Consider the following 72089-nt stretch of genomic DNA (forward strand, 5'->3'; position numbering starts at 1 on the left):
ATGTTTCCTCCAGACTATTTAAAAGTGATCTTTGAAATGGAAAGAAATATTTCAGTATTACATCCCACGATTATGCCCTTTAGGCTAAGGGAAATGGTGGAATGAGGTTGTGGGAGGAAACGGGAGTACCCAGAGGAAACCCAAGGAAACGATGCTGTCCACCACAAACTTATCTGGCAGGGGATCGAACCAAGGACTCCACGCAGCAGAGGTAAGCACTCAACCATTAAGCCACCGCCCCCTTTCCAAAAGAGGCGAAAATACGATAATGGCTGATATGGTTGAGAACCTGTAACTAGAAAAGATAAAATTGAAAAATATGTTTTCCTAAAGCACTATAGGTCTATGTTGGCCAGCCAATAATTGACCGTCATTTATTCAACTGCTTACGTTGGCCAGCCAATTGAACAGAGTTCTCAGCACTGACAAATATTGTCAAAACAAACAAGTTCATAAAAAAAAGGACGTCTGAAAGGATAAATTTAACATAAAATTTAAAATATCAAAGATCATAGAAACTAGTGTACAATTTTTGAAACCATCTTTTCTGAGAACAAAGTTATTTCAAACGAATTTTCCTGTTAAATGATTGGGCAATCGTTATGTAATGACTTCAATTATAATGTCAATTTTGTAATGACTATGTACAGTAAATAGCAAATAAGGAACATGTGCTTCTTCCTTTTTTATTCTTTTGTAAAGAAAGATAACACAAAATATCACTTATTAGTAAATTCAGGATGTAATCAACATTAAACTGCGTCATATGCTCAGTTTTCGTAACGGTAAACAACAAATTACGATCAAAGGTTAGTAAATACGCGGCGTCGATATCTGTGAAAGGGGTTTCAAGACTGGAAGTCTCGCTAGATTCCCGTTGCGTATGTGACTAGCTGCTGGGAGAGACATGGCTATCTTTTATTATATATTTCTGGTGCTGGCTGTTGTTTTGACATTTTTATTAGTGATTTACAAATACATTACATGGCATTATGGCTATCTGGAATCCTTAAGGATACCTGTGGTGCCACCTACCTTCTGTTTAGGAAGTGTACCAAATATCCACAAAGTTGTTCTACAGTTAATGGACACTGATTTGTTCAAAAAGTAGGTAAACATATTTTAATTTCTTTGGGCATATACAATTTCTTGCTTATGTTCAGAGTGGTTTATTATCTGGGTGATTAAACTAGTGTTATAGGGCCTTATGCAGAGTCGTTCTGACGCGCGATTAGTGTCATACTAAAGAGTTCGACTAACATAAATTACCTGCAGTAGTTAGGACTAGTGGTGTGAGGTGGAAAATTTTCCGTTCTAAAAAATATCAGTAATCAAGTAACAATTCCTCAGCAATCATAAAATTGGTTGAATTCATGTATAGAAATGTTAAAAATTGAAAGATCGTTTGAAGAATCTGAAAATTTTCATGGCTCAGACAATTTTCAGTACTATAAAGGAACAAATGAAAAAATTTTTCATGAATCGAAATATTTTCTGTCATATATGGAAAAATTGAAGAACTTTTTATGAGTCGGAAAATTTTCATCGTTTTGAAGCAAAGAGTAAAACAACTTTTTGTGAATCGGAAAGTTTTATTGCTCTGTAGAAACAAGTAAAAGGAATTTTCATAGATCGGAAAATTTCCATCACGACGTAGAAACAAGTGGAAAAAACTTTTCGTAAGACGGACAATTTTGGATATTATGTATAGTGATGTTAGGTGGAAAATTTTCCATTATATTTAACTGCACATCAATTATGAAAATTTTCCGGAAAATTTTCCGATTCATAAAAACATACTCCACTTATTCCTACATCGTTGCTTAGCCGTGATGTGAGGTGGAAAATTTTCTTCTATATTTTTCCGGAAAATTTTCCGTTCTTAACAAATATCAGTGATCAAGTAACAATTCCTCAATATTCATAAAATTGATTTAATTCATGTATAGAAATGTTAAAAAGTGAAAGATCGTTTAAGGAATCTGAAAATTTTCATGGTTCAATTTTCAGTACTATGTAGGAACAAGTGAAACAATTTTTCATGAATCAAAATATTGTCTATCCTGTACAGTGATGAAAATTTTCCGGAAAATTTTGAAACGGAAACTTTTCCGATTCATAAAAACTTACTTCACTTATTCCTACATCGTTGTTTAGCCGTAAAATTTATTGCTAATAAATATTAAATTAAAAAGTTTCATGAAGTGAAAATCTAACGATTCTTCATTTCAAGAATGTTTCAAAAACTTCAATGCGTTCTTCCCTCAGAATCCACCTTTGATCTTACAATATTAGATTTCGTCAGTTTAATACCCATATGACGGTTTTCTCATAGCTTTACTACTTCTATAGATTTACATACTGCAACATTTATAAATATGTAGATATAATATAAAGTGTCTACTGTAAATTTTTGACTACCTAAAATTCGAGTTTAAGTAACTCATGAAAGCAAATACTGATCATTTTCTGGAAATAAACATTTATTTATTCATATATTCATTCAGAAGAGAAAGTGAAATATAAATAATAAAGAAGCTGATTTGTGTAGTTCTTCCAATAAAATAATAAAAGAAAAAGAAACATAGAAAGCTGCACTATTAGTGCTGCGTTCAAAGAGCAACAAGTAATTTCATTTTAATTAGCAAAATAAGAAACATATTTCTTATATATATAATATGCACTTGTTCTATCAAATCGTCATCATTTCTAATACTTTATTATACATAATAATGGTAGTTTTACAATACAAATATCTGCTCTAAGATGTTGATTATATAAAATTTCAATATTGAAATTATGATTTACGAGTGTTAAACGATATAAAATCATTTTTTCTTATTTTCTGTTGCAAAAACAATCTTCATAAGGAACTTTGATGTAGTTATTTCATTACATAGGCAGTCCTACACCTAACATCACTATACCTATTGTGAAGAAATAGTGGAATTTTCCACCAAACATCACTATACATAATATCCAAAATTGTCCGGGCTATGAAAAGTTTGTTTTCACTTGTTTCTACATCGTGATGAAAATTTTCCGATTCATGAAAATTCCTTTCACTTGTTTCTACAGAGCAATAAAACTTTCCGATTCACAAAAAATTGTTTTACTTTTTTTCCTTCAAAAGATTAAAATTGTCCGACTCTTAAAAAGTTCTTCAATTTTTCCATACAAGACAGAAAATACTGAGATTCATGAAAAATTGTTTCATTTGTTCCTACATAGTACTGAAAATTGTCTGAGCCATGAAAAGTTTTAGATTCTTTAAACGATCTTTCACTTTTTAACATTTCTATACATGGTTTCAATCAAGTTTTTGAATACTGAGGAACTGTTACTTGATAACTGATATTTGTTAAGAACGGAAGATTTTCCGGAAAAATATAGAAGAAAAATGTCCACCTCACATCATGGCTAAACAACGATGTAGTAATAAGTGGAGTATGTTTTCAAGAATCGGAAAATTTTCCATTTCAAAATTTTCCGGAAAATTTTCATCACTGTACAGGACAGACAATTTTCCGATTCATGAAAAATTGTTCCACTTGTTCCTACATAGTACTGAAAATTGTCTGTCATGAAAATTTTCAGATTCTTTAAACGATCTTTCACTTTTTAACATAATCAATTTTATGAATACTGAGAGATTGTAACTTGATCACTGATATTTGTTAAAAACGGAAACTTTTCCGGAAAAATATAGAAGAAAATTTTCCACCTCACATCACGGCTAAACAACGATGTAGGAATAAGTGGAGTATGTTTTTATGAATCGGAAAATTTTCATCACTGGTCAGACCTTTCCTATATCCTACGTCAAAACAACTCTGCATAAGACCCATGGAGTTTTCCAATATTCTTAGACAGGCTTCCATCTAGAAAATTTGGTACGTGGGAGGAGAAAATAATCAAAATATGAAAGTTTTGTTCTGGGACACTATATTGGTTGATTGATTGATTAGTTTAGCTTCCTGTTCAGCATCGAGGCTATATGAGACATGGGCCAATACCTTAACGTGACACACAAGAACTCCCTCGTGCCAATATGGTTATCGTACGCCTGTGTGAAGACCCAAGTTAGACTCCCGATGGAACACCTATGTTTTGGATCTCACGTTAAGGCCGGGCACTAATTGATAGCGGTGTGGGGAAGCCAATCTGAACCATAAGAGATACGAAAAAAGGCATATTTCATTTGGCGTACTTTAAAAGTAGTTGAGGAAGAGGATTGGTATCCTGTCCATAAGGGCGTATGATGAATGAAACAAAAAAAAAAAAAAAACAAGAAAAAAGCAGTAACTTGTTAGGAAATATACTAACTGGGTATCTGACATTGAGTTACACAAATAGTTTATAATTCAGTTGACGGAAGCCTTCCTAAGCAACATCAAAGATACTAATACGTAGTTTTAAGTCTGATGTTTTTTTTTTTTTAACGAGAAACAAAGGCTTTGGTATGCTAGTGTCCACATTTAATAAAGTTAACATTCTGCAATTATTCCTAAACTGACTCATATGGCTTAAGTTATACGTAGTCCAAATTGGTGTGTTACAAATATCGCCAGTCAATATCAAATAAAGTAAATTTACTTGGAACTAGCGATGGCCTTTTTCGAAAAGTCTGTTTTTCGATTTTCGGAAATTTCATTTTTCGCTTTTTCGAAAAATTTTTCGTTTTTCGTTTTTTCGAAAAATATTTCATTTTTCGAAATTTTTTCGTTTTTTGTTTTTCGAAAAACTTTTCGTTTTTCGTTTTTCGTTTTCCGAAAAATTGTTCGTTCTTCGTTTTTCGAAACTTTTTTCGTTTTTCGTTTTCGAAAAATTTTCGTTTTCGAAAAATTCATTTTTAGAAAAAGTATTTGTCGAAACAATGTGGCCATCCCTACTTGCAACACCAACTGAGTAATATATTATTTTTTATAAAGAATCAATATTGAAAGTGTCACTGCCGTACAGCCAAAACAAAAAGATAACACCACCGTCTTTATATTATTACAGTGAAACCTCCCTTAACGGACACCTCTCAATAACGGACACCTCTATAATACGGACAGAGTTTTTTGACCCGGCAAAATTATATGTTCTCTTACGGAACAAAACCCTCTCTTTAACGGACACTCTCAGATACGGACGCGGACAGTCCTTTTTTTCCCCAAACGTTTCAATAACCTCTTCATAACGGACAGGAATTTTTCTCGGTTCTGCGATATATTACAGGAGACAGAAAAGTCTTCTCCCCACAAGTGTATCTATCATGAGTCTAGACCTGGTGAACCATCAAACAGAACAGCTTCAAGCTGAACTTAAAATTCTTCTTTATTTATGCCCGCAATAAACTGTTTTCTGATGGAAATCCTAGAAAAACTACAATAAGTAATAACACTCATGCAGGGTCAGTCGTAAGGCCAAGAATTCCATGCAAAAGATCTTCCCTTCCCTAACAAATTTAGTTCGTTTTCATCTGGGCCTTGCATCTTTTCCGACAATTTCTTAAATAACAAAATATTGTTTGTTTTACAATAATATTTTCAACGACTCTTATGTTTTTGGAAAAGCAACAGTTTTCTTTTACGTATGATACTGGAACAAGTCTGGGTTTGGGGTTTCCCGGCTTCCTTTTCACTTTTACTAAGAGAATATTCTTTGTGATTGGGACTGGGTCAATAAACATATGTGCTTCCAATAACTTGCCTTTTCATCCATTCCGCCAAAGAACTAATATATTAACACATTCTCCAGTAATAACAATATTTAACAGAAATGAATTTCTCCTTCATCCCTCCCAGTAATTCAAATACGTACTAAATAGAGTATTTTCATATTGAATTTTCCGTATCTACGCTGATACATAATGCATTTACTATATATTACTGCATACAATTACCATTGTGAGAAAGTAAATTTCTGTAACCTCTCTGTAACGGACACCTCTCAATAGCGGACAAAAATTCATGTCCCGTTGGTGTCCGTTATTCAGAGGTTTCACTGTATTATAGTTTCTACTTACGTTTGTCATATAGTTAAAGCTGACATTTTGGGTAAAGCATCTTGTCTAATATACACTTCAATCCTTTAGTTTTGGGGGGAGGGGGTGATATAAGGATGACCGAAACATTCCCCATGGAAGAAATATTTATGGACATAAGCTTTTCAAAGATTTTTTTTTTTTTTTAAGATTTTGACCGACCGCCTTTTTGCACAGGCTTGTCATTAAGAGTCGAGACTTGTTTCATCTTTCACTTCACACGAGCCTTCATACGATACACAACTTGAACCCCTTTTCCATTTCAACATTTTGAGTTGGTCTCCGTCTGGGACCCTGTGAGGGAGCCTGGGACAATTTATTTTGCTTTGATACGTTGTACTTTTGAAACGTTGAAAGACATGTTTTTCTGTTTTCATATCTGTCTCACCCTTTCAGATTTTTCGGGGTTGCAACGGACTTTATATACACGCTTAAAGATTTTAATTAAAATGAGTAAAGCGCTGCCCTCAAGCGGAATGCATGAGACCTCCCCAATTTTGGTAACGGGTTTTGATCTTACCTTGACCCAAGCTTTCAGGAAATATATATACATCACCCCCACTTTGTGGGTTCAGATTCAAGTACATAACTGGCCTAGCTAGTTACATAACTGGCCGCCTGGACTTATTCACTGGTCTGGATATACCTAGGTAGTTGCAATGAAAATGGAAAATTTTCCTTATGATTGTTTGCAAACTATTTCTCACTTGGCAAAGTTGAATACAAGTAAGTTCTTGTTAGAACTGAAACAGTTTGCAAAACAGTACTGTAATTTCAATCCAGATTTTAGTAAAAAGCATAAAGATCTACAAGAGAAAGAAGTGTGCTAAGTTGTGAGTAGTACAAGTAATGATGATAAATGATGATTCAAATGAAGGTGTGACATCTGAAGAGGAACCTGAAGACAGAAAGGAAAAGGGTGAAACTCAGTGTGGTACTAAAAAGAAATGTTACAAATGTCTGTCTTCTGCATTTCCTATTGTCCATGAACTTTTGGATTATTAAAAAAAATGGATTATTAAAAAAAATTATGTTTCTAAATTCATAATGTCCATTTTGACCACTCATCCATCCGTAATTACCTGCGAGCCAGTTTCTTCGAAATTGAAAATGATTAAAGACGAACTTAGATCTTCTTTAGGTGAGAACATTAATGTTAATGAATATATAGAGACACTTTTTTATGAATTTGAATGAAATTAAAATCATTCATGAAATTGCGCTGACGAACGAAGTGTGTTGAAGAAAAAGTTAATGAGTTGATATATTCCTGAACCCTTTACTTTGTGTCTACGTCACCTTCAATTTCACAACTACGTGTTTTATAATATTGCAATCATTTATTAGTAGTAAGCAGCAATTTATTTCTGTGTCTTAATCAGAAATTGGCTTCACTTTGCTGGTTATTCCAATATTTTCTTCTTGTTACAGCTGTGTGGCAAGATAATATTTGGAATACACTGTAAATGTCTGTCATTAGTTCTCATAATGTAAAATAAATTGTATACAACTATACACGTTTCGCCTAATTTGGTCACTGTATCATATGACAACGTGATAAAGTTATGTAACACATTTCTCTTTATTTCACTCATACCTTTATCAGTTGATGCCGAGCAGTGCTGAACTGACTTGCGCCGAAACTTATATCATTGAGTTGAGTTGATTTAGTTTAGCGTCCCTTTCAGCAGCGAGGCTATATGAGACGTGGACCTACTGATTAACATGGAATCCGAACCACAGGAGCTCCCGCCGGGAATCGAACCCGGGTCTCCCACGTGTACGCAAACTTATATTATGATATTGCTTAAATATTTATTACCTTGCCATTTATCGTTATATAAACATATTTAAAATAATTTATATAAACTTAATCATCATTTGTACCGAAGATACGTTTTGGAAAGTTTCTCGATCGGGAGGTCCACAGCTAACTGTAGCCAAGGACCCGTGATGGCACCTGACCGTCACTGGTTAAGACAGAAGACGGTTCCTATTCTTAGAACGTTCATTCGATTCTTCAAGAACGCTTCCCGCTGTCTCTTTATCATTTTTGCTTTATATGGACCAATATAAAAACCGGAAGTTATAGTGGATTGCTATCACTTCCGGTTTTAGTAGAGAGTTAGGGATGAAGGCGAGGAGGATTGTTGAGACGCTTAATCGACTGCAGGAAACTGCTTCTCGGTATCCAGAGGCGGATCCAGGACAGACTTCTGGGGGGGGGTGCTGGGTTGTAATACTGCTACTTGGAACTATTTTTTGAGAGTTCCAAACTCCGGGATGGGTTTTATTTATATATAAAATAAGAAAGCTTCCTCTTCTGCCTCCCCCCCTTGGATCCGCCTCTGTCGGTATCTCTAGTGCTTTTGCTTTATGGTGATTAACCTTAAAAACAAATTTGGTTAATTTCTACCACTTCGGTGGACAGATCATCTCCATCAACGAACTCCATTTCCTAACTTTGACTCTCCACACCCTGGCAAAATTTGTTGGTGAACCATCAAGTAGTTATTGAGATTTTGTGTCTCCCTAACGGACGGACGGACAGACAGAACAAACATGCAAAGAAATTTTGATAAACCAAGCTTCTTACAAATTATGTAAAAGATGTATTTTTTCTTTTATTCTACAGCGATAAATAGCATGTGCTTGTCATATTATGTAATCAATATTATTGATTATTTCTACCACGACCATCTTCCAAAAAAGTAGACAACTTACTTATTTGTCTCAACGTTGACTGCCTGCTGCTCATTCTGTTTGATTCATATAGAATTTTCCAGTCTAAACTACTAGAATCCTTAAATCGGATGAAGAGGTCAAATAAACACAGGTCGACGTATAAATATTATGATAAAATATCGACGCCCATTGACCTTTCAGCGAAAAAACATTACTTCATCAGTCGAATGTTGTAATGTGTTATTAGCAATCTAATACTCATTAAAAAAAATAATAAATCTGTAATTCTGTTCAACGACGTTTAAGAGGATTGGTCTTGAAATTAATGCAGTTAAGTTTACAAGTAATAAAATGAACTTGGCTACCCAGCTCCATTTAAAACAAGCATTTTCATTTTTACGCCTGAAAACAGACATAAGGAGCAGACAGCAAACGAAAAAAGACAATAATCATGATAGTCATACTATTCTGTCGTCATTTGCCGCCAACTGAGAAGTTTTCAGGTCCAGCGGTCTTCAGCTAACCTCTTTGTCTTCGCGTAAGCTTTTTTATTGTTTTAATAGTAGTACCTTTCGTCTTTTCTCTCTTTTTCCTTCCACCATACTTTATATTACAACCCTCGTGATACAGTTCCTTCCAGCGAGTCTTATTACATCTATAAGGGTATATTTGCCCCTCCCATTTCTAATATTTCCTCATTTTTTTCTTTCTTTCTTTCAACCAAGATAATTTTCTCCATTCTTCTAGACAGCTCAGAGCCCGAAAGAGGAATCTCTCGCAACAGCTAGAAAAAAAAAAAATCTGGCCATATTCCCGATCGTGCACAATGTGGTTACCAGTATTTTGGGACTACTTTTGACACTCTCATGCATTAAAAGTCCTCGCAAGGGAAAATCTGAAATCGTCACTGGTTACCAATAAAGATACTGTACTGTTTTTACTCCTCATGAATTGTAAGTTACCACTCACCGGGGCAAGAATCTTCTGAAATCTCCACTGAGTATCATGATGTACGAGATATATAGGCTAAGATAGATTACGATTATCCGAATCGATTTATCGCTAAGTTGTGATTATTTAGCTGTAGTAGCAAAACCAGAACCTTGTTCTAATTGGACAGACAAAATAATTAGGTATTTATAAATATCCAGATGAAAAATAGGTAATTTTTAAATGATTTGTAAAGTTTGGCATTGAGAATAACAGTCATTTCCAACTTAGCGATCCATCTCTTCACCTGATGCCTTTACTTTCGGAGCAGAGGCCCACAACAACAAAAAAGAGTCAAGAAGAGGAAGGAGAGACGTGGTAGAAATTATAAAAGTGTTGCCAGTGCTCAAGTATTCTTATATCCACGATTGCTGTATCTGCAAAACTATATTTGATCTTCTTTCCGTGGCAGTATTACCATTTCAAAGGTTATGTATTTCGGTCTGCTCCTTATGTTTATCATCTGGTTCATTGAGAGTAAAAGAAGAACTATTTGAATTCAGAAAGGATCAAGTTGGACATAAACTGCTGTCGAGCTCTTAATTAATCTATATATATTCAGATCTCAGTAAACTCCATTTATTTTCAAAAGTACGGAAAAAATATTAACATATGTGGGAAATCACGTAAATTGTAGTTTTGGCACATTTAATAAAGTGGTTCCTAATTCGCTGAATAAGCAAATTAATGACGAGGAAGACAAATGAATACACATTCTAAACCTTTACACTTAGTGGTAACGGAAGTATAATTTTTTTAAAATCTGTCAGAAAATAGGATTCGAAAACCTAAGAAAGCAGTCAATTGTCAGTAGTTAGCTTAAGTGAACGGATATCATTGAAGTTTTGTGCGGTTACCAGAATTCAATTTTCCTGATTCCTCCAATCCTATTTTCTATCGTTGGTGCAGCGTTCTCTGAAGTGTGCAGAGACTACTCAGCACTTCGGAAAAGATTAATTACCAAGAGATGTAATTCAAACTAGTGTCCGTATGAATATACCGGATTGTTGTATTTTATTTAATGTCTGTCGTACATTAAGGGGCAGTTTATCAATAATTTCAGATCAGAATGAACCGGGTGTCATCAAAGTATCTCAAGATTGGTGACAAGTCTCAACTTTGAATGCTTTTCCCTTATACCTATAATCACCTGAAAACAAAATGCGAAGTGAATATGTTCCTATGAGTAGTAGGCCCCGGCGTATATTGAGCCGAGTCAGCAAAAATTTTTGTGACGTCATAGGTCAAAGGTCAATGACCTTGGCCCGGGGTCAATGACCTAGGGGTACCTAGGACCACCCCCTCTAAATTTTGGCAGGGGTACCATGGCCCACCCCCTAAATTTTGGCAGGGGTACATAGGACCACCCCCCTTAAATTTCGGAAATTGCCAAATCTAAAAATTTGGTATGGTAGCCTAGGATCATAGTATGTACCTCTATCAGTATTGGGTGTCTATGTTGTTCCCTTTCATGGGTAAAAAATTGCCAAAAATTCAAATTTCGGGGGTTTTTGACCTAATTTATCTTCTTGGATGAGGTGTTTTTACCCTATATGGTTATATGGGCGTATACAGGGGTCCATTAGCTTTCATAAGACATGGGTACATTAATGCACCCCTTGAAAAATTTGGGAGGGGTACCTTGGCCCACCCCTTAAATTTTGGAAATTGCCCAATTTCAACATTGGGTATTATAGTATAGGACCCTAATATGTATCACGATAAATTTGGATGGTCCACCTCGTCCCCTTTTAGGGGTACAAAATTGCCAAAAATATAAACGTAAGCAATACGTTATACCACGTGTTTGGTTTTCGGCCTAATTTATCTCCTTGGATGAGGTCCTATTACCTTATATAGTTATATGGGCGTATACAGGGGTCCATTCCCTTTCATAAGACATAGGTATATTAATGCACCCCTTGAAAAATTTGGGAGGGGTATATAGGACCACCCCCCTTAAATTTTGGAAATTGCCAAATTTAAAAATTGGGTGTGGTAGCCTAGGACCATAGTATGTACCTCTATCAGTATTGGGTGTCTATGTCGTTCCCTTTCATGGGTAAAAAATTGCCAAAAATTCAAATTTCGGGGGTTTTGACCTAATTTATCCCCTTTGATGAGGTGTTATTACCCTATATAGTTATATGGGCGTATACAGGGGTCCATTACCTTTCATAAGACATGGGTATATTAATGCACCCCTTGAAAAATTTGGGAGGGGTACGTTGGCCCACCCCTTAAATTTTGGAAATTGACCAATTTCAACATTGGGTATTATAGTACCGGACCCTAATATGTATCATGATAAATTTGGGTGGTCCACCTCGTTCCCTTCTAGGGGTATAAAATTGCCAAATATATAAACGTAAGCAATACGTTATACCACGTGTTTGGTTTTTGACCTAATTTATCCCCTTTGATGAGGTGTTATTACCCTATATAGTTATATGGGCGTATACAGGGGTCCATTACCTTTCATAAGACATAGGTATATTAATGCACCCCTTGAAAATTTGGGAGGAGTACCTTGGCCCACCCCTTCAATTTTGGAAATTGCCCAATTTAAGCATTCGCTATCATAGTACATGACCTTAATATGTATCATGATAAATTTGGGTGGTCCACCTCGTTCCCTTTTAGAGGTACAAAATTGCCAAAATATAAACGTAAGCAATACGTTATACCACGTGTTTGGTTTTTTGACCTAATTTATCTCCTTGGATGAGGTCCTATTACCTTATATGGTTATATGGTTATGTATAGGGGTTTATTTCCTTTCATAAGACATAGGTACATTTGTGCACCCCGGGAGGGGTACCTTGGCCCACCCCTTAAATTTTGGAAATTGCTCATTTTATATATTTGGTATTATAGTACTGGACCCTAACATGTATTATGATAAATTTGGGTGGTCCACCTCGTTCCCTTTTAGGGGTACAAAATTGCCAAAAATATAAACGTAAGCAATACGTTGTACCACGTGTTTGGTATTTTGGCCCAATTTATCCCGTTTGATGTAGTCTTATTACCTTATATGATTATATGGTTATGTATAGGAGTTTATTGCCTATCATAAGACATAGGTACATTTGTGCACTCTGGGAGGGGTACCTTGGCCCACCCCTTAAATTTTAGAAATTGCTCATTTTATATATTTGGTATTATAGTACTGGACCCTAACATGTATTACTATAAATTTGGGTGGTTCATCTCGTTTCCTTTCACGGGTACGAAATTGCCAAATTTTAGTACAACCACGTGTTTCGTTTTTTGACCTAATTTATTCCCTTGGATGAGGTCCTATTACCTTATATGGTTATAATGTCATGTATAGGGGTCTATTTCTTATCATAAGACATAGGTACATTGATGCACCCCGGGAGGGGTATGGATGGTCCACCTTGTTCCCTTTCATGGGTAAAAAAATTGCCAAAATATAAACATAATCAATATGCTGCATCACGTGTTTGGTTTTTGGCCCAATTTATTCTGTTTGATGTGATCTTATTACCGTATATGGTTATATGGTCATGTATATAGGTTCATTTCCTATCATAAGACATGGGTACATTGATGCATCCTTTAAAAATTTGGGAGGGGTATCTTGGCTCATCCACTCGGTTTTAGAAATTGTTTAATATAAGCATTTGGTATCATAGTACAGGTCTCCAATATGTACCACTATAAATTTGGATGGTCCACATCGTTCCCTTTTCATAGGTAAAGAACTACCAAAAATCAAATTTCGGAGGTTATTGACCCCTATTTAGCATGTTATATGGATATGTACAGAGGTTTATTACCTTTATATGTTTATGTTCCCTTTTAAATTTGGGAATTATCAAATAACAAAATTCGGTAAACGTTTTCTAAGCCCATTGTAGATGTTGATGTTCCTCTTATGGTCAAATATTCAAAATTTAAATGTTATTGACCTTCTTTATTATTGAATAAGTACAGGATTTATTACTTTTTTCATAAGACACAGGTGTATTTGTGTACCAATCTTAAATTTTGGAAGGGGTACATTTCTTATTGTCGTATCAATAATTGGTAATTGTTCTTAAAATTGGATAGTATCTTATTCATTGGGTAAATCATTATGATCACGTGATCAGTTAATGACCTATGATGGGATTAGGAGTCCAGGACATTGGTACATTGAAACTTTGTAGGATAATTTGATAATGCGTCATTGGTTTTGATTATTCCCGCCAAATATAAACGTAAGCAAGACGTTGTACCACGTGATTGTCCTTGATGAGGTAGTGTACAGGGATTCATTTCCTTTGTTGTGGTACTTCTTAAGTTTGAGTACACACACACACTTCTAGAAAACAGTTGGTTCTACTCAGGTAAACAATTGACGGACATTATTAACCTTATTGAACATATAATGATATGATTAACTCTAAGACTTAGGTATATCAAGAGAAGTATTCTTTAAATTTGGGAATGGTGATAAACAGAATTTTAACATAAGGTGCGAAATTTGAAACAATACATTGAACTTTAGTCACAGCTCATAGTCTAAGATCATTGGTGGTGATTGATTTGAAATCTGATAGCTAACCTTATTGAATCTTATGACTCATAGACGAAAGGCAATACATGCTACAACACTGGCAAAGTTATTGTTAATGCAATTTGATTGGTTGATCACTATCTTTCCTGCAATCTGATTGGTTGATCACTATCTTTCGTGCAATCTGATTGGTTGATGATTTTCAAATCTTTGCTGTATTCAGTTTTAAGTTTTGTTTAACATTTAAAAATCTTGGTTTCGTTCAACATTTTGCACTCACTGATAAATATGATCAAAACCGTTTATTTGTTAATCGAATAGTTAAAAACCGGATAAAGTTTGACGGTTAACCGTGAAACGTAAAAATTTTTTAGTTTGAAATTTTTTTTGCTTGAAATTTTTTTTGTTTTGAAAATTTTTTCGTTTCCAAATTTTTTTGTTTCAAAATTTTTTTCGTTTGAAATTTTTGTTTGAAAATTTTTTCGTTTGAAATTTTTTTGTTTGAAAATTTTTGTTCGAAAATTTTGTTTAAAATTTTTGTTTGAAATTTTTCGTTTCCAAATTTTTTGTTTGAAATTTTTTTGTTTCAAAATTTTGTTTGAAATTTTTTTCGCTTCAAAATTTTGTTTGAATTTTTTCGTTTGAAATTTTTTGTTTAAAAATTTTTCGTTTGAAATTTTTTCGTTTCAAAATTTTGTTTAAAATTTTTGTTTGAAATTTTTTGTTTCAAAATTTTGTTTGGAAAATTTTGTTTGAATTTTTTTCGTTTGAACAGTTTTGTTTGGAAAATTTTGTTTCAAATTTTTTTTGTTTGAAATTTTTTTTTGAAATTTTTGTTTGACATTTTTAAAAGTTTGTGCACTCATTAGTAAAGAACTGGAACTGTTAGAACTAAAACCTCTGGCAACATTATGGTGCAATAGTACACGTCAGAACCTGGGGTTGTACTTGAAATGAAAAAAACACAATTCATTGAAATGGATCATTTTATTACACTCCACATACATCCATACCAGATAGTGGTTCTGGATATTGTCGATACAATGTATTTTGAACTTCTTGCACTAGTTTGTCTTTAGCATATAATTTTAATTCCAATTGAAGTCTTTTAAGGTCTAATGCAATATCAATTGGTGGAAACTCAATGTCCATTTGATCACAAATAAACTGTTTATCAATACAGGTATGCACCCACGAACGATGTTGACAACCATCACAGTATCTAGATACATGTTGTACAATATGCATAACACATTTTTCAAAATAGTACTTTTTCAGGAATATACTAGTTTTGTTGCACACTTCCACTGCATGTTTCACACACTGAAATACACTGATAAATTTGTTCCATTCCGTTTGTGTTAGATACACCATATTTCGAGGGACATGGAATGTACTCTTTTTACGTAACAGCACCATCTTCTCTTCGAGGACTGTACGTAGCACCACTTCATGATTTGAGCCTAATGATTTGACTATGGTCACATTTAGCTCATCATGAAAATAATCATTCATTTGGTCGATTCGTGCCATTCTTCACAGGTCAGTTGTACACCAAATTGTTCTGCTTTGCCCAATCGAATCACAGGTTCAAATGTTCTAGCACTGATACCAATCATCACATGTTTTGTTTGAAATATATTTATTGGATAATAGCTTGCGAAGATGAACTCTTTATCGTTAGAAGTACACATCTTTCCTTCTGAAAAGCACTTACTCAAATGATTTCGTGGGATGACACTGTATTTACTGGTTTATAGTTATTGCTGATGTCGAATGTGCTGATTCATGATTTCATCACAGTTGCTGACGTCATGCCGACCAACCAAATTCATACAACTATGTCTAATGTGCTGATTCATGATTTTGCTGACGAATCCGGCTATGTACTAAATTCAAATTGATGACTTCGACCCAAGAATCCTTTGTAACATAAAGATACAGATCCAGTATTTAAGAAACGCAGCAGTTCTTCTTGTTTTGATGCTTCCATGGGTAAATATCTTGCTGGTAAAATTATATTCTTATCATTTTCAAGCTTCACTACGATTCTTACTCCAAACTTTGTAGGGATCATTTGGCTAGCTAAGATTCTATAAGGTACATTCTGTTGTAAATCAGTAATCTTGGTAAATGATTTCATCACATCACGCGTATTTAGAAACTGCAGACAAGTAGCCATGATGACGTTATCATGAATACTAACTCGAACGATGATGCAAAACGGATGACGTTGCATTATCATGTTCTGACGTGTACTATTGCACCACAATGTTGCCAGAGGTTTTAGTTCTAACAGTTCCAGTTCTTTACTAATGAGTGCACAAACTTTTAAAAATGTCAAACAAAAATTTCAAAAAAAAATTTCAAACAAAAAAAAATTTGAAACAAAATTTTCCAAACAAAACTGTTCAAACGAAAAAAATTCAAACAAAATTTTCCAAACAAAATTTTGAAACAAAAAATTTCAAACAAAAATTTTAAACAAAATTTTGAAACGAAAAAATTTCAAACGAAAAATTTTTAAACAAAAAATTTCAAACGAAAAAATTCAAACAAAATTTTGAAGCGAAAAAAATTTCAAACAAAATTTAGAAACAAAAAATTTCAAACAAAAAATTTGGAAACGAAAAATTTCAAACAAAAATTTTAAACAAAATTTTCGAACAAAAATTTTCAAACAAAAAAATTTCAAACGAAAAAATTTTCAAACAAAAATTTCAAACGAAAAAAATTTTGAAACAAAAAAATTTGGAAACGAAAAAATTTTCAAAACAAAAAAATTTCAAGCAAAAAAAAATTCAAACTAAAAAATTTTTACGTTTCACGGTTAACCATCAAACTTTATCCGGTTTTTAACTATTCGATTAACAAATAAACGGTTTTGATCATATTTATCAGTGAGTGCAAAATGTTGAACGAAACCAAGATTTTTAAATGTTAAACAAAACTTAAAACTGAATACAGCAAAGATTTGAAAATCATCAACCAATCAGATTGCACGAAAGAGAGTGATCAACCAATCAGATTGCAGGAAAGATAGTGATCAACCAATCAAATTGCATTAACAATAACTTTGCCAGTGTTGTAGCATGTATTGCCTTTCGTCTATGAGTCATAAGATTCAATAAGGTTAGCTATCAGATTTCAAATCAATCACCACCAATGATCTTAGACTATGAGCTGTGACTAAAGTTCAATGTATTGTTTCAAATTTCGCACCTTATGTTAAAATTCTGTTTATCACCATTCCCAAATTTAAAGAATACTTCTCTTGATATACCTAAGTCTTAGAGTTAATCATATCATTATATGTTCAATAAGGTTAATAATGTCCGTCAATTGTTTACCTGAGTAGAACCAACTGTTTTCTAGAAGTGTGTGTGTGTACTCAAACTTAAGAAGTACCACAACAAAGGAAATGAATCCCTGTACACTACCTCATCAAGGACAATCACGTGGTACAACGTCTTGCTTACGTTTATATTTGGCGGGAATAATCAAAACCAATGACGCATTATCAAATTATCCTACAAAGTTTCAATGTACCAATGTCCTGGACTCCTAATCCCATCATAGGTCATTAACTGATCACGTGATCATAATGATTTACCCAATGAATAAGATACTATCCAATTTTAAGAACAATTACCAATTATTGATACGACAATAAGAAATGTACCCCTTCCAAAATTTAAGATTGGTACACAAATACACCTGTGTCTTATGTAAAAAGTAATAAATCCTGTACTTATTCAATAATAAAGCCGGTCAATAACATTTAAATTTTGAATATTTGACCATAAGAGGAACATCAACATCTACAATGGGCTTAGAAAACGTTTACCGAATTTTGTTATTTGATAATTCCCAAATTTAAAAGGGAACATAAACATATAAAGGTAATAAACCTCTGTACATATCCATATAACATGCTAAATAGGGGTCAATAACCTCCGAAATTTGATTTTTGGTAGTTCTTTACCTATGAAAAGGGAACGATGTGGACCATCCAAATTTATAGTGGTACATATTGGAGACCTGTACTATGATACCAAATGCTTATATTAAACAATTTCTAAAACCGAGTGGATGAGCCAAGATACCCCTCCCAAATTTTTAAAGGATGCATCAATGTACCCATGTCTTATGATAGGAAATGAACCTATATACATGACCATATAACCATATACGGTAATAAGATCACATCAAACAGAATAAATTGGGCCAAAAACCAAACACGTGATGCAGCATATTGATTATGTTTATATTTTGGCAATTTTTTTACCCATGAAAGGGAACAAGGTGGACCATCCATACCCCTCCCGGGGTGCATCAATGTACCTATGTCTTATGATAAGAAATAGACCCCTATACATGACATTATAACCATATAAGGTAATAGGACCTCATCCAAGGGAATAAATTAGGTCAAAAAACGAAACACGTGGTTGTACTAAAATTTGGCAATTTCGTACCCGTGAAAGGAAACGAGATGAACCACCCAAATTTATAGTAATACATGTTAGGGTCCAGTACTATAATACCAAATATATAAAATGAGCAATTTCTAAAATTTAAGGGGTGGGCCAAGGTACCCCTCCCAGAGTGCACAAATGTACCTATGTCTTATGATAGGCAATAAACTCCTATACATAACCATATAATCATATAAGGTAATAAGACTACATCAAACGGGATAAATTGGGCCAAAATACCAAACACGTGGTACAACGTATTGCTTACGTTTATATTTTTGGCAATTTTGTACCCCTAAAAGGGAACGAGGTGGACCACCCAAATTTATCATAATACATGTTAGGGTCCAGTACTATAATACCAAATATATAAAATGAGCAATTTCCAAAATTTAAGGGGTGGGCCAAGGTACCCCTCCCGGGGTGCACAAATGTACCTATGTCTTATGAAAGGAAATAAACCCCTATACATAACCATATAACCATATAAGGTAATAGGACCTCATCCAAGGAGATAAATTAGGTCAAAAAACCAAACACGTGGTATAACGTATTGCTTACGTTTATATTTTGGCAATTTTGTACCTCTAAAAGGGAACGAGGTGGACCACCCAAATTTATCATGATACATATTAAGGTCATGTACTATGATAGCGAATGCTTAAATTGGGCAATTTCCAAAATTGAAGGGGTGGGCCAAGGTACTCCTCCCAAATTTTCAAGGGGTGCATTAATATACCTATGTCTTATGAAAGGTAATGGACCCCTGTATACGCCCATATAACTATATAGGGTAATAACACCTCATCAAAGGGGATAAATTAGGTCAAAAACCAAACACGTGGTATAACGTATTGCTTACGTTTATATATTTGGCAATTTTATACCCCTAGAAGGGAACGAGGTGGACCACCCAAATTTATCATGATACATATTAGGGTCCGGTACTATAATACCCAATGTTGAAATTGGTCAATTTCCAAAATTTAAGGGGTGGGCCAACGTACCCCTCCCAAATTTTTCAAGGGGTGCATTAATATACCCATGTCTTATGAAAGGTAATGGACCCCTGTATACGCCCATATAACTATATAGGGTAATAACACCTCATCAAAGGGGATAAATTAGGTCAAAACCCCCGAAATTTGAATTTTTGGCAATTTTTTACCCATGAAAGGGAACGACATAGACACCCAATACTGATAGAGGTACATACTATGGTCCTAGGCTACCACACCCAATTTTTAAATTTGGCAATTTCCAAAATTTAAGGGGGTGGTCCTATATACCCCTCCCAAATTTTTCAAGGGGTGCATTAATATACCTATGTCTTATGAAAGGGAATGGACCCCTGTATACGCCCATATAACTATATAAGGTAATAGGACCTCATCCAAGGAGATAAATTAGGCCGAAAACCAAACACGTGGTATAACGTATTGCTTACGTTTATATTTTTGGCAATTTTGTACCCCTAAAAGGGGACGAGGTGGACCATCCAAATTTATCGTGATACATATTAGGGTCCTATACTATAATACCCAATGTTGAAATTGGGCAATTTCCAAAATTTAAGGGGTGGGCCAAGGTACCCCTCCCAAATTTTTCAAGGGGTGCATTAATGTACCCATGTCTTATGAAAGCTAATGGACCCCTGTATACGCCCATATAACCATATAGGGTAAAAACACCTCATCCAAGAAGATAAATTAGGTCAAAAACCCCCGAAATTTGAATTTTTGGCAATTTTTTACCCATGAAAGGGAACGACATAGACACCCAATACTGATAGAGGTACATACTATGATCCTAGGCTACCATACCAAATTTTTAGATTTGGCAATTTCCGAAATTTAAGGGGGGTGGTCCTATGTACCCCTGCCAAAATTTAGGGGGTGGGCCATGGTATCCCTGCCAAAATTTAGAGGGGGTGGTCCTAGGTACCCCTAGGTCATTGACCCCGGGCCAAGGTCATTGACCTTTGACCTATGACGTCACAAAAATTTTTGCTGACTCGGCTCAATATACGCCGGGGCCTACTACTCTATGATTATCCTTTATTAACCAATGAAGCTTTAGAATATCTTTATGTTGAAGAACTGAACATTCAGAATTAAGAATAAAATGTCAGTGCTATGCAAGTAATGATCATGCTGTGAATAAGTTAAATTTAGACGTTACATTATACGTATGACGTATCCTAAATGCAATATGAAATAATATAAGGATCTGCAGGCCCGTAGCCAGCCCAATAATGTAGGGGGGGCCGATAGAAGTTAGGGTCACCCGACAAAATCATATTATACGTCATCACCATATTATAGTTCATTTGCAAGCCTATCGTGAAACTTTTATTGGGGCCAGCCAAAGTTTAGAGGGCCCGGCCCCCTAGCCCCCCGTGGATACGGGCCTGAGGATCTGGAAATTTAGTCAAAATACAGACAGTAACAAACATATCACAGGGATAAAACAAAAGATGGACTGTAACGAAAATTGTTTACTTTCAAAGTTCATTATCTCTACCTACTATTTTTATATATCTCTTTCAGACATGGCAAAATCTGGGGAATGTACGAGGGTCGCTACCCTCAAATTTTCACTGTGGATCCTGAACTAGTTCGAGAGATAACTGTGAAGCAGTTCGATTCGTTCCATAGCCGTCGTGACATGCGCACTAGCCATCCAGCGGGAGAGATATTGGACATCATTATCGGGGAGAAATGGAAGGTTGTACGGTCAGCCCTTACGCCCACTTTCACATCAGGGAAACTGAAGAGGATGTTTGATATGATGAAGGATTGTACGGAGGCTATCACTCACGAAATACAAAAGGATATTGAACGGAACCCTATTCAGGATGTCAAACAGTAAGTGTCTGCATTGATTAGTAGGTGTTAAAATTAACTTAAACCCGATAACATAATGGAAGAAAAATATAATTTGTTGAATGCTTCAACGACAATATTAATGAATATTATCTTAAATGGCAGTTAAGAAATTTTGCAAGTAGCTTTCATTGTTTTCATTTAAGGGTGTTACTGACTTACGATTGTTTCCGTTTTTGAGGTAATGATATGTGATTAGTAATTGCACTAAATATAAAAACTTAAATCGGGATTGCCCTTTCAAACACATACATTAGAAACTAAGTACCAGTGGCAATACTTGTATACAAAATAGTCTCCTTGGTATCTATGTATTTGTTTGTATGGTGGTCGCACTTTTGGAAGTAGGACTGTTGAGCTCCCGAATAGTGTTGAACTCCTTTACCACGTGGTCAGAAAATCTTTTTATTTTAAACAAGTATTTAACCACAGATGCGTAAGAAAATAAACTAATTATGCTATCAACTTTCAATTTTTTGAGACGAGATCAAACTTTCTCTCACGATAACGCACAATAACTTGGCACCTAAGCACAAACTTCCCATAAATACTTTTGTATCACCTTAGCCTCATTTTTTTTTCTTTTGTAATTCATTAATAGTTGAAAGTTAATAGCACAACACAATTCGTGATTAATCTCACACTTTGCTCATATTTCAATTTTTGTCATTCTTGTGCATCATAGATTCTTCATTTACATTATCGTCGGATGTTTTCGGCAATTCAAAGACAATCGAGCTTTTCCCAGAAAAAAAAAGATCTCACAAACCTGATTATTCAACTCGGCCTAAGTATAAATAATTTACGTTTATACCAATTTCTTTATTAACATGTATATTGAACTTGCTTTTATTACTTGAATAGTAAGAAATGACTGTATCGGTTAAGGTTTATGCATCCATTAGCTAAAATACAACCAAACTCAACTGATCGTCTCAACTATCACGCTATCGACTTTCCAGGAATTAAAAATTCCTGTCTTCATATCCTGTTGAATGATGTAAAAGAACTTGAATAATTTTCTTCCTTCTATAAGCTTAACAGTATATACCCGGACGTAAAATCTTTGAATATGGAGTCTTTAAAGGGATGAATTTGTTTGAAGTAAATTTGTCTGTTGAGAAACGCATATAAGCAATAAAAGATGATTTCAACTGTTTACTTTTTCTTTTAATACGTAGTTGTATATTTTCACAATTATCCATCGATAGTCTTTATACTACTTTTGAATGGCTCTAAAAGTAGGAATCAAACTGAACCAGAAGTAATTCATAATCATTATGGTAAAATGAACAGAAAACAAGATGTTCTTCCTTCTCTTTGTATAGAACTGGCTCATTATTGGGGATTTATTTTTTGAAAGTTGTTGCGCTACAGTTCGAACTCCGAAGAACTAATCAGGAAATTTACTTTGATAGAATTAATTCAATGAAATAATGTTTACAGTAGCAAATTCTTCTTTCAGCATCTTGTCTGCATTGGGAACAGACATCATAGGCGTTACTGTATTTGGAACTAAAATTCAGTCTCTACGTGATCCAGATAATGAGTTTGGTGTAATGTTAAAGAGAATTGCTCTGCTGAATCCAATAGAGAATCCGGCTCCTTTATATTTAAGCAGTAAGTAGGAAAATTTACTATATTCTAATGCATCAACAATAAGGATGTAGACGTTATTTGGAAAACGTACATTTTCTGTGGTCAGTTTTTTTATTTTTCTCCAAGTTCAATACGGTGACCATAGCAGTTAAGATCTCAGTAAGTTCAGACAATGTAAATTATTATAAAACTTGACATAAAATACTAGTAAGGGTTATGGCCAGGTTGTGTGTATGGCCATAAAGAGACTAACTTAGAATTTAGAGCTAAATATTTCTAAAAGTATGGTTTTATGAAAAATTGTTTCTCTATAAAAAATATTGTGTTATCTATGTTCTATAAATCGGCACTAAGTTAATCTCTTTATGTTTAACCATAACAAATATATTGTTATTTTATCTGGGTATTGTTCATTTGACAGTTCCAGGGGCTATTTTCCAATATGGCAGCCGAAGGTCAGGTGGGATTTCAGGGGACTTTTAGTAGCTTGTAACTAATTTGTTCCTTACTTTTAGGTAATTTGACTCTACTAACTAAGAAAAGATACTTTTAACATTTTTAAGTAGCATTTTCGCAAACAGTTACTCCATGCTTTTTGTTAAGATTTATGCATATCTGAAGGTTCTACTGAATCATTGGTTACGGTTCTGGGCTGACCGAACTGTAATTGCGGAAGGGGTACTAAATACATAATAATATAGAATATATTTTTTTCTTTTATGATTTTCTAACTGTGTTGGCAGTTGTATCATATCAGTAAATTACGTTAACCTTCAATAAACTGATATATTTTAGTCAATAATATATTGTGAGCTACATTTAATATAAAAATGCATATTTCCATTGCAGTTCTTCTTCCGTTTCTTCAGGACTACTTTGATTTGTTTGATAGGAAAGCTCTGAACTATTTCACAGCAATGTGCAAGGACATCTTCAGGGAAAGACGGAAATCCAAACAAAAGTTCGGCGACTTCATAGACATATTGCTCGACCTTGAGCAACAGGTGAGGTTTTGTTTTGTTTTAAACAATTCTGTCGGTCAAATATCCAACAATAGTGCATTCATGCAAAACTAATTGGGCGAGTATTTAAAGAACAATTGCACAGTTCGTGTAATACTGAATGACATTGCTGTCAACGTTTTGGGTGTTCTTCATAAATAATAAGTCGCTGATAGTTTGAAAACGTCGCAAATAATGGAATGTTTTAAGTTGAACACGAGTAAGATAAACGCCATTATTAACAGTATATCGATATTGTTTAAAGATTATGTGTAACACTTAACACAGCGATGCAAATAAGCACTCACCCACTCGCCCGGGTTGAGTGGTTCATCGGTGCGGGCGAATATTTAATATCATACCGAAGGTAAGGAAACGATTTCTATTGTGGGATGTGGGCTACTAGCTATTCTTCTTGTGCTAGTAAAATTTTGTTGCTTATTTGCATCTCTGACTTAACACGATACCGTAAGTACTTAAAGTCGTCTGAATACAAGTAATAGAGGTATCTGAGAACAAATTAAATATGTGGAATGCTCACTTCTAAATTAGCATCATTCACCAACACTTTAGTGACTGCTTCATTTGTGTTTGAGCGCAAATTAGTTACTCGTAGAACCTGTTCCACTCCAGCTTTCCACACTAATTGTAAATAAACACAACGTTGGGTAGTCACAATTTGAATAGCTATTATTTCGTCTTCTTGCAAATGAAAAGTTTCAAAAATCCAATCGTGCAAATCAAAAGCACTAGGTTCCGGTGTGCCATTTTCAAAGAGAAACTGAATCGTGTTTAGACATTACATTTGCCTTGACTTTTACAGGTCAAAATAACAAATCATACACCTGCAACAAACTCGATAAATACTTAGGAATATTATGCCTTATTAACACTCGTACTTAACACAGTAGAGACAGTCTTCAGACAACTTTTCCACACGTCCTCTCTCGTCGATGGTTCGTCCTCGTACCTGCCTTAGACTAGTAGGAAAAGACCAACAAAGAAGAAACCAGTCTCTTAATGATCGAGGCAACACACTATCGCTAGAAAACGTGAAAATGTGGTAAAAAGAGGCTAAGTCAATGGAGTTAATGAAGTATAACTGATAGCATTAGAAGCCAAACTCCAAATTAGGGTTTTACCTTGGGTTGAGTTCTGTTCCATTTTTCTCATCTTTTTTATTTTCATATAATCATACAATGCGTATAACACTTCAAAATTAACAAGAACTGAAACAATATAATAGGAAAGGTAAAATTATTTAATTGTCTTTAAATGTGACATATTCGATAATATAAAACTGTACTCATGGATTGTTTATGAATGTTCAATACTATTTCGCCTTTAGTTTGTAGATAGATTTACGATGTAACTTACCATAGCCTCTCAAGTGGAAAATGACAAAGAACTGCAGCTTCAATAGTATGAATTTATTAACAGTTTATTACATTATCATTTTATTAAAATTTGACATTTACATCGCCTTACAGTTCACCAGTTGCCATTACAACGAACACTAGTAATTCTTTAACTCCAAGAATACACATGTTTTGCTCTGTGAAAAGAAGTGCAATAGCGTAGTCAGCAAGGTGTTTGCCTATCAACTGGTCGACCTGGGTTCGAATCCTGGTATGGGTGGAAAAGTTTTGTATTTCTTGTTCCAATGCTGTTCTGAGGCTCATTCAGATGCTTTAAAGTCAATACCTTCAACAATCTATTAAAGTACAGGTGACAGAAGTATGGTGTTGACTACACAAGTTTCGAAGAGGGAATAGCTACAGCTAGTCACAAAAGTCTCTGCACAACATGTAGCAGACAAAGCAAAGCTATAGGATGTGAAAAGTAAGGGAGGTAATAATGTGTAGTGGCACTATTTGTAGTCGAGGGTACCTAGTTGAAAAGTGTACAAAATATTGTGCTGATGTATTTGACCACTTAGGCGTAAAAGGTTAATAAATGTACAAACAGCGAAATTAAGATCAAAAAATTTTCTGTGTACAGCAGGAATAGTAGCGATCCTTGTGTTTTCGGCATTAGTATGTGAACCAACGACTTGAATCCTGTTTGGCAGTAGCAGTTTGTCAGTCAGAACGAGTAAAACAGGGAACCAGTCAAGCAGTTGTGCATAAGAAAATGGAAGTACCGAAGCCTATTCGCGAACTGATAGTGAAGTTACATAAAGGACAATCCCTTCGACAAATAGCGAAATACGTTAAGAAAGCACACTCTACGGTGCAGTATGTGATAAAGAGATATAAGGAGACAAAATATTATGAAGACCGAAAGCGTAGTAACCGCCCAATGAAACTGGAAGTGCATAATCAATGTGCCATTCTACGAACAGTCAGGAGTGAACCACGAACGAGTGTACCGAAACTTGCTAGAATGCTGGAAACTATGATGTGAAAGTTGTGCCTGAAAGTGTTCGCAGGGTTATCAGAAAAGCGGATATAATGGTCATGCTTCGTGCAGCTAGGAAAAAGACAAAAGTTTTAAACAAAACGCATAACATTGACATCTTATTAATAGCAAAGGACAAGAGCTAGCGAGAAATAGATGTGAACAGGATAGAAGAAAAACAACGAAATGGCGTGCAAGTACAGCATCAAACAACTAACATTGTAACGCCACCATTGTATTTCTGAATAACTTCTAGCCCGAAGTCATCTATTGCATTACTCTATTCCCATTTAATTTTGTGCTGGTTAAAGCAAAAATGGTTATACCGTTGGATTTATGGTAAAATTTGATATTAATAAGGTGTCACTGTTATGCGTTTTGTTTAAAACTTTTGTCTGATTCAAAATGGCGGATTTAAACATGGCCGCCATCAAGGCAACTCTTACCATAGACCTAATATTTATCCACCTGCTTTTTTATTTAATTATTATCATTAACACAAAATTTACAAGGTGGGGTAAAGGACTAATACATATGCTGCAACAATATTTAATTTCCCTGTAACTTTTTACCAATTGCGCGTAAATCTAAATTAACGTCACCATTGTTCTTCTGATTAAATTTGCGTCTTAAATCATGTATCACATGACCCTATTCCTATTTTAAAAACTTAACCTTAATTCAAAATGGCGGATTTCAAGATGGCCGCCGTCAGGTATACCCTTACTATATGACTTCCCCCTAGTCCTAATATGTACCCATATATTTGTTATTCACCTTTTGTCGTTACAAGAGGTCTTACAGGGCTTTTACCTCCAACTGTATGAAGACTATTCTGTACTTCCATGTGATGTTCTGGTAGCTGTATCTCCTAAACCCCTGGAGCTTCGCACCTACAACTTCACTGAAATACTGACCACATTTAGTACTACTTTCTCATATGTGTCTCAGTCAGCAACTCGATTCACCCAAACGTATGGTTTACTTGTCAGTCATAATCTCCTATATATATATATATATATATATATATATATATATATATATATATATATATATATATATATATATATATATATATATATAAATCAAAGTGATAAAAAGGGCTAAAGTGCATTAAAAAGGCAAAGTGTAATTTTTAGTAATGAAGATTATTATACATATTCTGTGTTAAGTGTCGTGTTCATTTCTCCTCGTTATTTTTTGTAATAGTATTCTAATAAATAAGTATAGTGTTATATAATCCATTGTTTTTTCGTTGTATGTGTGAATGATATTTGTGTGCGTTATGGTCTAGATAAACGGCTGATTGTCCGTGGGGTTTTCGAGACGAGATTTCCGAATCTCTCGGCGCCTAATGCTCATCTCATCATTGAGACCGACGAGCGATTTTGAAACAATTGGTAATCCGTTCTTGAAGAGGTCCTTCAACGTCCTACCCAGTTAAGTCCAGGTCTCCAGAAAATACCCATTGCCAGGACCACACAGAACAGTCAACAGAATACAGACAGAACAGAACAGAATACAGACAGAACAGAATAGTCAATTACAAATAAATGACAGTCCGAACAGTGACCCGATCCTCGGGTGGTTACAAATAAATGTCCGCCCGAACAGAGACCTCGAATTGGTTATAAATAAATGGCGCACGAACAGGGATCCGATACCTAGTGGGTTACAAATAAATGGCGCCCGAACAGGGACCTCGAATTTGATATAAATAAACGCAGCCTGAACAGCGACCTGATACCTAGTCGGTTATATTCTTATTTTGTGAACATTCAAATAAAGGTTTCTTGTTATTCTCAGAATGATTCGCTTTAGATTTTGATACGTTTCAAAACACTTTCAACACTGAAAGCTCAGCAAAAAGATATTTTACCCTGCCGGAAAATTATTGTTTCTTATACAGCAATGCTCTTATTCACTGGCATGAAATAACTAATATCAAAATACCCTAAAGTGTAACTCAGCTCATTTTTTACATTCAATTTAAATTTGTATTTCTTAAAGTATGAACAACTCTATCGGTCCGTTGTAGGAGACCAAATATTTTGTGCTAAAATGGGTTCGTCCATTTACGAGATATTAATTTTAAAACTTAAATATCTACAACCTGAGATGGTGTTTGTGAATTCAGCCTCAGAGAATGAGTCGCTTCTGGTCAGGCATGACACCACTTGACAGCTGAAAGTTGAGGCAAATTGGAAAGTTAAAGCTAATTGAAAAGTTAAGGCTAATTGGAAAGTTGAGAATAATTGGGAAGTTAAGGTTCATTGGAAAGTTTAGGCTAATTGGAAAGTTAAGGCTAATTGGAAAGTAAAGGCTAATTGGAAAGTTAAGCCTAATTGGAAAGTTGAAACGTGTTGGAATTCTTATCATTAGAAGTTAGGTGCTTCTAAAAGAACTTTCCTCAAAATTGCGGACATTTTACAATTTTATTTCGATAAAGATACAATAGCCAAAATATGGCTCATTCACTTTCATTCTGGAAAATTCGATGTCTAAAATGCTACTCGCAATGGAGGTAAATCACAGAAAAAATAAAAAATGTTCTTCCAAAAGTAGTTGAAGGCTGGTGTGTAAAAAGTCTAATGACCTAAACATCCTTCACAAAACAGTGACAAACCATTTGAAAAAAGATAGCTACTAAAAGCCGGTTCAATAAAAACAATAAACGTATCAATTCTTCATTCCCTGTGTCATAAATTTTTCCTTCTTGAATATGACGAGGGACGTAGAAATGTCTACAGCTGTGACATTGATAGAGCTTGGAAACTTGATTCAAATGACTTGTTCAAACTGTTTCCACACTGCTAAAAGAGATAGATACAGAGACCGCGCTGTTGTAAGTCTTCAAATAAAAAAAGGGAAATTGAAATACTTAATTGAAGGTTTGTAGTAAATTAATAAACAAGTGGTCCAATCCTTTATTATCGACTTGACTCCATGCAAATTTTTGTAACGATTTCTTTATTGCTAATTGAGAAAAAGTCAAAAAAAAGTTCCAATGTCATTAGATAGCGGAAAACTCGACTCAAATTAGTCCGAGGAAGGAGGATCTTATGTGTTCTTGACAATAAATAAGCTATATTATACATTAGTATATTTTCATATGTCTCTAATAGAAGTTGCTGTGTGAATTAGTTTTATATTTGTTTATATCCGTAAGATGGGAATAAGCAAATTAGTAAGCTTACACTAAAATGGATTTGCATATATGAAAATGTGTGACAAGCTATTTATGTATTTTCTTGTAAACTTCACTACATAAAGAATTAATACGTTAAAATATGCCTATAATTCCATGTACTTTGTTTTTACAGGCTAAGACTCCGGAATACAAATCTCTCAACATCGATGAGTACACATTGATTGGTCAAGCGGTGGACTTTCTACTGGCAGCTTTCGATACCACAGCTACCACATTGACGTTCATGCTCTACCACCTGGCGATGAACCAAGAACTTCAAGAAAAGGCGACCAAAGAAGTGATGGAAGCGTTGGAGAAGAACAAAGGAGAAATCACGCCAGAATTGATTCAAGACCTTCCATACGTGACTGCATGCATCTCGGAGGCCATGAGGCTGTATCCAACAGTACCGCGATTGGAACGCTTATGCTATAAACCATTCCAGTACAACGGACTAAGAGTGAAGGAAGGAACATTGATGATGATTCCATTATGGGCTTTGCATAGAAACCCTGAATACTTTCCAGAACCCGATCTCTATAACCCGGACCGATTCCTATCGCCTAATAAAGACAAAATTCATTCGTACACCTACTTACCTTTCGGCAGTGGACCACGCAATTGTATTGGGATGCGCTACGCCTGGCAGCAGATGAAGCTAGCTATGTGCTACATTCTTCCGGCTTTCCGCTTCGACGTCTGTTCACAGACTAATATTAACTTCCACCCTGCAACCAGAATCCTCGTGAGCTATGATCCTGTTTATCTTCGTATTCAGAAGCGTTGAAAAGATTCAAAGCAACTAGCAAGTTAGATACAAATATTCTAATTTATTTAGTTTAAAATATTTGTATCATTAAATAAATGAAAATCAAAGTTTTGCTACTAATTTATTTATTTTTTTATTAATAAAAATTATCAAGCATCTGGTTCCTTCACTTCGTAAGAAGTCAGAGAGGGATAGGAAGGATGCTTTGGAGAGCATTAAGTTATTTTTTATTGTCAGCATTGGAGTATCTCATGAATCCTTAAAGGTAGGTAGATGAAACTCAGATGTAAAATCCTCATTAATATTAAACGAAAACACCTCTACCATTACCGAAAATTTCACATTTAAAGGGGGAAAAGAGTAATTTCTGTAATATTTTGATCTCCTATTGTTTATACAGAAAATCTTATAGGGAGAATTGGATTAAATTGGAGGTATGAAATTTAGTATAAAAACTCGTAATGAAAAATATGAGGAAAATCTATTAAGCAATTTCTGGAATATTGAATTTCCGATTTTAGACTCTTGTATATCTTATTTTCTGTACAAACAACGTGCAGTTCTGCTACTTTAGACATAAAAATTATGCTATTTTTTCTCATATATTTACAATATTCTGATTAATCAATAGCCTATATTGGAAGTTTTGATGATTACGGTCAATAATATTTTCTACATTACTTGGCAATTCCTCTATACAGCTTCCGTTTAATAATCTGAGTCTATAATACTTATCACGATGAATTTTTCACCATTTCCAATATAGTTCATGAATTTTCTGATTCAAATTTTTATTCCAGGTAGTTCTGATACAAATAGCCATTGTTTGTTTTCTTGAGAGCGAAAGTTGATGAAGCTGATTAAACGTTTCATATATGCAATATAATAATAATAATAATAATAATAATAATAATAATAATAATAATAATAATAATAATAATAATAATAGGTATTCTGCCCTTATTGGCAGGTCACTTGCCGCATCTGACAACCTTCCATGCTCCACGGTCTTCCGCTAACCTCTTCGTCTTCAGGTATGATCTTTCTGCTTTTATATCGTCCATTAATTGTAGCCTCCTTCGCCCTCTCCCTCTTTTTCCTGACACCATACCCTCTAACACGTCCCACATGATACAATATCTTCTTACGCAATGCCCCAAACCAATTCCTCTTCCTCTTCTCAATAATATATAAAAGTGTTCTTTTCTTCCCCACCATCTCTAACACCCTTTCATTCGTTTTGCGGGAGACCCAACCAGGGCCGGATCCAGGACTCTCTGAGGGGGGTGCACCAATAACTACCAGTACATTTGAATTAAATTTTAGTTTTTTAAATGCTTTTAGATATCTGTGATGTGAATGAGAAATTTCTTTGAAAATGCTAAGTGTTTGCTCTCAATGAATTCTTTTCTTTCAACCTTCAGAAAATTGACTTAAACTATTGGTTTTGCAAAACTCACTGCTAACTTCTCACTTTAGATAGTGTATATTTACAACGAAGGGGGTGCACGTGCACATTGCACACCCTAAATCCGACCTTGAACCCAACTAATTTCCTCCATTCTTCTCCTCACCCACATTTCGAATGCTTCCAGTCATTTTTCATCACTTTTGCGTAATGTTCATGTTTTTGTTCCATACAGTACAACACTCCACACGAAGCATATATACAGGGTGTCTCAAAAGTCTGTTACCACCACTATTAAAATCCAAATGGATATACTTTCAGCGAATTTGATGTGGTAGGTGAACTTGAGGGTTAGGGGGACACTTTCTGGCGTAGGTTACGCAGACGACCGCCATCTTGGTGCCGCCATCTTGAATTTAACTTTTTTTATTACAAACGCTACGTGGGTAATGTAATACATGATCATAGGCTAGAATTTCACCAGAAAACCGAATCTGAAGTCAAAATGCAGTTATCGTTATGTGGTAAACAGTTATCCGCAATTGCAGGTGTGACTTTCGTATTACATAATGTGCTCAACATGTTGTCCGTGCTGCGCAATGCACGTGTTCAGAGGCTTCTTCCAATTGCTATGGACACGTATTAAGGTTTCTGTGGATATTTGTTCACAGGCAGCCATGATACGTTCTTCCAGATGGCGAACATCACGAATTTTCACAGCATACACCATAGCCTTCACATTTCCCCACAGGTAGAAGTCAAGGGGAGTTAAGTCTGGTGATCGGGCAGGCCATTTCACTGGTCCACGTCGACCAATCCACGTCCCAGGAAATTGTTCATCCAGGAACTGACGCACCTGGATGCCATAATGGGGAGGTGCACCATCTTGCTTGAAGAACCTGGGGAAGGTACCATCCTCGGACATCAGAGCCGGCATTATGTTTTCCCGCAACAACGCGAGGTATCGGTTTGCATTTAACGTTCCTGGAATGAAAAACGGACCGATGATCTTTGTTCCCCATATGCCTGCCCATATCATAGTTTTCCATGCACCGGTCATTTTCAAGGGATCTGTCCAAGCGGGGTTGTCACTGGACCATTAGCGCATGTTTTGCCTATTGACCTCACCATTTACGTAGAAATGGGCTTTATTCGAAAAAAGTATCTGCATAGCGAACTGCGGATTTACTCTCAATTGCTCAATAGCCCACCCGCAAAACTGGACGCGACGATCGGGATTGTCCTCCGATAAATGTTGCTGCAATTGCATCTTATATAGATGTCAGTTATACCTTTGGAGCACCCTGTGCACTGAACAGTGACTCACAGCACACTGCATTACTAAACAACGTGTGCTTCGCTGCAGCGACTTCGAGAAGGAGGCCAGCACGGCAGAAGCTGTTTCTTCGTCCGTGGCTGTCCTTGGCCGTCCACTACGGGGTCTATCCACAACTGTTCCCGTTTCCTCGAATTTGGTCAATAACCGTGCCACTGCAACATGCGATACAGGTGCTCGTTGTGGATGACGCCATTGAAATCGGCAGCCACTGCGCGGGCACTCCTCCCACCCCATATTTTGATGATCTGGATGCGTTCGTCCCTCATTAACGGCATGATTCACAACCTGCAACACAAAAGAAACGCAGTCAAATTCACAACTTCAATTGCAGATAACTGTTTACCAGATAAAGATAAATGCATTTTGACTTCAGATTCAGTTTTTTGGTGAAATTCTAGCCTATGATCATGTATCACATGACTCACATAGCGTTTGTAATAAAAAAAGGTAAATTCAAGATGGCGGCACCAAGATGGCGGTCGTCTGCATAACCTACGCCAGAAAGTGTCCCCCTAACCCTCAAGTTCACCTACCACATCAAATTTGCTGAAAGTATATCCATTTGGATTTTAATAGGGGTGGTAACTGACTTTTGAGACACCCTGTATTATGAGTACTTGAAAATATTATTACCTTCCCTCAGTTTATCAGGCATATTTCCATCTTTGACCAGTTATACGAAAGGGTAGTACATCAGAGTCTTCGTGTTTCTTCTTCTTTGCTTTTCGTAAATGAAGTAAAAAATCCTCTGAAGATCACCCATGCTCTCAACGGTCATATTTTCTACGAACATAATAAAGTTCCCATGTGATTCACGTGTATTGAACTCCCATTCAACATTCACATCCCATCCAACCAAGGAAAGCGTAACAAAATAAATGATTATTTCTTACTTTCATACACGATATAGCGACTCATAAGGGATCAAAGAATTTCTATAACAGAAACATTAAAACTATTCTCCACTTTACTTAGAGTTCGTGCAAATTTCTTAGTTGAATCAAGAGAATTACTATACGTGTTCTTTTTTCTGCCTTCACAAATCCTCTATCAATGTGACAATAATGTTGTAAAGAGAAATCGGCTCTTACTCCTGAATATATCTGTATGATTGGAGGGGACAATCGAGGGGGGGAGGAAATTAGCAGTTATCGGGTGTTTATTCCTGACATGCTAAGAGGAATAAGCACCCGATCACATTTACTTAACAAGGGAATTGTTCAACAAAAATGTATCAAACACATAAGGTTTGTATTTAAAGAGTGGACTTAATTTCGAATACTCCAAAATAGATGTCCGTATACTTGAAATAAAGTAAAAGCTGAAGAACGACTCAAAGCTTTCAAAATGTGGACGTGGAAAAGAATGGAGTGAATTAGCTGGGTCGAGCAGAAAACGAATTGAGAGGGTGTTAGAAATGGCAGGGACAAAAGAACAATTTTAGATGTTATTAAGAAGAGGAAGATAAATTAGTTGGGACATTGGCTAGGAAGGAACTGTATCATGAGGGACATGGTAGAGGGTATGGTGGCAGGAAAGAGAGGGAGGGGACAAAAGAGGCTACAGTTGATGGCCGGTATCAAAACAGAAAAAATCGTACATGAAGACGAAGTTAGCTCAAGACCGTTGGAGAATGAAAGTATCTCAGTTGCAGCAAGTGACCTGTCAATAAAGGTGATAATACCTATAATGACTATAATAATGATAAGATATTAAAAATTATTTAGACTGGCGTAGGCGAAGTAATTTATTACTTTATTATACATGGAATTATATATAAATAAGAATAAAACGCTTACAAGTGAGAAAGATACAAATTTCATAACAAGACATACGCGGTGGCTAAGCGGTTGGTATACGCGCCTGGGAGAGCGGTTGGCATGGGAGACCCGGGTTCGATTCCCGGCGGGAGCTCATGTGGTTCGGATTTCACGTTAATCACTAGGTCCACGTCTCATAGAGCCTCGCTGCTGAAAAGGACGTTAAACTCAAAATCAAGTCAAGACATCACCACAGCACAGGGGTAAAAGTGGATCTGAAAAGGAAGGGGGACGAACGGTAGGTAGCGGCATGACGTCACGCCGTCCCCCTGCGTATTTTTGCCATTATAACTTTTTACAAACTGGGGAACGCCGTACATATTTTTTGAAGATCAGGGGACGACGTCCTCCGACATTCCCCCTCACTTTTACCTCCTGCCACAGCAGAGAAATAAATAATGGAAAGAAAGCCTATGTTAGAAAGATTGCGCCAAACAATTCAAGAAGATTGTTACGAAGGACAGTAATGCTAAATTGGAACAACGGAGTGCAGAAAGTTGGTCAACATCTAAAAACGACCTGTTTCTATAATCAAAATCCGACAACTGTAAATTTCGTCTGCTTTCGACTACAATTCCGAATCCTGTTCGCCGCCTCCAAAGCGATAGAGCTAAAATAATGTTGTGGAGAACACCAAGATTGGACCGCCGATGGTAGGAGGAAAGTAATACATGTTCGATGGGTAGTTCTTCACCATTCTTCCAACAGGAGGCTTAGTTTATGCATGACGGAGACCCATAAGAGGCACCTTTCGAAATGATGATAATGAAAAAAATGATGGGATAAATTTGTGGGAGGAAACGAGAGAACCCGGAGGAAATCCACGGACACAAAATTGTCCACTGTAAATGACAAATTACTAGTAGAGTTTATATGGGTATTTTAAGTGACCAGCATGGTACAGATGTTCAATAACACCGGAATCTTTCAACGCCCGGCGGGAGATCCGGATTTCTCGTTAAGCTGTAAGCTCATGTCTCATATAGCCTCGTTGAGAACCCCAAACTCAAATGAGGTCCCAATCCATTCAGGCAGATCAATTCAGGTGCGGCTTAAGGAACATCAGTTTGAATATCAACATCCCCTTGTACCCTTAGTCCACCGATTTCATCACTAGTCAATACCTTGGTCAATTTTAAAGAAGTGGAAATCTTCTTCATCATTGTTAGTTAACTGAGCCGTGTTTTGCATTAAGAATAGTTCGCTATTTTCTGGAAATAGTCTAACAACCATACGACTGAATTGCTAACGAGAAGAAGCTAATACAAGTTTAATGTTGTCTAACGCCGAGAAATTACGAGGCCATCCAGAAAGTAAGTTTTCCACGCATACCATACCTATGAAACCGTATGTTGCGCGAAGCGACTGCGTGTACGTGAGAGAGTAAAGTCCTAGCATGGCACATGCGAAAGCAGAACTTCCCTAATTCTCTCGGAAGCGTCGTGCCAGTGCTTGAAGATTGGCGTTCCTATTCCAGCCCCCGCCGCGTGTGAAGTGCGAGCAGTGATCAAGTTTTTGAATGCACAGGGCGTAGCACCGATTGAAGTCCATCGTCAGCTGTATCGTTGCAAAAATGTCAATGCTGACCCTGTGCGCCTTGCTTTGTGCTCTTGGGTCAGTTGCTTCAACACAAAACTTCTTGATCAACAGGCACTCCGTGACAGTGGTGTGCAATGAGGAGCGGAAAATCTGCAGGAACTGCTTGCTCATGCCGTTAGGCCCATGGAACTGGCACAGCTAACGATGGATTTAGATTGGTGCTATGCCATTCAAAAACTTTATTACTGCTTGCACTTCACTTATCACTTGCGGGAGCTGGAATGGCAACGTCCATTATCAACCACTGCCACGACGCTACTGAGAAAACTAGGGAAGTTCCGCTGGAGCATGTGCCATGTTAGGACCTTACTCTCTCACGTACACGCAGTCGCTTCACGCAACGTACGGTTTCCTAGCTATGGGACGCGTGGGAAACTTACTTTCTGGGTGAGCTTCGTAGGTAAGTTGCATTTAATGTGTTTCCATCAGCGGTCGAAGTGAGACGGTATGCGGGGTATGTCATACCGCCTCTGGTTTTTCAGTGATGAAGGCATACCGTCTCTGGTTTTTCGATGACCAAAATTTACCATCACTGGAAAATAGATGCTAAAAGCTTTAATTTTTATGCACAATATTTGACGAATAGCTTTGCGCATAAAAGGTTTTATTTCTTATGTAGAAATAATTTATAAGTTGACAACACCGACATTTTCTTATCTTTTACTTACCTTTCGTTTTTAAAATAAGTTCACCTAGTCTGCGAAGAAGTTCACCTAGTTTATATTTTGATGTGCGATATTGAATTGTTTCTTTTTTACGTATGTGTGTATGTGCAAGAGCACTCATGTTGTGGTTTCCAAGGGGGGGCAAGTATAAGCTAAAATATAGTTTCAAATTTTGCTGTAACTAATGTAAAAATTCTATTGGGTTTTCGATATTCTGAAGTACAATTTCCTGTAGGGGGGCAAGCGCTCCACCTTGCCCCCCCTGATGGGTGCCCTTGTGTATCTGTACGTCTTATTGTCTTAATGTATATTAATGACATGTTTTGAGCATGGGTGAGTTTGGGAGCTGTCTGATGTGGGAACGGACCTTCCAGGTGATTGGAATACCCCACAGTCGAGTGGGGGACCGGGAGTTTTCCCGCGGGAAATTATTAATATTCTCATTCGGTTTTTGAGCATTTTCGTGTATAATTCCTATAATACAACATAAGGGGATTTTTTCTTCAGAAAATTGGAGGGGATCAAAGTCTCTCCATGCCCCTTCCTCTTTCCGCGTTACTACAAAGAAGTTCTACAATGGTTTTCAGTCATTATGTAAATAAAAATGCAATCTTTTAGGCAACATACCCTCACTGGCTTTCAACATTTTGGTAGCCGGTATGTCAAGTCAAAATCGTAGTGAAACGTACCGCCTCTGTATTTTCTTTTCCACATTGAACACTTGTTTCCATTATTTTTATAACTAACTGTATACATGTATTGATATATACACGTGTTTCAACATTGATGGTCGTCCTTGTTATATATAATGGGTAGTACACGTGTAACATCTAATTAAAGAATTTTAATGGATGAAGAGCGAAGGACTTCTTATGAAAAAAGAATCAAATTTATGTGTAAATAACATTTTTTGTGAAACAATAAATGATTACTATCGCTGTTTGATTACTATCGCTGCATTATGTAAGTAGGTCATAGAGACCTGCACGGGTCGAATTTTTCGGCCCGAGCCAATCCAGCCCGAATGTACCTAGGCCCGGCCCAGCCCGAGCCCGAAAAGTTTTGGAGATTTTCGGCCCGAGCCCGACCCGGGCCGATAATTTTTTTTAAATTCTTGGCCGAAGCCCGGCCCGGGACCGATAAATTTAGAAGTTTCATTTTGTAACATTTTTCACGGGTACATTTCTCCAACGTTTGCCTTTATTCTAATTATCGTTTAACGAAAATCAATAAATATTAAAGAATTGCAATTAATCGACCCCAGCCCGGTCCGACCCAAAGAAATAATAGAGTCGGCCCGCCCAAGCCCGGCCCGTGCAGGTCTCTAGTAGGTCACTTCTAAGTGGCAAGAAATCGCTCGATAAGAATGAAAAATCGTCTCAATAAATAAATCTCAACAACACTAGCGTTTTCTAACCCAAGCACAGAAATGTCATGCTCAAATACTCGTAGTTCCAATAAATAACCTATTTTCATAACAAATAAGAAAATATTGTCATTTTCTAAAAAAAGCTCTTGCAAAATGAAACTATTACAAACTACGTTAAGCATAGTAGGCAGATTTTACGTAAAGAATATTATTCTTACAATTTTGAAAACCTAAAAATCACGGCTGGCCCTAAGCAATTTGCCGCCCCGTGCCATGGCATCATTTGCAAACCCTCACCTTTCTCCAGAAAGGACAAATCAAAAGCCACAATTTTAAGTATGTTACCCCAACATGAACAATGAAGGGGAGGGAAAGGACACAATACAACAAATAGTACACTTTCGTTGTGTCTGTTTTCCTCTCCTTTAATAATAATCTATTACATTAGTGAAAGATGAAGCAAACTCACCTACAGAGGAAAAATTGTAATCCTTTTTATGGAATTCAACAGTGACATATTTAGGATTTTGTTTCAGGGGGGCTATGCACAACTCGTGAATAAGCACTTACATTTTTCTTTTTGTGTGCCGACAAATTTTAATGAAGTTGTAGGCTACATATAACAAATTGATTTCCGGGGGCTTCAGCCCTATAGGCACCCCTTCTAAATACGCCACTGGAATTCAATATCGAGCTTTAATCTCAATATATGAGTTTGCAATTCTAGTGTAACTAGCTCTTGATTTCTTGATTTCCCTTCTACATCTGTTTAGAAAAACCAAACTTGTTTCCACCTTCAATGATAAGGAACTTGTTTGTGACAAAGAAAAGATGGAAGGATTGGCCATGGATTCCATCGCGGTAGAACTTGCTGTGCCGGAAGCGAAGAAGATATCAAGTACATTTTGCACCTCTACTAGAGAGTTCCTGATGTACTGAGAGTTCCTGACTACAACTGGTGTCCTCAAGACGATTCCTCAAGAAATGGAACAGGTGATATATAATCGGACGGTACTACATCCGGGGAGTATGGAAGGTGTAATAGTCTTTCCATGCAAGGCATAGAATGGTGTCCCGGGTCATCCTAGTCAAGTGGGGCTTAGTGTTGTCCTGTAACATTAGGAATTTCTTGTGAATCAGAAGTGCTGGCTCCAGAGTTTTGAGTTTTTCTTGAATATGGCACAACTACTGACAGTACACAGTTGCATTGATGCTCTGACCAGCTGGTAGCAGTTCCCGGTGCACGATGCCGCAAGCAGTCCACCAAACACACAGGTGGATCTTCGTTTGGTGCAGTGCTGGTTTCGGCTGTTTTGGAACCGCTTCATGGAATGCTAACCAATGATGACGGAGACGTGGAGCTTCGTACAGGATCCACTTCTTATCACATCTCAACACACTGTCCACAAATGGCTCCCTCCTCAGATGAGACAGCAAAGAAACACAGGTGTCTGCTCGCGTTGCTTTCTGGCCCGGAGTCAAATCATGTGAGACCCATCGATTCAACTTGTAGTGCTTTCCAAGTTGATGGAGGTGCTGCCGAATGGTTTCTCCACTCATACTGAATTGTAGTCCCAATTTCTCACATATCTGGCCACTGTTCGCCTCAATTGCTGCCTGAAGATCTTCATTTTGTACGTGTTGGTCTTCCGGCACGTGGTGTGTCTTCGAGTGTTTCGTCACCGTTCTTAACCCATTTGAGACCAGCGTCCTATTTTTAGGACACTTGATATTTTATTTTTTATAACAAAGAAGAATAAGGTTTTCGTGTTCTGCTAATTACAGAGAGCAATTGGAGACCTGTCATAATGCACTGTAATTTTTTGATACATTTTTTTCCTTTCCCTCTATAAAACAGGAGACGCTTAAATTTATCTGTGTAAGTTACTTTATTTAGGTATGTTTCGGGCAACGTTATTTTTTGTTTTTAATACAAACAATGCATTTAATTTATATGTATTAGGCAGCAATAGGTACGCGGCAATCAGACTATAAAAAGTTATTTTAGTTTTGTTATTACTTTCGGTGCTATAGATGTTGAAACATTAGTGTCATATAAATAGGACGCTGGTCCAAAACAATATGATACTAAGTAATAAAAGCGAATGTATAGATAGACTGACGCCCTTGATTTTTCGCGTTCTTACGCTTAGCATTCATTGTTCAATGCTTAACAACTACATTTTTTTTTACTTTTCTCAATTGAATGCAATTTACATCTAAGCTTTAGTGTAACTACAATAGAGAAATAAGTAGTAGAAAAAGAAAAGTGCTGAATAATAATGTTTAAATTTGAAAAAAAAAAGAAATACGCATCATACACAAAGTTTCCCCAAGTTGGTGTACAAACTGACAGAAACTTTAGCGAACTGAAAGTGAAATGTTGTAAACAAATCACCTACAGAGATATTCTTTTGTATATTTTCAACAGTGACGCAGTGCAATATAGCTATAGTGAAGGAAACAGTTCGTTATGATGTACATATAAAGAACAATCATTATTTTCTGTTGTACAATTATAAAATTCGTTATAAAAATTTGATCTCTGCTATGGAAAGGATATGAAAATAAAGGAGAGTGCTAAACATATACATAATACATAATGACAATATACATAATGATAGAGAAAATTTTTCTTAAGATTCCAGTGTGGTTTTGAATATGCTAGATATTGTAGATGGTCCGAATAGTTATCTGCTATATTTTGAGAATTTTTTCCGCAAGTAGAGATCTCCTAATACATCTTCGTGAATTTGGATTCAGAGCAACCGGTAGGCTACTCTGCAAAGCAATCGTGTGTCTCAGTATCCATTGACTGATTCAAGGGTTGAGTAAATACATATGCACGGAGTTCATATGACTACAGATTCGACTGGGATTTTAAGTTCTCATTGCCAAATAGAATGACAGCATACATCCTGTTTCGTGAACGATGAGGTGGAGCCGACTACATAATGAACATATTAGAATTGAACAGCCTCATGTTATCCTACAATAGCCATATGGGAGGTGTCGACTGCTTCGACTTACTGGTTCAAAAAATTAGAATTGATATAAGATGCAAGAAGTGGTATTGGGTGATATTTTTACAAATTATTAACATGATGATCGTAAACTCATAATTATGTTTACGAAACCAACTCAGTTCAATATGGATCTTCGGACATTTACACGCAACATATCTGTATATCTATCATATATATCAAACTTGGTGGTCACCTCTTCAAATGTATTCATTGATGATGGAAGCGGTTACTTCATTATTGAAAGAAAGACGTAAAGATGCCATGACAATAGATGCACTTGAATACCATTATCGTACTTTGAAAAGTGTAATGTCACATTGTGTTTCAAAGCGTTTCGTCAAATACCAAGAAGGCAAAGAAAAATAAACTTTGAATCAAAGCCAAACACGTGTAACAAACTAGCACATGTAGATCGAAATTACAAAATAGCAATTATCTGAACTTCAAACGTAACTGTTTAGTGTTCTAAATACTGGTATTTGTACGTTATCTTTAGTTATGTGTCATATATCTTATTTTGTATAATTTTCGTAAATAACATCAATACAAAACACACACACACACACACACACACACATATATATATATATATATATATATATATATTAATCTGGAAGACTTCGTGCTTCGATAGGCCGGCCGTGATCACTCATTGCCTCGAGGCACTTAGCGGTAAAAATTTGAATTGCTTTACTCAAGCAATAGAATGCAATTAGTTAGGAATATGACCTTTCTAGTATATCAGAAAGGACCAGCGTCCTATTTATAGGACAGGGCGGAAGTCACATCTGATGCGCAGGAAAAATCAAAATGTTATATTTTCGTGATACTTAGGCAATAAAAAACAAAACCGAAATCTTAAAGTGAAAGAAATCAGAAAAATAATAATTTGGTCCCAAATGGGTAACTTGTTAAACAATTGCTGCACTGTCCGCAGTCATGACACCCTCACCAAAGGCCTGGCATATCTTCCGCCCCACTGCAGCAGCGTTTGACTCCAGTTTAAGTTCTTACAGCACACAAGATTGTATTCTTGTAGAGGTATATATAAGTGTAACATTAATATAGTATTTTTTGTTAAAGTTTCCTGTCTGCTTGAACCATGGCATTCACCATCCCAAACCCGTCAAGTCGAATCAGCGAGCAATCATCCAGTTTGTGAATGCAAACGGACACCAATCAGCTGAAGTGTCACATCAAATGAATGACGTCTATGACAATGCATATGTATCGAAGACAACCTTCGTGGATTGTGCACAAATGTTTCGCACAGTTCGAACAACAAAAAGATATCTTCCCGTCCCGCACGCGTGCATGTTAATGACAGAGATCACAACAGTAGTGCGTTAGATGAGTAAGTTCGAAACATTAGACATTCCGTGCGAGTATTCGAGCGATAATCACGGAACTGAATACGAGCTATGGAACAGCAGAAACAATAGTTAAGGACAGGAATACCACAAATTATGGGACAGGGAGTGCCACGATTGTTTACGGAGACACAACAGCAAGAGTGTATGGGTGCGTTACTCCAACATTTGATGGATCACCATACAGAGGTGATTGAATTTTTGCTAATTGTGGCAGCGGTTGAATCATTGTACCACTACGCTCCAAGAAGATCAAGTTCCAATGTCAGCTGTCAAAGTCATGATGTCCGTATTTTTAGACTACAGAGGATCATTACTGCTTGATGTTAAACCACCAGGAGATTCCATTAATACCAGCTGCTACTGTGCTACGTTGACCCCTCTTCCGAAGAGCATCAAAGTAAATTACGTGGAATGCCCATGGCAGGTGTTAGCGTGCTACACTCTAACACCCATCCCATGTTGCCTGATAGGTGCAGGACTTCTTCCTACAGTTCAAATTGGAGTAGCTGTGTTATCCGCCGAATCTATCAGCCTGCAATTTTTAGTATTCGGTCCACTGAAAAAAGCAGTAAAGGGTCATTGGTTTCAAAGTGATGCTGCGGTTTCGGGATACAGTCAGTGATTGGTTCGCCCAACAACCGTCTGATTTCTACCTGGACGGAATTCGTCGGCTTGTGGCACAGTGGGACAAGTACCTAAATACCTACGGGAACTTGTGATCGTAAATACCAAGACACAATTACCATGTAGCCATGTTTTAACTGTAAACTATTTGCTAAAATACACCTACTGATAGTGAATGCATGGGCTTCGAACATGTGTCATTTGATAATTCCTTACACATTAAAGTATTAAATTAAATTAGGAATGGTAAGCACTGTAATTTTTAATTGTTATTTAACATTTCATTGCAATACTACAAATATAAAGCAGAAGTTTCTTAGTTAAACAACACATAATGGCAAACACATTTTTAGTGTTTTTCTTTAATAAGTTCTGATATTATGCATAAAGTAATTACACTATGTGAATATGTCACGAATTGCCAGGAAAGCACTGATACTGTGGTAATATCTGGTAAAATACCATATCATGTTGATAGGGATATTATACTGTCAACTTGACTGTGCTCAGTTGAAGAGTCCTCTTCTGTTGTATCCTTTGTTATGTGTTTGTTGTTCTTTAATGTTATGAAAAATTGAATTACTTTTTGAAAATTCTTCAATTCCATATAGGCTAATTTAAGTCTTATTATCATGACTCTCTCTATCTACGTAGGCTCGTTCAGTAGTCTCGTATTACCACAAATGGACGATGCATTTACCAAAGGTAATTTCCGAACTAGAAGTAGCTGTAACGATGTACGTTCTGTAAGTTCAGGCATGAAACTTCCAGTGTGGAATAAGAATTCATGAATAATTCACAGGAAACGGAATCTCCCTCGTCGTTTCTGGCTTTCGAGGTCTACATGATGGAAGAGGTTGTGGACAGGGACTTCGAAGGCAAAACCTCGTCTGCTGGAAGCATTCCTCCCCGTCAGGACATTGCATGTCTTCACAACTTCTTACAACATCTTTGTCTCCACATGGATCAGTGACATCTGCAGCATATAGGAAAGAAACAATCAATTCTCTCTTTTATTAAAAGATTAAGTATTATCAATTTAACTACTCTATTTTATAATTAGGACATTTATAAAAGATTACAAAATAATAAGAAATTAATTCCATTTTTTTGGACAAATTATTTGAGTTATTTGTAGTAATTTACCTGCATGAGTCGCAAATAATGTTACCTAATTAGTGCGCTGCCCGGAACACAAAGAATACTTCAACTCTTATTAGTGGCATTGAATGTACAAATGAGTTGGAATATAGTTTTCTATAGCTTAACGTGGCGAGCGGTATTTCTCTATAAGCAACTAAAAGCTAATCACAACTTGGATCTTACTTTATAAAATTACTAGATGAAATACACGTTCTTCGCACGGGGAGAATGGAATGAAATCTTTTAGTTTTATGTCCCCCGATTAGGCTCTTAAGGCTAAAGGAGACGATGATTAAAGCAAGTGAGTGATGATGGAAGAATTAGTGGAACAGGAAAGCGGGGGGAAAAGGGAATACCTCCAGAAAACCCACGATCTTGTCTACCACAGATTTAGTTGACTGAGAATCGAACCACGAACCCCATGCACCAGCGTTTAAGCACTCTACACTGATTTGAATCCTTTTTCCCTTAGAATGTTTATTTCAATAAAAATGAGATAATTAAAAAAATTGGCATAAATATTCAAAGACCCATCCCCACCGAACACAGCTTTCATTAAGTGATATGATTAAAAAGCTAGCTTGAAGTGAGTTGTAACTACCTTCCAAAAGTCTTTCGAAACAGTTCAGATGTTTCTAGACGCAGAAAACTTTGAATTCGACACAAATTTCAGTCATTTTTTATATTTATTTGTCACCTTACATTATTTGCCGATAGGAATGAACTTAGACTTAAACGGCATTGGGGACATCACTACTCATTTCAGTGGCCCCGAAAATTATGGACTGCATACTAATATCAACCGTTTCTTACTCCCATAGTATTTTTATCCAGATTGAAAGTCATATGTCTACCAAGTTTGGTTAAATTTGCTCCAAACATTCCGAAGTTTTGCTAGAATATGCAGTCATAATCAAATAGCCAAATATATGTAGATGTGCGAGAAATGCCTTCCGCGTTGCCCTCGTAAATTCCCAATCCAACTACCATGCCCGTTCGTGCTTAAACTTGGAATTAAATGTCATGGCAAATTGTAACCTAATAGCTTGACGAACAAAAACTATGGATTCTATACCAATCTCAGCCATTTGAGACATAATATTTTCATCCCTTCTCACCCTCCTTTCCGATGGAGAATGACCTTGAACTAGAGACCTGCACGGGCCGGGCCCGGCCCGAGGCCCGAAACTATTTGTTATTTCTTTGGGCCGGGCCGGGTTTAGGCGGGCCGACACTGTTATTTCTTTGGGCCGGGCCGGGTTTGGGCTGGCCGACACTGATTTCTCTTCAGGTCGGGCTGGGGTGGGGCCGATCAATTGCAATTCTTTAATAATTATTGACTTTCGTTAAACGATAATTGTAATAAAACCAAACGTTGAAGAAGTGTGTTCGTGAAAGATGTTACAAAGAAAGCAATAGCTATTTACAGTTTGTGTTGCTTAGCGGCTCCACTTTCACTATAGAGGATTGCAGGCCTTAGATTTTTGTTACAGGGAATGGAGTTTTTGTTCTCTCGATGACAGGCAAAGTTCTAGGAGGCAATGGTACCATTCGGGACGCAAGCGTCAGGTTGTGAACCAGAGTTTAGAAAATGTTTCTGAGGTTAGGTCAAATTAAGTACTAAATTTTGAGAAAGATTGGGGCTCGAGCTAATTTTTTAAAAAAAATTATCGGGCCCGGGCCGGGCTTGGGCATAGAATTTTTAAAAACTTATCAGGCCGAGCCGGGCTCGGGCCGAAAATCTCCAAAACTTTTCGGGCCCGGGCTGGGCCGGGACTAGGTACGTTCGGGCTGGATTGGGCTCGGGCCGAAAAATTCGGCCCGTGCAGGTCTCTACCTTGAACTATAATTACCTATATGTAGTGTAATTATTAATCTCAGAGACATCGGGAACTATAGATTAGAAACTATTATCGGTCGTTTCTGATTATTTTTACGTATATACCTTTTGCTATCTCCCTACACGTGCTAATAGGGGTTAAACATAGACTTGAATAGTACAAGAACTGTCACCAATGAATTTGGGGACTCCTAAAGCTATGGTCATATTCGGCACTAATGTTGGTCGTTTTTTATTATTTTTTCATGTCGTCATCTCCTCCCCCCCCCCAGAGAATATTGGGCTAAACTTGGATTAAAATGGTATGAGAAGTGTCGCTATTCATCTCAACGTCCCAGAAAACTATGGACCTTCCACTAATACCAATCGTTTTCGATCATTTCATATGTTATCCTCATCAACATTCCTTAGGTGTATTTGGGGGTGTCACCCATAATGGAGGATGAACTTGGACTTCAAGGTAATCGGAACTGTCATCAATGAACTTAGAGATCCTTAAAACTATGGACTCAACTTTAATATCTGTCTTTTTAATTACTGTTTTGTCTATCCCTCATCTAGGGCTGAACTTTGACTTAAACGGACGCTGAAAACTAATAATTTGATATTAATATCAGTAGTATAAGATATTGTTACGTCACCATTTCACCCATCGGTGTACTAATGGGGATTAAATAGTATCGGGAGTGTCACTATTTATGTAAGCAACCCCCAAAACTATGAATTCGACACTAATATCGGTTATATGTCTATCCCTTCCTTTCCAGTAGGGGTACTACGGGCATCTAACGCCAACTGGGAGCTGAGCTTGGACTTAAAAGACACCATAACTGTCATCAATCAACTTAGGGATCCCAAAAACTATGTATTCGACATTAGTATCGGCCATTTTGAATTATTTTTACATGTCACCATTCCTCCCAAATGTAATGGAGTTAAATTTGGATTTAAACGGCAACGGAAGGCTCACTGTTCGTCTTATCAATCTCGAAAACTACGGATTCGACATTAATATCGGCCGTTTTCGATCATTTTTATGGGGTAACTGGCTACAATAACTGCAGGGATACAATAACGCCGTTTGTTTTTCAACTGTTTACAGCACAGACACTAAGCAAGTGGCAGCATTCTTCAGTGTGCCAATGCATGGGAAGCACATCTGTTGTTTTTGCGCGTGAGTTGATTTCCTGTGGTGTAGCGTGTGTGTTGTGCAGCTTTTGTGTTATCAATTCAGACCAAAAAATTTGAGAACAGAAAACGTAAATAAAGTTTTTGAAGTTCTTTATATTAACATCACTACAGACGCGTAATGTGTAGGAATTTATAGGGTATTTTTATATATAAAACACAATGCTCAATAACGAGTGTATCGACTGTATTTACATGAGTCAATGTGTTAGTAGAGAGGAGTGAAACGATTTTATGTTCATTGTGTTGTGTGGCTGCAATAACGCCAACGAGATGGATGCAATGGCATTATTGTCTGGTTTAAAGTTTCCACACCTCAGAATGCAATATCTAGTTTTCAAGGTACTGGCATATATTCATTCAAGGTACTGGCATATATTCATTCAAGGTACTGGCATATATTCTTTACACCAAGTACCATCTCTTCCGTGTTTCCGACACAAGCTACTACTGGAACTGAATTGGACAACAATAACCAGCCACCCACTGAAGATATCAACTGTCCCCAGCCGTCAACATCATCTGCATATGTCCATGATACTGTAGCTAATGCTTTGTGTGAGTCTTCTCTACATCGTCCAATGACAGCTTGTTCACTGAAATTACTCCAACTCCAAAAATTAACAGATCTCTTCCTGGAAGGAATAGATCAAAACACGTCCAAGCAGTGGTACTGACTAGAATTTTGTTTAACGAACGTCCTAACGTGAAGGATAAAGGGTCAGCTTTGCAAGCAGGTGGACCAAAGAAAGGGAGTACTTATAAAGAGAATGGCGAAGGTAGAAGTTAAAAAACATGTTATCGCAAAGATAGCTCCTACTACTGCGTTACTTACAATGAGTACTATTACGAAAATACGGTAAAACTATTGATTGGTTGCAATGTGGAGCCTGTAAGGGGTGGTATCAAGAAACTTGTGATAACATATTACCTCTTACTGGACACTGCTCTTCTTGTTCCAAATAATTGTACTTGTTCCACCGTATCTCATTTCACTGGTTTCATGATAATATGAATAATGGTAACCTGGCCTTATTGTATCCATAGCCTATACAACCGCCATTTCACTTTGCGTGACGTTTTTTGTGTATTACTCGTACCTCATATATTTTTCCAGGTTCTTTACACTATGTTGTAATCAGTGAACACTAAGCTACTAAAGAATGCCACATATATTTTATTCCGTCAAATATTAAATGTAAAATCCTCGAAAAACTAAGAATGGTGGCGTTATTGCATCCAATTACCCTCGGTCCCCCCTTCCTACTCCTCCCTAGGTGCGCTAGAAAAATTTTACCCCGAGAGCACTCTTTTCCAGACTGTAAGTAATATGTGTACCAACTTTTTTTAAAAATTATTCCAGGCGTTCCAGAGTTAAGCTGGAACAAACACACACTCATTTTTATATATAGAGAGAGATAGCCAAAAAATATATGTAGGTAATTTACTGCAGCTTGTTCAGTCATGTCCTAAAGGTCCTTCAAATATTTTATGTTCACTTTCAAAGGCTTCTTATTTCAAACTACTCATAGAAAATTTTAACAAAGATAATTGCAATAAAGGTCTGAAAGACATAAACAACGTAAGGGATTTTAAAACAAATAACTTTGTGAATGAAAGTTAATGACTTCCAAATGCCATAAACTAATTGGTCATTCATTGAAATTTCAATCACTATCGCCTTCCAAATTCAACACGACACTTTCTCCTTACTTTCAGAATATGTTCAGGTCGCCCTTTTGGTAGGCTGAATTAGAGTAATATTCCATTTAGCACAGAGACCGTATCTCTCTCTCCCTACATTATGTTTCCACCAATTCTCCTATTATCTCTTCCTTCCTAACATTTTGTTTTCATCAATTCTATTACATCTTTCTTCCTACTATCTTGTTTCCATCAATCACCTATTACCTTTTCCTTCTTAGCATTTTGTTTTCACCAATTCTATTGTATATCTTTTCCTAGTATCTGTTTCCACAAACTACCCTATTATATCTACCTTCTTACTATCTTATTTCCACCAATTCTTCTATTATTTATTTATTTTTACAATTTTGTATCCACCATTTTTCCTATTATCTCTTTCTTTGTACTACCTTGTTTCCGCGATTCTATTGGATAGAAATCGACAATGGTCATACTGGAGTTAAGTATAGTCTGGAATTAACTTGAGCTTTCTTTTTAACTTTGTGCATTGTAACTTTAAAATTTGTTTTTATATTGAATTTTTGGCTATAGGTTTTTAATATGAAATTAAGTTTTGAGCTTTATCACAATTATCTGGCATAACTTGATGTGTTTTGATGTGTGATGTGTTTTAGGTTGCGGGATTTAGATTTATGGAAGCAATGAAAACACCATTTAGATGTTCATTAATGTATATTTGAAAAACTATTTTTTTAAACATTAGATCTTAGTATTGGTGTTTACGATTATACTTGCACACATATCACACAAACGTTGAAATATTATAAATTTGTGACACACAATAACAATGGAAATTGAATATAATAAAGTAGAGTATCGCGGCATACATAGGGGTCTACAATGTGTATTGATATTCAATTAAAAAGTACTAGAAAAAACAATATTTTCATTTTCAGCTATATCACAGATGAAATAAATTACAGAGCTCCTTACCTTCGACACACTGGAATTTAATACAACATCCTCGACAACAGTCTAAGCTGTGAAAACACTGCAAAGAAAAAAAAGTAAACAATTATTATAATAAAATCAGTGATTTATGCAAATAAGATTTTCTTGTATTTCCCTAAAACCAATATAAGTATCTGTAGTACGAAATAAGCTCTACTCTTTATTAATACAGGATTAATGGTTAAAATATGGTGAATGATTTCTTTTAGCAGCAACTACTACAACCATTTGATGCAATTTGTCCGATAGCCTGATCCGTTGAGACAGGCAGCATCAAGTTGGAACACGTTATGACTTGTCAGTCAGCGTCCAGAGCCGTTCTGATTCGAGTTGTATAGAAGTGCCAGAGAAACTCATGAAATGTTGCTCTGAAGATTGTTTACAAGTGGTATGAGTCTTTTAAAAGCGTATGTGAGTCAGTAGAAGACGAGCTACGTTCGGGACGTCCATTAACCTGAGAATAAAAGAAAATCTGCAAAAAGTGGCAAAAATTGTTTGTTCAAACGGGAGAATAACTAATCGAGAGCTTACCAAAGAACTAAAAATCTCGTACGGGTCCGTATAAAGCATTTTAACCATCGATTTGGAAATGAGAAAAGTGAGAGCGAAACTCTTTCCCCGATTTTTGAGTGAAGAACAGGAATTCTTGGGCGGAAAAATATTCCTGTCTGTCCACATTTACCGTACTCTCCAGATATAACGTGACGCGACTTCTGACTCTTCCCAAAATTAAAACCGTGCTTAAAGGAAAAGGTTTTGACAACAGTCCTGACATTGAGAGGGCCATGACAAAGCCGCTGAACGTTCTTCCAAAAGAAGCCTTCCAGAAATGCTTCCAGTCATGGATTCAACGTTGGGATAAGTACATTGCTAGCCAAGGACTGTACATTGAAGGAGATTAAATCAAATTCCATGTAAGCATATTGCTTTGTTTCTAATAAAAACGATTCACCGTATTTTTTGATCATACCTTGCATATAGAGAGCGCAGTGACCAAACCTGCACATTTAAATTATATTACTGTGCATATCAATTCTCAGCCCGACCCCCTTCCGCACATCCCATCCTGAAATCATTCATTGCATTTGAAACATTGAACTTTTATAAGTGTTTGTGCCACCTGGAATGATCGTTGCACTAGCGTTCTTTTTTTTTTTTAGTTCATTTAACCATGGCGCAGCCAAATGTGGAATTTACAAAGGAGGAGTTGCGAGGTATCATCAAGTTCTTCCTGCAACAAAAGTCCTCGAAGGGAATTCATGATTGCATTGTAAATACATTGGGTGTGTATTGCCATTCATGCTGAAAAGTGTGGGGAAACCAGTGTCAGTGTCTGCTCTGGAAAAAGTGGTTCAGGTTCATGATCTAATTTTGAGTAACTGATGACTTACACTCTAAGCAACAGCTGAGACTTTGCACATATCCAAAGAAAGTGTCTGGTCAATAACCCATGATCAGTTGGACATGCACAAGCTTTCTGCGAAATGGGTGCTTAAACCTTTGAACGCGGATGACAAACGCAAACACGTGACATCTCAGTTGATTTTGTGGTATTTTGCAAAGTCCAAGGATGATTTTTAAATCGGCTTTTTATCCAGGATGAAAGTTGGTTCATTAGTTTGATCCTGATACCGAACACTAATCATGTGAATAGCGTCACTCACGATCTTCAAGACTAAAGAAATTCAAAGCACAGAGGTGTAAAGTGCTTGCTTCAATATTCTGGGCAAGGATAGTGTTTTGTTATCAGACTACCTTCCAAATGCACAAACACTACTGCAGTCTTCTGGTGAAGTTAAAGGATTCTATTTAAAAAAAAGAGTACGTGAAAACTTGAGAAAAGGTATGTTGTTTCTGGAGGACATTACTCTCGTTCACAAGGCTGAAAGAAGAGTGGATTTTCTAAAGGATCTAGGGTTTCAGTGCACTGATCATCCACTTTACTCGCCAGACCTTGCGCCCTCTGATTATTATCATTTCTTCACTAGACTAAAAACAAATTCTGAAAAGAAAGAAATTTAGCAGTGATTAATGTGGTCATAGTAGCTGCAGAACAGTCCTTTGCAGACCAGAAGATTTTTTTCCTGAAAGGTTAGGGAAGTTGGAGCAACGATGTGCCAAGTGTGTTAAGCTTTCGAGAGAATGCGCTGAATAGTAAAAAGTTTTCATGCCTATAGCCAAATTCCTTCCAGCTGGCCTCGATTCTACTCCTTCTGGGTCTACAAATCGGAAATTACATGTGGTCGTAAAATGCCAAAATGACCTCAAATATTTAATGATACTTCCAACAACATCACTAAAAACGGTTTGTTCACTGAAATCTATGAAATTACTCAATGACTGAAGAGAATTGTATTTTTCTTTCTGTAAATAGTTCCACTAGAAATTTAACTTCTTGATTGCTGTTTCTACCTATCTTCGGGGCCGCGGTGGCTCAGTGGTAGAGCGTTCACCTCTGGTGTTTGGGGTCCCGGGTTCAAACCCTGCTCCCGCCAAGTGAACTTTGTGGTGGACAAACACCATGTGCGTGGGTTTTCTCGGGGTTCTCCCGTTTCCTCCCACTTTCTTCATTCCACCATTTCATTCATCTCTGATCATCACCGTCTCCTTTAGCCTAACCGGCATAACCATGGGACGTCAAACTCAAAAATTTCATTTGATTTTCATTTCTATCTATCTTGGACAGAAAAAACAATGATAGATGTTCCCTGAAAATTCGAGTAAAGAGCATTTAAAACATTAAACATGTTTAAATTGTGTGTTAATCTAAATTTAGAATTGGACGTTCAGAGCACAACGAAATGAAGTTCGGTTATCAAAGTTATGAAGAACGGTACTCTTAAGTACAGTAAAACCTGCCTTCAACGGACCCTTTATTAAACGGAAAACTTTCTTAAAGGGAAATATTTCATGGTCCCATGGATTTTGGAATAAAAGACATGTAAAAGTCCCTTCATTAAGCGGAAACTGTGTTATGCGGACAACGGAAAGCAAAATAAACCTTTAACGGAAAATTCTGAGTTTCAGACTACATCGTTTAGAAAATTTTTGAACATACTGTGAGAGAGTAAACATATACTGTCTGCGATAAATACTTCGTTCTTTTGTTAAATCTTTATGGGCAGTGTTGACCTTCGTCAATCACTACTCATATTCAGCTCCCACAATTTTTCGCTAGCCCTATGTACCATGTCAGCTGTCAGTCTTCTTTGTAGGCGTACTTCTGTTCCGCTTGTGTAGCAACTAGCGACAGTTAACACAAATGAGAAGAAAACTGACAAAACAAAGTTCTGGAAAAAAAGGAATTGAGGTAAAGCAGAAGTTATATATCTCCATCACGTGTCGTGAAAACAAGGAGGAAAGAGTTCAGAGGACTTTCAAAATTCCAGAGAAAGCTTTTCTGTGTCCTGAAGTATACCGCAGCCAAGTAGTAGCAATGTATGCAAAAAATCCTGCTTGACTATTGGGAAAAATAAAGGAAAGTGTGCACAGCATATTTTGTTTTTATTTTAAGTTTCTTTGGGGTATTAATCCGTAGAAGGAAAAAGTACTGTAATTGAACAAGTTGCGTATATCAATATATTTTTTCATTATGTCCATTATAAGCATATATATTTTTTTTTAATGGAAAGGTCTATCCCCATTAAGCGGAAACCTGTCTTTAACGGAAATTTTTGTGAGTCCCGCTCGATTCCGCTGAAGACAGGTTTCACTGTATATGGAAAATTTAACACTGTTCTTTATGCACATTATAACAGTTACTTACAATATATGTACACGAATCATTTAAGCTGTGAAAGGAGCTTCAGATAATGTTACAGACGAAATATGTTCAAAATGTTGAAAAGTGGACGTCTTTCTCTTGTGCACTGACCGTGCCAATCAATGAAAAACTACTTCGTCAGAAGCTCAAACAACTGCGTTGGAACCTTACCCAGGGACAGCCAATGACTTTCAGAGTGCAATAATAATTGTTCTGATCCAGGGGCGGATCCAGGCTGAATGTTTGGGGGGGCCGTCGTTCGAAGTCAATAGGTTTTATTTTACATTTTTATTTATTTATTTATTTAACAATCACCAGATACACCACAGAGGCCATTCTACACTGGACATCCAACAACAAATATAACAACGGAAAGGATTTGGGAAGCTATCGGCCAGGGCCTGTTTAGTAGGTACAATCCCGGCATTTGCCTGTTAGGACTGAGGGAAACCCTGGAAAACCTCAGTCAGGATGGTCGGCAGCGGGATTCGAACCCACGACCTCCCGAATGCGAAGCCAACGCTCTACCACTTGAGCTACTTCGCTCGGTTACAAAGGTGGATAATACAAAGGTGAAAAATCATAGGATAGGTTTCTTTTTTAAAATAAAAAATATCCTATTCTAGGGGCCATCGCCCCGATCGTCTCCCTGGATCCGCCCCTAGTTCGGATCCCTTCCCACTTCATTACAAAAAAAACAGAGAATAAAAGGAAAATAAAAGGAGAGTTCCTAATAAAACTGATAATTTTACTGTCTCATTAAGAACATTTTCCATTTTGAAGGGTATAGGGTGTGTAGTTAATTTAGTCTGTTATTCGCGGTGAGTATGTTAGACCAGGTACTGCTTGCATATTAATGCCTTAATTTATTGATGTTGAGGTGTGTTTTGCCTCTCAATTGATTGAATGCTAGGTAAGAACATTCATTGCAAGTATCTCAGGTGTGAGAAACATGATAAAGTGTAATGAAAATAAAATATCTCACGGACCCCTCTTCATCCTCTTGTCCTCTGGGAGTGTTCGTGGACCACAGATTGGAAAACACTGTAATTGATTAAAATTTTGATCAGTATTAGACTGAATTGCTTTCTGAGCGAAAATAGATAAAAAGAAAAATTAGTTTCGTCTTACATGGAAAGTAGGCAGACTTCCAGTACTGGTTGTAGTTAGATCTACAGCTTTCAGTTGTAGTTGTTACAAAAGGGATTAGAGTCAGAAATAAAACTTACTCTTACGACTTAGAGGGTTACGAAATAGATTTCTGGATTTTCGGCATCTATGGTCATGTTAGCTCGTCGCACATGAGGGATGATCTTCCTCGGCAATCACATTTCCAGGGAATTGGAGAAGAAGAAAGAAATGGGGAAGGAAAGAAACGGCCTGGGAACATTATGTTAGGTACCATTCCGGCATTTGTCTAGTGTAGGGTGACCAAATCTTCAAATAGAAAGAACGGGACACTTTTTATTTCTGAAAAGGTTGCTCCACTTTTTTTAGCCTCTCCTCTCTCTCTTTCTCTCTCTCTCTCTCTTTCTCTCTCTCTCTCTCTTTCTCTCTCACTCTCTGTATCTCTCAGAAAAAAGGGTAAATTTACACTTTTCACTATTGAAAAGGTTTTAAAATTAATTAGATAACAAGTAGCTATCAGTAAAAATATATGATCACTCAAATCTCTCACCGACAGGATTTATAATTATCTCTCAGCATCGGATTCCAACTCCTTTTATTTGCATTTTCTTACTTTTATACATTATTTCACTTACAACTAGTTTTCTTTTTACTTTTACTTTTATAGCTCTATACCTTTGTTCCCCTTTCGTAGTGTGTTACATCTAAGTCAAATCACGGAAATACTGCACTGTACTGATGACAGTGCCTCAATCTTCCACCGCCCAAACAGGGAGTAAAACAGATTACATCTGTTCCTCATAAGACTTCCAGGCCCTTGCACTGTCGTTTGCGGAGTGGGGAGGCCTAGGAGGGAAAACAGTGCAGCCACCATATCCAATATCGCAAACGTCGTAATGACGTTGCTCAGAAATTAAAACATATTCGAATATAATCACATAGCTTAGAAAATAATAATATAAATTAGGAGATTTTAGCGATTCGAAAGATTTTTTGTATCCAATGTACGTAAATACGGGACATTTTGGCGTCCCGAGAGAATTTTTCGGGACACCGGGAATGGTAGTGGAAAAACGGGACAATCCCGTTTTTACGGGACGGTTGGTCACCCTAGTCTAGTGTGAATAAGGAAAACACAGGAAAAACTCACTCAGGATGGCCGGCCTGAGAAACCTGTTCTACTTTTTCAACCGATTTTCTCCACTGGGAATCGAATCCGGTACCGCTCACACCAAAGACGAAAGCATTTGCAAAGCTAGAAGCCATATCGAAAATCCGTTTCTTGCTATCTCTTTACTGTTCTTGTCATCTGAAGATTAAACACTGAAACCCGAAATGTAGCAGATTTCTAGAACTTCCCGTTGCTCTAGAGGAATAAAATGTTAAATGGAAAACACTCTTCGGACGTTCGAAGGATTGCAGAAGACGGTTCCTCTCCACCTCGACCGTTTTTTACTCCTTGGAAATCCATTGTAAAACCGGAAGTACTAATAAATTTCTATCACTTCTGGTTTCAATAAAGGGAAGCGGATGAAATAAAGACTATTCTTGGAACGTCGGTTCCAAAAAAAAAAAAAAAAACGTTAATCGCTATATATTACCGTTTTGTTCTAGAACGATCAATGTTGAAAACGGAAATTGTTAACTTCTACCAGTTCCGGTTTGATCGTTAAGTTAGGATTTCTCGTTGACGTCTCATACAGTCTCACTGCTGATTGAGACGCTAAAATCATATGGAACCTATTCTTGTGTAAGTAAGCAACTCTATGGCCAACTGGATCCAGTTTCTACTTTGTATTTCTGTATCTGCGAGATCCAACTTAATATTGTCCTTCCATCTGCACCTAAGCCTTCCTAATAGTCGTTACCCGATTGGATTTCCAGTTAAAACTAAGAGCGTTCCTACTTTCTTCCATCCTGGCCGCATCACCTGCCCGCCTGAGTCTCCTAGAATATACAAGGTTGAAAGAACTCCGGGGTTTTAAAAATTCATATCTTATTAACGATAAAAGAGAACAAAATTTAGTTAATTTCTCTGAAACGACTAGCTCAAAAAGTTTTAGTCATACTAATTGGAAATGTTTTTATCAACAGGTGGCAGCGCTGCGGAGCGTTGACCTTGAGACGACGTAACGGCTGCGGTAGTCAGTGAATCAGTGCCGTGCCGTGTGGATTCTTGCGCTTCGCGCTATGGTGATGCCACAACAAAAGGCTCAATGTGTTATTTGGCTCATAGAAACTAAGTCTGTTGTGTGCCGTGCCACTCACGGGACTCATATTGAACTTTATTAAATTGTTAAAAGCAATACTTGAAAATGTAAGCTTTCCAATCATGTATAACAAATGTATGTACGTTTTTTACTTAAATAAAATATTATGGCTCAAAACCCCGGAGTTCTTTTATAGACACACTGTATTACTCTAACAATGTTTGGTAAACGGTTTGAATTATGTAGTTCCTTGTTATGGAGTTTCCGCCGCCATTTCCCGTTCCTTTTCGGTGGAACGCCTCTATCGATTCCAAAAATATACGTTTCACTACTATTTTATTACTTCCACTTACTATTTTTGCTGCACGAAAATCAATATTGAAACCGGAAGTAGTAGCAAACCACTTACGACTTCCGGTTTCATTAGATAGATGCGGGTGAAGATAGTTTGTGTGTGTGTGTGTGTGTGTGCACGCTAGTTGATTAGAAGAAAGCGTTTGTCGCCATTTGTTACCGTCCTTGTTGTATGGCGATCAACACTGAAATGGTAAATTTCTGTTACTTCGAGTTTGAAAAGAAAGTTAACGGATAAAATGGAACCTATTTTTGAAACTCTAAATCGATTCAAGAAAACCACTTCTGAGCAGAGACTTCTGATATTTATACGTAGTATAATTTGGAAGTGTATAATAAGTAGCATGAAAAGGATTACAAAACATTATACTGGAGCGTGTTTCATATATAGTGAATATCTTATACGTTGTGTGCTTATATTCTTTATTTAGTGAGTGTGTTGCATTGTATCTAAAATGTTATAGTGTTGTTGCTTGTGGTTTCCATGATCTGTGCCCCTTTTCTCAATCTAAGCCACCGATGGAAGCCCTTGTTCATTTGCAGCCTGACTGCAACTGTACTGTAGATACTCACAAAATGTCTCATTACTGCTTTTTACGTTCTTACTATGTAATATCGTTTAAATTGTTTTATTGTGTCTTAAGCTTACTAAGTATGAATTCTCGGGAAATTGTAAGAAGTTCAAAATATCCTACAAACTTCTGTCTCATATCTGAGGTAAGTGCCAGGAGGATAATCACTGGGTTAGAAATTATAATATACATAATACGTACCGTATGTCATAAATGTAACTATGAGTACGACTATGGGTAACTCTACTGGACATTCTCATATTCTTGACCTCTCAGTTATTAACAGAAACCGTGCTGTGGTATGCACAATACCTGCAGATGTCAAAAGAAAATTTACCGTTATGCACGCTAATGTTCGCTCACTTCTTCCGAAAATTGATGAAGTAAGATCTCTTATCGCTACGAATGAATGAGCTATATTTATTGTAACTGAATCATGGTTAGATAAATATGTTAATACTGAACAAATTGATGTACAAGGGTATTCCGTTTTACGACAAGACACGGGCAGGGGTGGGGGGATAGTAGTATATTATCTTAAAAACCTAGAACTTATGACTTTTGCATCCAGCTCTGGTGACGGATTAGAGAGACCAAACATAGAATTTCTTAACTTTACTGTAAAAATAAACTCTTATTCAATAGGTTTTGCTGCATTATACAGATCACCCAATATATCGTATACTTCACTATCAATTATTGAAAATATTGTCATCGAGCTCTATCCACAGGTCGATTCTCTGTATTTAATTGGCGACCTGAACTGTGACCAAACTTGCATAAACATACCTGAAACGGTATATTTAAACTCAATATTAAATAGGTTAAATCTTATTCAAATAATTAATGAGCCTACTAGGATAACTGAAACAAGTGAATCTTTGTTAGATGTTATTGTTACTGATAACAGAGACAGACTGGCGTTGCATAGTGTTAGTCCTCCTATTGGAAATTCTGATCACTGTGTTATATACATGGTTCTTGATATTAATAAACCGCCTAGCCCGAAACCTGAAATTCTTAGCTGTCGAGATTATGGTAGTTTTGATGAAAATCTTTTCTTTAGCGATGCTCAATACATATACTGGGAAAACATTGAGTCATTTGAAACAATAGACGGTAAGGTTTCCTTTGTACAGGACGCATTAACACATATATTCGATGTACATGCTCCTATTAAAAAGATCAAGCTTTCTAAAACTAAACTCCCATATCTCTCAAGTAATACCAAGCTATTAATGAAATTGCGTGATCGAGCACATCTCAAGTTCAAGCGTACCAAAACCCAACAAGGTTGGGAAGAGTTTAAAAGGCTTAGGAACTTTACAACGTCAGTGGTTCGACAAGAAAAAATTGCTTACTTCTCTTATCGTATTAAAAACTGCACTGCAGTTAAAGACAAATGGAAAGTAATACAAGAGCTGGGTCTTTGTAACAGGAACAATGATGTAGCACTTTCCAGTGAAATCAATGATCCAGATGTTATTAATGATCATTTCGTCAGTCTTCCTGGTTTGCCTCCTATTAATTCTGAGAGAGTTGACAATCAAACTAAGAAATTTCTGTCTAAAAAACATCCACAGCTACAGACAACATTTCTATTCAACCCAATAAATGAATACGATGTGAGAAAGGCGGTACACAGCATAAAATCTAACTCAGCTGGCCTTGATGCAATAAGCACTAAAATGATCAAATTAGCGTTGCCATTCATACTATCACCTCTAACGAAAATAATTAATTATTCACTAGTTAACGGCTGCTTTCCTACTGCCTGGAAAACAGCAAAAGTGGTACCGCTACCAAAGAAACCCCGCGTAACTTCCTTAAACGAGCTACGTCCAATTAGTATCTTACCAATAATGTCAAAGATCGTAGAAAAATTAGTAAACCAGCAATTATACGACTATATAAATCATAATAATATTATCCCTATTATTCAATCCGGTTTTCGTAAGCATCATAGTACTGTCAGTGCGATGCTCGAGGTAACAGATGGGATATTAAACGCAGTTGATAACTCTCAAGTTGCAATCATAGTCCTCTTAGACCTAACCAAGGCCTTCGATCTAGTTAATCATAACCTGTTGTTGGCTAAACTAAGGTATTATAAATTTTCTGATACCGTCATAAACTGGATTGAAAGCTACTTACTAGGCAGGAAGCAACAAGTATATCTTAGGACAGCTCAAAATCCCTTATCTTCGTCACTCAGTGTGATAAAGCTATTACTTTATTACGTCGACTTTACAAAGCCAAAGACTTTCTATCTCAGTCTATGAAATTATATCTCATACAAGTTCTTGTTTTACCGTTATTAGACTACTGTGACGCTGTATATGGACCATCTCTCTCTGTTTACAATTCTAAAACTATACAGAAAATACAGAACTCGTGCATTAGGTTTGCCTTTAACTTAAAGAAATCGGAACATATCCTGCCAGTGCTAAATAGAAACGACATTTTAACAATGTCGAGAAGAAGATACCTACGCTATAGTTGTCTGATATATAAAATCCTTAAAACTCAATCCCCACAATATTTATATTGTAAATTTACAAAGCGGTCTCAAATTCTCTCTCACGTTACGCGTAACAGTGAGAAATTCAATGTACAAAGACTTAAACTGAAGATAGTGCAAGGATCATTTTCTAGAGCAGGTCCGAGAGTATGGAATGCGATACCAAAAGCTCTCACGAAAATAAAGTCATTTAATTCATTTCGAAATTCATTAAAATCACATTTGATGAAATCTCAGCGACTGGCCTCTGGCACTTACGACATGTACAGTTTTATGTAACAGCTTAGCTAAATCCAACAATATCGATACTTTTTATTGCATATGTCACTTGTTTATTTTCTGATTTATTCTTTTACTTGTATTTTTTTTTGTTTTTTTTCTGTTCCTTTTGATGTGTAATGTTTAATATTGTATTCTTTTGACAAGGGTTAGGTGGTAGAGCAGCCATGGCTAAACCTCGCCCGCTTCAATAAAGACATTTTCATTTCATTTTTCATTTCATTTCATACTTCCCAAAATATATATATATGACAGTGGCGTAGGGAAGGGGCGAACCCAGTGCCCCCCCTTTCCCAAAAGGGTTCCGACAATGTACTTTGGTACTTTGATGTTCGTAATTTTTTTCTCGGATGAAATAGCAATTGTTTTTTCATGTACTATATTTGAAAACAAAATATGTCACTAAAGAATTCCTAGACTAGCTGTGTTCTCCAACGCCGTCTTTATGCGTTAAAAATGTTTGCACTTGGGGAGGTATGAAAATCGAGTTTTCCAGGAATCCTTGTTGTTCAAAGGGAAGGAAGGAAAGAGAGTGAAGGCCTATATGCATATGGTGACCTTCAAGTTATTGCTCTACTGTTTGACATAGCAATAACCACAGTTTTCACGTGTCTTTTTTGATGCAAAGCCTTTGCAGACTGTGCCAGGCAATACTGAAAAGAATAAATTCCTTTCTGATCATAAAAGGAAATTCTGTAAAGAGAAATATTTTATCTTAGTTGAAGGGTTAAGAAAGAATGGACATGTTTGAACCCAAGAAATCATTGACCTTCATAAAAATAACAAAACACGTGACTGTCATCGCCTATTTTGAATTATTCACCGCCGTTTCAAATAGGATTGACTACAAGAAACATCGTTTTAATACCATTCACTTCTAGGCGCAATTGGCATCAAAGAAGCGACGATCAATGGATTTCAATAAATGCTCAGAAACTAATTTAGATTCCTTAAACTACAAGAAAAAGAAAGAAAAGAGTTCTAAAAATAAAAGATTTTTCTTCGTTGTTTTGGTTTCATTCAGATGAAAAATGTTTAAGGAAAAGTTGTAAACACAGGGCCGCCCACAGGGGGGATGTATGGCGCAAGGTGCGCCATTGAGAAAAATTTTGGGGGGATTTTACTCTACTTTCGAACTAGCAATTTTACTGTCGGAATAGCATTAAAACACGATTTTGAGAAGCTAATTTTCAAAAATTTTCCGGAGTGAACCCCCGTACCCCCTGCTTCGATACTCGATGAATGAAGTACCGCGCAAGTAGCCGTATGTAAGGAAAGGTTGGTTCGTTTTAAGAGAGAAGGGCCGCCCACAGGAGGGATGAATGGCGCAAGTTGTGCCATCTAGAAAAAAAAATGGGGTGAATAAAAAAAATGGGGAAGAATTTTACTCTAATGTCGAATAAGTAATTTTGCTGTTGTCAGAATAACATTGGAACACGATGCGATTTTTTTTAAAATCTCGAGAATGAATCCCCCTACCCCCTGCTTAGAAACTCTATGAATGAAGTATCGCGCAAGTTGCTATATGAAAGGATGGGCTGGTTGGTTTATCGCTTTGTGGATATATCTGGATCAGTCTGGATCAGTGGGTGAAGAAAGGATTCATTAGGCCTTACAGGTGTTTGTTGAATATGTCTGGTTTTCCATACCTAACAATATTATACCAGATACTTCTGTCATTACCAGCAACGAGTTGCTCAGCAGAGAGGATTATGAGTAAAGTAAAGATTGTAAAAAATAGACTAAGAAGCAGCATGGGAGATGTATGGCTCTCCGACATGCTTGTCCTTTCTTCCGAAAAAGACATTTTAGAATGCATTCCCAACAGCGATATTATAGACAAATTTGCTTTGCCGAGTGAGCAAAGAAAAAAATTATTACTCTATAAAGGACATCAAGGGTAGGTTAATGTCACCACCACGACCAGTAATAATTTAATCCAACAAAATCATTCCTGTAAAAAAAAGAAAAAAACAAGTATGAGCGGCCTTAAAAAGAAGTGAAATCACAAAAATGAGCGCCAAGTTCTGGTGAACAACAGTTACAAACTCTCAAGGAATCACTTTCAAATTTAGATTTGAAACTTGCCTATGTTGTCTGTTGAAAATTATAAAGTAGTTTGACATAATTGTGAGCTAGTGGTAACCATACAGACAACAGCCAAGTTTCAAATCTAAATTTGAAGTGAGCCAGTGAGTGTTTGTAACTGTTGTCCACCAGAACTTTGCGCCTATTTTTGTGATTTCAATTCTTTTTAAGGCCACTCGTACTTGGCTCTTTTACAGGAATGTTTTTTATTGGATATCACTTATTTTTGTAGGCTAATTTCGAGGATAACATTTTCTTTTGGTATCAAACTCAATAACTTGTAACTTGCGTCTTACTTTTCATCTACAAGGGAATTATATCAATATTTTGTAAAGAAAAAGATAATACTACTAATTGTTAAAAAAAGAATACCTGTGCCATACACAGTGTGTAGAAGTTTTTATACCCTTCAATATCCTTATAGAACATATTTAGTATTGTACACTACCAAGACTACTAATAAAAGTAATGCCATTTTTATAATTACTACTGCCCCTACTACTACTACAAGCATTCTATAATACTACTACAGGAAATAAAAACAACAACAAAAATAACAATTACTAGTACTATAAAAACTACTGCTACACTGGGAAATTGTTTTTAGAGGACTTGCGTTTTGAGGAGGAAGAGATTATTAGTTTTGGGGGGGAGTGCGCCATCAGCTTTGGGGGGGATGGGCACCCCTGTGTAAACAAGAGGGGGGAAAATAGTAAAGACTCGTAGGGTGTGAGTATGTCACAGCAATATCTGATGTTTGATCAGTTAAAGTAGTTCAGAAGATTTGCTTGAGTTAGATGTGTTTAGAGTGTCGAAATAAGAACTTACTTTGCAATCGCAAAATGTTGGTAAACCTTTAACAATAATGGTTAAAGTGGGAAAAAATAACTATGTTAATTTCCGTGACGAAAATGTGTAAACAAAGAAACAAACAAACAAAAAGCAACGGAGAAAAATGTAAACAAGATATTAATTCAGAGAAAGACTTGACAAACGATGTAGAAAAGTGGCTAGAACGAAAAAGAAAAGATAGTGCTGGCGTTAATTTTGTCGAAGAAATGTCCAAAAACAGCATTCGAGAAACAAGAAAGAAATGTCTAAAGAAGCCGTCACTTCAGAGAAAGATTAAGTATTATATTATTATTAAAACTAAACATTCTGGCTCAACAAACGCATATATATTGTTAGCTTGGTCTACTCTTGTACGAAATGAATGTGGGGATAGTAGCAAGAATGAGAAGACCAAACTAATCTAAGTGAAATATCTGGAATTTCTCTCTCAACATGCCCCTGAAAGTTAAGCAATATGTGTAGCATGAAGTTCAAGAATAATTTAGTTTTGATCAATGGAGATGTTATTGAACTCAGAGAAAGGCGTATTGTTCATTTAGTAACAATTTATTGGTTAATGAAAATGGTGTTCTTAGATTCAGCTAATTCAAAAATCTGAAAGGTCATTAGGAATAAAAGTAAGGAAATCTGGCCTTAAGAATATCATACCTGGATTACTACTGGTTCTATGTTGACAGGAAATCTCATCTGCAGTTCAGTTCCAAATTCTATAAAGCGTCCATGGAAAGATGAAAACTTGTCACTCGAATAAAAACTCGTTTACGAACTTTCCGGAACTTAGAATAAAATAACTTATCCCGACTCGTTACTTAGGATATAAGTACGCATCGTAAAGCAACATGTTAGATTACTACTTCGACGCGTGATCTATTGAATCGTAACTTGATAACTCTCTTAAACTTCTCGTTGACTCCTGACTAACTGATCGACATATGATCTTCTTATTAAATCCTTAATAACTGATCTCTTAATAACTGATCTCTCTTTCCAAGGAAACGGTTTTATATAATCAAGAAATGAGGTTGTAGATATCGGAGATATTCATGACAACAACAGACTCCAGTTAGCACGTGGAATTCTTGAAGAAACTCAATTGGGACAGAACATTCTGCTGACCAAAAATCCTTAGAATCTCCAGACACAATCTCTCGGATGATTTAAATTTTGTTAATCTGAGAAATTTTTAAAAACAAAAAGATACACAATTCTTACAATTTCATAGACATTCTATTCTCAATTTTGAAAGTAAAAACGCTGATTGTTTGACAGACATAATAACCTCATTGTATAAATTCTCTTGTTAACTTTATGCTAACTAGGTTGCAGCATTTGCTTTTCGTAATGAAATAATAAAGTGTCAGCAAACTAAATGATTTTCATAACATGATGTTGTTCTCGTTATTTGTGTGACATGAATTAATGAGCAAAATGATGATGTGAATAAAATTAATCTAAATAACATAAAATATTGTAATTTTACCAAAAATTGAAATCTAATACTATAATATCTAATAATTTCCTATGAATATCCTAAAGTATCATATGACATCACATAAGATCCTATAACAATATAAAGTCCTGGATACGCTGATCATGAATGTTGAGTAACTAAAGAGAAAGTGTTCCCTCATAGGAGTTGATATGGATCGCTCTGGCTCCCAATACTAGAATTGTAACACATATTTAAATTAGGCTCTATACCTTGTTATCTTAGAAGCAAGATACATTTCGTGTAGAAAATAGTTCAATTCTAACGGTCGACGGAATGCAAACTATATTCTGCAAATACTTACCAAACTCTGTTCTACACATTCATCGCTGGATTTGATTTCAAAGCTAAGGACACCAAATATTAAAGCCAACACCACACACAGAGATCCGAGAATTGTTACCAACTTCATTTTCCTGTTTGCACTGAAAGGAAAAAGTAAAAATGATATTGATTAGCTTGGCGATATATCCAAGAAAATGTATTCATATGTAAGAAAGTTAACACACTTTATTTTCTTGTATAAAGAGAGGAAATTAACACAGAGTACCTACGTAGATGGTACGTAAACATATTTTCAGTAGTTTGTGAAATATCACAGGAAAAATAATACGGTAGAATATAATAATTCTACGTGCTTCAAGTAAATTACAAAAGTTGCACCGTAGTCATACACCGTATACCACCTAGAACTTTCATCATTTTTGAGAGTCACTGTTATGTATAACAAAAACAATAAATACGGTAAATACTACAAAATGAAGTAAGATGCCGTGAGTGTCAACAAATACTGTCAAATTACATTTTAAAATGATCACGAAATTGTATCAAATGAATAACTTCGTTATGATAAAATCTGAAATAAATTACACGTATTGTCAAATTATAGATTAAAGACATGACATTGAAATAAAACAGTGGCTCCCAACCTGGGACTGAATCCCTCTGCGAGTCTTTAAGAGCGAGCAAGGGAGATGCAAGCTATTGAGAGAAATAACCTACGTGTGTAATTATAAATAAGAAGTCGTTCACATATTATGTAACGCGGCAAAGGGACGGAGGGATTTCGGCCTTACGTTACGAAGTGTGACAAGTGGGTATGGTTGTAGTAACAGCCAAATGGCAATTGAAGAATGTGAGTATGACGAGACAAACATAATAAATTCAACACGTGATAATGAAAATGGCATTGAGGTTAGCAACGAGTTAAGTTTTTCACCAGCACAACGTAAGCGTCCGAACTAAATGTGAAACAACAGGTGTTGTATGTACTGAAATCTTCTGTATATTTAGAGTATTACCTTGTCTACGCTAATTTATATTATCGTTATTTTTAGAGTGCTGTTTATTACCGGTATCGAACACTGTTTTCATTCACTTTAGCTCTACATATTGCTATATAAGTGTTGATATAATGGTTTTCATCTTCAATAGTATTTCGTATGTTATTCATAACGGTAGTTTAAATACCGGTATTTAAGTAGTGCATAACTTTGTTTCAAAACTTTATTGAAACCCCAAATGGTAGAATTTAAAATAGCTGTCATAGCAGACACGTAACTTCCCTATCGACTCTAACCAAGTAGCTGGTAAAAGAAATCTACAATATATCTGACCATTTACTATGAAACTATAAATAGATTTAGCCTTTATGCTCATCCAGCACACGTTGCGGATCGCATACTTCACAACATAAATTCATGTATCTTCCTTACTTTTTGCGATAGAGAAATAAAACCAATGTCATTTTAAAACTAATAAGATGGCCTACAATATTATGTAAAATACGTGTATTAGTAGTCTACAGTCAGAGAGATCTTTACGTGCAAACTTCAAAACAAGTATTCGAAAATGTGAATTTTTGCAATTTACGTGAAAATATTTCAAAGGAAACTTTCGATTTAACCACAATGGTTTATTCTACAATTTTTCCAATCTGCTCTCTTCAGTTTGTCACAAAATGAACGTCTTCGCTTTATTACGGGAAAAGTTATACCCATTCAAGATTTCCCTATGAATTTTGACGGCAGCCATATTGATGACGTCATAGCTTCTAAACCCATCACAGGATTCTTAGGGATTTTTTTGCCAGAAGTACAAAATAATTAGTATTACATATCCCAGCAAGTTCCAGTTTGCTATTTTAAATGTCTGGGTTAAAGCCTAATTTGACTGGACTAAAAGTAGGTGACTAACGAAACAGCTCTCCATTCTAAGATGAATCTCTGTGGTTCGGATCGTGTTTTCCAAAAGAACACCATATATTAATCTCAATATTGCTGTGTATGTAATGCATTATTTCTTTATATACTGTATGTTTAGAGAAATAAAAATACTGAGCACGCATGAATCAGGAAATACTTGAAGGTAGTTGAAAATATAAAATAAAGAACAATTTGCTGGAACTAAATTTGTAAATGATTGCCTTCATTAATAGCCCTTCTCCAGTTCTCCTCATTCCAACATCTTTTTCTTTCTGCAGGAGAGAAGATCTTGCTTGTCACAATGAGTATATATTAAAATTGAAATTAAAACATTTGAAAAAGCTTCAACCTGCCGGAATTTGAACCTGAGTCCGTCGAATAGAAGTTCAATACGCTAACCACTTACCTACCGCGTCACTTCATCTTTCTCTAAACTATTAGCTAGTTAAATCGTTCCATGTAAGACTATACAAAATACTAATGCTTGTAAAAGAAGACGTTCCTTATGAGTGTCACAATGAGTTACTCGAGATTTCCTTCTTTAACTCAAAAGCAAGCTATATAGACCTTCGTCAATGAGGAAAATATCACGAAACGTTCTTCAAGTTGAGGCTATCTCATCGTTTTTAACTGCTCCCGATTTACATTACTACTATTCTTTCTGATCGTAACTTCTAATTTACAAAGAAGAAAAGCCGGCAGCATTTACGCCCATCCCAAGACTTTCAGTATTCGCGTGCTATCCTGTATTATTTTTTGCGCGCTACCTTAGCTAGCTGTTTGAAGTTGGTCATGTAAAATGTACAGAAAAATTTGGGCAAGAGAACAACATCTAACCAACCCCTGTGAGGCTTCTAACCCCTTGCTATACTACTACTACATTAGTAATATTACCACTATTACTACTACTACTACTTTTACTACTAATATTGCTACTTTTACTATGGATACTACATAGTAAAACTGCAAGCTTATTTTAATGAAAAAAGTGTTATGAAATTTCTTTTAAAAAATAATCGGAAAATTACGTTTTTGAGTATTATTTTCACTCTTATTTTAATAAAAAAGGTTTATGAAAATTTAAAAAACTAAAAACTTTCCTTGAGCAGGGTTTGAACCCATGAGAAAAACGATTTTCATTAGTAGCATATTGCGCTAGGACACTCGGTTACGAGGGCCCATAGCAGTTGGCCTTTACTTTCCGCTATATGCAGGTCATGAGTCTTGATGTCCTATCTGTGTCGGCCTATAAGATCAGAGGATATGTGAAGGTTGGGATTCTTCAGATGCAAGCTGGCAGACATTATTTTCGCTTTCTTTGAAGTGCATCAACACGTGTAGAAAAAGAAAGTTCTATTTTCATCTTCTGTAACTACTAGTTTATTTTTTATATTTGTGTGAGGAATTTGTGGTAGATTGGCAAATTATGAAACTCGTATAGCGGAGACACGGGTTCGAATCCCGTCGTGGCAATTATTTTTTCTTAATTAGAAGGTATTATTTACGTAACTGCTATTCTAATTCTCTTATTCCTTTATTATTACTATTATTATGATTATTATTATTATTAGTAGTAGTAGTAGTGGTAGTAGTAGTAGTAGTAGTAGTAGTATTGGAAAGTTGAGACTTGGCTACATATTATATGAAGTTTTATATTATATGAACTTTTTGATTGAATTTCAAGTCTTTTTGTTGAATAATCAACATACTCCATTGTAAGAGGTTTGGGGGAGGAAAATATCATTCTGTTGCTTTTTATTTGTTTATTTGCAAGTTACACCAAACCTGGATATTACATTTCAACTTTCTATATCTAGGGGAAGTACCCTAAAGGTTTTGATGATCATAAGAGAGTAAGTGAATAAATCTGTTAAGGGTTCGAAGCACTCTAAAGGCCAATTTCTCCTGCTTGGCCTTGCGTGTTTGTATGTCTTTTTAGTTATCAATTTAAAGTTGAATTCTCTGGACTATTCTTTCTGCATAATACTTTACTATTTTATCATGAGTGAAATCAGAAAGTTTCACCATTATTACATTGGATTCATAGAAGTGTGTAAATACTAGGGATGGGCAAAACCGGTTTCTAGAAAAACCGAAATCCGATAACCTACACTTCGTTTTTCTCCAAAACCAATTCGGTTTTTCATAGAAACTGTTTTCGGTGTTCTCCAGAAACCAGTTCGGTTTTCCTCAAAACCGGTTCTGTTTTCACGGAAACTGGTTGCGGTGAAAACTTTTGGAAAACACATAAAGCTATTTCTGTGGAAACGGAATCGGTTCCCGGAGAACAACGAAACACTATTCTGGTCAGAAATAGAACAAATTTTGGTAAAACCGGAACCGGTTTTGAAGACAAGCGAAACCGGATCCACTGAAAAACCGAACCGGTTTTAAAGAAAACCGAAACCGGTGTTTTGAAAAATTTGACAAAACAGTTTCGTTTTTTCTGAAAACCGAAAAACCGGTTTTTGTGGCCACTACCGGTACTAGTAATTACTGAGTTCACTACACATCCAGTTTTTTTTCCTTCTCCCACAACAGTGATGTCTTAGAGTAATGCATTAACCGTTAGCTTCATAACGTTCGGGTCCCGGGTTCGATTCCCGCAGAGGCCATTAAGGATATTTGTATAATTTGCAACATTGATACTTCTAATGTATATTAACATGAAAAATATTCAATTTCTCTGGGTCTCAGAGTTGAGACGACTTCCTTTACAGGTGAAATGCCAGCAACACAAAATTAAGTCATCCGTATCAACTCTGATTAATACTGCCTGGAAACGTAACATGTTTGGACAAGAATTGACGAATACAAAAGGGCTAAACACGTCCTTACTGCTGTAGTATCAGCCAAAAATGAGTTCCTAGGAATTGTTTCTAGCTGTGTACAAACTGTAAATAGTGATCGAACTTACAACTCTAGTCACAAGAATGATCCTATTTAAGATGTCACCTCACCTTTCTACCTAGAAGAAGGGCGACACAAAATTCATTGCTGTTATCAGCTAACAAATATTTATATTCCATTTCTTGCTATCATAAAATGATAATTCTATCTGTAAATGCATAAACGTAATAATATTATTTCATTCATGTGTAAACCTAAGAAACATCTGACATACTGTGTATCTTTTCTGTTCCTATAAATACAGTAGCTTCGACTATGTTACTTTTTTCTTTCCTTCTGTAATAATAATAATAATAATAATAATAATAATAATAATAATAATAATAATAATAATAATAATAATAATAATAATAATAATAATAATAAAGTAGTAACAGAATTACAATACCAACTACATAAACATTACCTTCGCATACAGAAAAATTAATAACTGCCACGACGGGATTTGAACCCAGGCAGTTGCAAGGGTGGTTTCCTGCTTTCACAATTTTTTTAAACAAATCGCCCCAACCGGGATATCGTTCGCCACTGGAACCTCATGTCCTTTCGACGTATTCCACATGCTACAGGGGCACGAGGGCAGAAATGCTGAGGACAGTTAAATCCCAACCTTGCTCTTCAGAGGAATTCGAACCCGTAGTGAACTGCGCCCCATGACCAGAAGCCGAATGTCCTAGATCACTCGGCTAGTTCCACCGGCTCAATTTACCACAAATTCCTCATATGAGTATAAGAAAATAAACTAGTAGTTACGGAACATAAACATAGAACTGTCTATTTCTACACGTGTTGATACGATTCAAAGAATCTTAAAATAATTCTTGTCGTCTTTTCTTCTTTGGAAATTAGAAGTTATGGTAAAGAAGAAATGTAATGTAAATCGGGATCATCCCTGAAACCGATGACGTAGTCTCAACTTGAAGAACGTCTCGTGATAATTTCCTCATTGAGGAACGTCTATATAGCTTGTTCATGAGTTAAACAAGGAAATCTCGAGTAAGTCATTAAGACACTCACATAAGCATTAGTATCTTGTGTTTATTCTTCCATGAAACGATTTAACTAGGTATTAGTTTGGGTGGAAGATGAAGTGGTGCGGTAGGTGCTGGTG

General features: G+C 36.3%; 2 protein-coding genes across 2 annotated transcripts in view; one reads left to right on the plus strand and one right to left on the minus strand.

The window, feature by feature from the left end:
* Positions 1-756: 756 nt before the first annotated feature.
* LOC145682958 (cytochrome P450 3A13-like) lies at positions 757-30680 on the plus strand. The gene is made up of 5 exons (XM_081754320.1): positions 757-1107; positions 21262-21579; positions 23063-23217; positions 24046-24200; positions 29921-30680. The coding sequence occupies exons 1-5, from the start codon at positions 908-910 to the stop codon at positions 30572-30574; spliced, it is 1482 nt and encodes a 493-aa protein (XP_081610446.1). The 5' UTR covers positions 757-907; the 3' UTR covers positions 30575-30680.
* Positions 30681-44002: 13322 nt separating this feature from the next.
* Positions 44003-72089, minus strand: part of LOC145665753 (uncharacterized) — a 32937-nt gene continuing 4850 nt past the window's right edge. The window contains exons 2-4 of the mRNA XM_081732884.1: positions 66169-66289; positions 50591-50648; positions 44003-44755 (exon numbers count right to left, since the gene is read on the minus strand). Coding sequence (XP_081589010.1) covers positions 44565-44755; positions 50591-50648; positions 66169-66276 — 357 coding nt within the window. The 5' untranslated portion in view covers positions 66277-66289 and the 3' untranslated portion in view covers positions 44003-44564. The remainder of the gene's footprint in view (positions 44756-50590; positions 50649-66168; positions 66290-72089) is intronic.

This window comes from Thermobia domestica, chromosome 1 (genome assembly GCF_964235325.1).
Source record: "Thermobia domestica chromosome 1, izTheDome1.hap1.1, whole genome shotgun sequence".
In the NCBI taxonomy this organism is placed as follows: domain Eukaryota; kingdom Metazoa; phylum Arthropoda; class Insecta; order Zygentoma; family Lepismatidae; genus Thermobia; species Thermobia domestica.

Excerpts from the sequence above, each read along its gene's own strand:
- LOC145682958 (XM_081754320.1), top strand. The coding sequence starts at position 908 with ATGGCTATCTTTTATTATATATTTCTGGTGCTGGCTGTTGTTTTGACA. Across the intron at positions 1,108-21,261 it reads GACACTGATTTGTTCAAAAA|ACATGGCAAAATCTGGGGAA; the intron begins GTAGGTAAACAT and ends TATCTCTTTCAG. Across the intron at positions 21,580-23,062 it reads CCTATTCAGGATGTCAAACA|CATCTTGTCTGCATTGGGAA; the intron begins GTAAGTGTCTGC and ends TTCTTCTTTCAG.